At 43.3% G+C, this 72,089-nt stretch overlaps 1 protein-coding gene across 1 annotated transcript; it reads right to left on the reverse strand.

Annotated features, from left to right (window-relative positions):
- Positions 1-24,453: 24,453 nt before the first annotated feature.
- LOC130302611 (outer dynein arm-docking complex subunit 3-like) lies at positions 24,454-39,022 on the reverse strand. The gene is made up of 2 exons (XM_056551718.1): positions 37,931-39,022; positions 24,454-25,076 (listed from the first exon to the last, which is right to left on the reverse strand). Exons 1-2 carry the CDS (start codon positions 39,011-39,013, stop codon positions 24,501-24,503), a joined length of 1,659 nt encoding a protein of 552 aa, XP_056407693.1. The 5' UTR covers positions 39,014-39,022; the 3' UTR covers positions 24,454-24,500.
- Positions 39,023-72,089: the final 33,067 nt, after the last annotated feature.

Here is a 72,089-nt window from a genome sequence, read left to right on the forward strand (position 1 = left end):
CAACCGCGATCCCCCTTCTATTCCGGGTCATCGGGTCACCATAGACCCGAATCGGTGCAAATTGCGCCGATCGCCGACATGGGGGGTCTGATGACCCCCCTGGGCATATGAATACGTCCTGGGTCCTTAAGTACCAGAAAGCCAGGGCGTATCCATACGCCCTAGGTCCTTAAGGGGTTAAAGCAAATCTGACATCAGTTTTGTCACCAGAAAGTGGGAGCGCACATATTTTATTGTGTAAGACAAAGGTGTTAGCCAGCACACCTGTTCATGTAGTTACTTCATGCATAGACTGATGGCATGAATTTACAATGTCATCTCATTAATGTATATGTATAGTAGCTTTCGTAAGGATTATTAACATTATCTGTTTATCTCTATATTTGCATACGATGAGAGTGATTTATTTTGTATTGTTCATTCATACAAATTCCACAACCATGTATTTCTTAGTTCTTGGATATATACCATAGTAAGGCTGGGTTCAGACCGCGTTCATCACATACGGCTACCGGATCCGGCTGGGAGACGGGAAAACCTTGTACACCCGTATCCCAGCCGGACCCGGCTTGCATCTCATTCATTTGAATGAGCCGACCGGAGACAGATAGTGACTCCAGTAGGCAAATTTTTGCCCCATATTTGGTTTTGTGACCGGACTTAAAACCGTGGTATACTGAGATCATATATTCTAGACATATGGGCTTTCCTCCATTTTGGAGTGTATGACTACAGTAGTTTGGCACTTAATATACAATTATACTTATTTAAATATATAATTTTGCTCTGATTTTCTTATGGGTTTTTGCACAGTGACATGCTTTTATTGGTAGATAGTCTATACAATACTATATAGTTTCTTAAGAAAACTTTATGTACTGTGAGAAGGTGAAAGGCATGGTGGTTGATGGGCAATATGTGTCACCAAGGCTCCTGGTAAGAGCCGGTATTTATTCAGTATCTGTGCTGCGATGCAGACTGACACTGTGGCCGTAGTATGGCTGAAAGACTAATCTGGGACAGCTCTTACTGGGAATGGTCAAGTGTAGAGTGGGGGCCATTCTCCACAATCCAGGTCATCTTTTGTTGGCCTTAAAGCTAGGCTGCCTCACCAGTTGAGTGAGATTTTGCTAGTTGCAGCTCACACTGCCAGAGAGAGCTGAGAGTGGAGTTTGTCCCTGAGAGCTTGGAAGCTGGTGAACAGACTACATGCAGGCCTGGAAAAGACTTGCTTGATGCAGCATGGCATGAACTCAGGTGTGGACAAACATCTAAGGAACGCAGGTGGACTTTCTGTTACTTTTTCCTTTGTTCGGCATTTAAGACTGTTTGCTGTGTGACAAGTGTGAATAAAACTCTGAACTTTGATTTGAAAACCCTGTTTCCGTGCCTCTATACTGCAACCGCACCAGTACGCAAGAGCAAGTCAACACATTTGGTGGAGGATGCGGGCAACGCAGTGAGGTCAGAGATTGAGTTGCAGCACACTGTTGCTAAGAACTGAGCCTGGGATAACCTGTTGGAGTGGTTGCTCGGGACAACGATCCTGCCGTCAAGTGACTGACAGTACAGCAGGAGTGTTTTCTCCAAAGAGACAAGGCAAAGCAGTGTCGCTAAAATGGATCCCGGACGCCAGGAAGGCGGTTCAACCTGGACGCCAGGAAGGCTGCTGATTAGGACACCATCAAGGGTGAGATCCTGGCAAGACTGGGGGTAAATGTGTGGATCCGGGCCCAGCGGGTAAGGCAGTGGGAATATAAGCCGGCTGAGCCTGCCTGGCCGCAATATTGCGATCTGTTGCAACGGCTGCAGAAGTGGCTTCAGCAGGAGGTGTTGAGTACCACTGCCATGCTGGACCGTCTCCTGGTCGCTATGTTCTGGAGGGCTCTGCCTTACTCCCTCCAAAGCTGGATTGGCCAGGCATCCCCCAGCAACGCAATGGAAATGGTAGACCTCGTAGAAAGGTTTGAGGCCACCGTAAAACTGCAGGAGGGGGCGGTTAAACCAAGGAGGTCCCCATCCTTTCCCAGGTGGCTGGAAAGCCCTAAAAGCCCCGCCCCGTTGCTTTGTGCCGCCATTATCCCCAGGGCAGGAGACTCGGATCACCTCTGCCAGGTGAAGGTGGGAGATAGTGTCGTGGAGGCATTGTTGGTAGAGTGAGATGACCGAATCGAAGCAGACGAACCTGAATTCGTTACGAAATTCAGGAAATATTCGATTTGCAACTAATGTGAATAGCGCCGCGATTCTATTGTGCGAATTGTTTCATTAAACTCCATTTTACAGCATTCCAAGCTCCAGGACACCTAAAATGGCAGATCCACATGTCAGTACATGGGGCAGGGGATGCTGAGAAGGCAGGAAGGCAAGGCAGGAAGGGAGGTAGGCGGGATGATCCTGAATCACATGCAGGATGCAGCCTATCAGCATTCAGTCACCACTGTGATGTCACAGCCCTATATAATCAGCAGCCATTTTGTGGCTGCTCATTTCTTGCCATACACTGCAGAGGGATAGGATGGACTGCGTGTGTTACACAGACACGCTGAAGTGATCATACCGCAGCATTCCACTGCCAATTGATAGTCACATCAGTGTTGTGGACAGAGAGCAGTGCTTGTTCTCACTGAAAAGGATTTTTACGCCAGCCATTAACCTCCCAGTCCCTTTATTCAGAATTTTATCAGAGAGGGGCAGATAACTTTTCGTTGCCTTATACATATAAGTAAGCTGCCTTAACATCATGAACTGTATCACAGGAGGCAGGAATGATTTTTCAGTGCATCTCTGTATATTTTTTCCACAAGAAATCATCTGCTGCTTATACCAGTCTGTAGACGGTATAATAACCAGCAGTTCACACCATTCTTAATACTCTGTGACAGAGTGCAATTTATTTATTTTATTTTATTTTTTGTGGTACTGCACTGTTGTGTCCTGCTGCTGTGCACAAATAAGTTTTTTCAGCAGACTGTAGTGCATTTTTCTGCCCTCATACATGCATACCACATACCTACATCGAAGCAGTGTACTATTTTGTAGCTGTAAATCTGTAACAAGCCTAGATACTAGGAAAGTCCAGGAAAAAGTAATCACTGGCTGGTGTTTTAAGAAAATACGTTTTTCAAGTGTACTGTAGCACATTTTTTTTGCCTTCATACGTGCTTACCACATACCTACATCAAAGTAGTGCACTTTTTTTGTACCTGTTAATCTGTAACAAGCCTACATACAGTGAAAGGCCAGGAAAAGTAATCACTGGCTGTTGTTTTATAAAAATATGTTTTCAAGTGTACTGTAGCGCATTTTTTTGCCCTCATACGTGCAAACCACAAACCTACATCTAAGTAGCGCACTTTTTTGTACCTGTTAATCTGTAACAAGCCTACATACAGTGAAAGGCCATGGAAAAACAATCACTGGCTGTTGTTTTATGAAAATACTTTTTCCAAGTGTGCTGTAGCGCATTTTTTTGCCCTCATACATGCATACGACATATTTACATCTAAGTAGTGTACCATTTTGTACCTATTGATCTGTCAAGGGCCTACATACTGTGAAAGGACAGACAAAAGTAATCACCAGCTGGTGTTTTAAAAAAATACAGAGTTTTTATGCGCATTGTAGCGCATTTTTCTGCCATCATAAGTGCATACCGCATACGTACATCTACGTAGTGTACCATTTTTTACCTGTTAATCTGTCAAGGGCCCACATACTGTGAAAGTCCAAGCTAAAGTATTCATCGGCTGGTGTTTTACAAAAATACAGAGTTTTTAGGCGTATTGTAGTGCATTTTTTTGCCCTAATCAGTGCATACCGCATACCTACATCTAAGTAGTGTACTATTTTGTACTTGTTAATCTGTCAATGGCCATGATACTGTGAAAGGACAGTCAATAGTACACACCTGCTGCTGTTCTAGACAAATATTGTTTGAAGTGTAGGGAAGCGTATTGTACTCCCCTCATATACGCAATAAGTATGTCAGGAAGAGTATTGCCGGGACGTGCACAGAGGAGTAGCAAAAGTACAACTCCAAGGTGTGGACGGGATACAGCCACGCTAAACAACCAGGTAGTAAGACAAAAACGTTTATTCACCCATAATGCAACGCATTTCACAGCACAGCTGCTGAAGCTGATGAAGCAGCTGTGCTGTGAACGCATTGCATTATGGGTGAATAAACATTTTTGTCTTACTACCTGGTTGTTGAGCGCCCCTGTATCCCGTCCACACCTCGGAATTCTACTTTTGCTATACCTACTGAGACTGGGAGTGGCTGCTGACACCATACCTTCATTCTACGCTTTGATCCATTGTTGCACTTGGTGGAGTGTAACCCATTCCAGTAAGCGCGAGTTATCCTTTGTGCAACAACGGAATCACACTATGGAGCGCTGTCTTTCTTTTGTTTTAGTGCACAGAGGAGTGGAAGAGGCATAAATTCATCAGGCACAGGAAGATGTTGCAGCAGAGTAAGTGTGTGTGGCAGCCAGAGTCACAGCGAAAGGTCTGATTTTGCGGTGTCAGCAAGCAGTTGTGTCGCGACCAGCTACCCAGCAGCCATGATTGATCGGTTCACTCGTTCATCCACTTCATCTCAAGTGACATCTGACACTCCCAGTAAACAGTCGGTGGGTTCCTCACACTCAACCCTCAGTTTTCATGGCCCTAATGCTGCTGCTGCCACCTCAAGGTTCTGTCATGGTGCTGCTCTATGGACTCCTCATGCTATAGTTACCAACTCCAGACTCTGTCATTGTGCCACCATATGGTCTCCTCATGGTGATGCTACCACCTCCAGGCTCTCTAATTGCGCTGCTCTGTGGTCTCCTCATGCTAATGCTGCCACCTCCAGGCTCTCTCATTGTGCTGCCATGTATTCTGCAAAACATAATTAAGGTGCTGGTCCCCAGTTTCAGAAATTCCTTGCTTTAGGGGGAATTTAAGGACTCCTCTCTGATGCCACCTCCAGGCTGTGCCATTCAGCCACTATATGGTATCCTCATGCTTCAGCCACCTCCAGGCTGTGCCATTCAGACACTACATGGGCTCCTTGTGCTTTCCCACCCCAGGCTGTGTCATTCAGCCAATATATTGTTTTCTGATGCTGCTGGGACTGTCTTGGATATTACCTACAATTTTCTTTTGTGGTAGCACTAGCAAACACACATGTTCAATAAAGATTTCAACATTGATCTTTTAATGTTAGGGTGGTGAAGCCCTCTTATGTACACATCCTGCTGCCTGATCCAGGCTGTGTGTTTCATGAACTACTTGGCTTACTGATGCTGCTGGGCCTGTGCCTACATTTTTGGGATGTTAGCACTAGCTAACATACATGTTCTATAAAGATTTCAAGATTCACCTTTTAATGTTCGAGGTTATTAAGCCCTCTTGTGTACTTCTGCTGCTGCCTGATCCATGCTGGGCGTTTCAGCAACTATATGGTTTAGTGATGCTGCTGGGCCTGTGTGTAAATTTTTTTGATGTTAGCACTAGCTAACATACATCTTCTATACAGATATAAACATTAACATAATGTTAGGGGTTGTGAAGCCCTTCTGTAAACTCATGCTGATGCCTGCTCCAGGCTGTGTTTCAGGAACTACTTGACTTAGGGATGCTGCTGGGCTTGGGTCTTAAATTTTTGGATGTTAGCACTAGCTTACATACATGCTTAATTGAGATTTCAACATTGATCTTTCAATCTTAGGGGTTATGAAACCCTCTTGTGTACTCCTGCTGACTGCTCCTGTCTGTATCATTCAGCAAATATATGGTTTAGTGATGCTGCTGGTCCTAGGACATTACCTATATATGTTTATGGTAGCACTAGGTACCATACATCTTCAATGGAAATGTCAAAATTCATCTTTCATTCTTAGAGATTGTGAGGCCTTATTGTCTCCTCATCTGCCGCCAACTGCAGGCTGTGACATTCAGACACTACATGGTCTCAAAATGCTTCGGCCAACTCCCGGCTGTGCCATTCAACCACTATGTGTCTCCTCCTACTGATGCCCTCTCCAGGCTCTGCCATTGTGACATGGGACTCCTTGTTAGATTAGGTCCTTTGTACCCACACGCCGGGGCCTGGGTCACTAAAACTTGGGAGTTAAAAGTACCATTTCAAAATCCTCAATTTCAATTTCAAAATCTTCGATTTCTATTTTAAATTCTTGTATTTAAATGGTCTCCTCATGCTTCAGCCAACTCCAGGCTGTTCCATTCAGGCAATATATGGTTTACTGATTCTGCTGGGAGTGGGTCTGGGAATAAAAATTTTGTTATGGTAGCACTTGCTACACAAAATCTTCTGTTTAAATTTCAGAATTAATCTTATAATCTTAGGGATTGTGAAGGCCTAGTGTCTACTCATGCTGCTGCCAACTCCTGGCTGTGCCATTCAGACACTATATGGTCTCCTTATGCTGCCAACACCTCCACACTGTGTCATTCAACCACCATATGATCTCCTCATGCTTCAGCCACCTTCAGGCTGTACCTTTCAGACACTATATGGGCTCCTTATGCTTTCCCCACCTCCAGGCTGTGTTATTCAGCCAATATATCGTTTTCTGATGTTACTGGGACTGGGATATTTACTCCAAATATGTTATGGTAGCACTAGCTAACATAAATGCTTAATTGAGATTTCAAGCTTGATCTCTCAATGTAAGGGGTTATGAAACCCTCTTGGGTACAGCTGATGCCTGCTCCTGACTGCTTCTGTGTCTTTCACAAACTACTTTTCTTACTGAAGCTTCTGGGCTTGGGCGTTACATTTTTGGATGTTTAGCACTAGCTAAATATATGCTTAATAGAAATTTCAACATTGATCTTTCAATCTTAGGGATTATGAAACCCTCTGGTGTACTGCTGATGCCCGCTCCTGACTGTGTGTTTCAGGAACTACTTGGCTTATTGATGCTTCTGGGCTTGGGCCTTACATTTTTGGATGTTTAGCACTAGCTAAATACATGCTTAATAGAAATTTCAACATTGATCTTTCAATGTAAGGGGTTATGAAACCCTCGGGTGTACTGCTGAAGCCTGCTCCTTACTGCTCCTGTGTGTTTCAGGAACTACTTGGCTTACTGATGCTGCTGGGATTGGGCCTTAAATTTTTGGATGTTAGCACTAGCTTACATACATGCTGAATTGAGATTTCAACATTGTTCTTTCAATGTAAGGTGCTATTAAACCCCCTTGTGTACTGCTGATGCCTGCTCCTGACTGTGTTTTTCAGGAACTACTTGGCTTACTGATGCTGCTGGGCTTGGGCCTTACATTTTTGGATGTTAGCACAAGCTTACATACATGCATAATTGAGATTTCAACATTTATCTTTCAATCTTAGGGGTTATGAAACCCTCTTGTGTACTCCTGCTGCTGACTGCTCCTGTCTGTGTAATTCAGGAACTACATGGTTTAGTGATGCTGCTGGGCTTGGGCCTGAAATTTTTGGATGGTAGCTCTAGCTAACATGCATCTTCAATAGAGATTTCAACATTCACCTTTTAATGTTAGGGGGTGTGAACCCCTCTTGTGTACTCATGCTGCTGCCTGCTCCTGTATGTGCCATATAGCAACTACATGGTTTAGTGATGCTGCTGAGCCTAGGACATTACTGTATATGTTTATGGTAGCACTAGGTACCATGCATCTTCAATTGAAATTTCAAAACTCATTATTAGAGATTGTGAGGCCCTCTGGTCTCCTCATGCTGCCAACACCTCCACGCTGTGTCATTCAGCCACTATATGGTCTCCTCATGCTGCCAACACTTCTACGTCGTGTCATTCAGCCACTATATGGTCTCCTCATGCTTCAGCCTCATCCAAGCTGTGTTATCTAGTCACTATATGGTCTCCTCATGCTGCCGCCACCTCCACACTGTGTCATTCAGCCACTATATGGTCTCCTCATGCTGCCAACACCTCCGCACTGTGTCATGCAGCCACTATATGGTCTCCTCATGCTGCCAACACCTCCACACTGTGTCATTCAGCCACTATATGGTCTCCTCATGCTATGAACACCTCCACATTGTGTCATTAAGCCACTATATGGTCTCCACATGCTTCAGCCTCATCCAAGCTGTGTCATCCAGCCACTATATGGTCTCCTCATGCTGCCGCCGCCTCCACGCTGTGTCATTCAGCCACTATATGGTCTCCTCATGCTGCCAACACCTCCACACTGTGTCATTCAGCCACTACATGGTCTCCTCATGCTGCCAACACCTCCACGCTGTGTCATTCAGCCACTATATGGTCTCCTCATGCCTCAGCTTCATCCCAGCTGTGTCATCCAGCCACCATATGGTCTTCTCATGCTGCCGCCACCTCCATGCTTTCTCATTCAGCCACTATATGGTGTCCTCATGCTGCCAACACCTCCACACTGTGTCATGCAGACACTATATGGTCTCCTCATGTTATGAACACCTGCACACTGTGTCATTAAGCCACTATATGGTCTTCTTATGCTTCAGCCTCATCCAAGCTGTGTAATCCAGCCACTATATGGTCTCCTCATGCTGCCGCCACCTCCACGCTGTGTCATTCAGCCACTATATGGTCTCCTCATACTGCCAACACCTCCACATTGAGTCATTCAGCAACTATATGGTCTTCTCATTCTTCAGCCTCATCAAAGTTGTGTCATTCAGCCACTATGTGGTCTCCTTATGCTGCCAAGAGCTCCACGCTGTGTCATTCAGCCACTATATGGTCTCCTCATGCTGCCAAAACCTTCATGTTGTGTCATTGAGCCACTATATGATCTCCTCATGCTGCCAACACCTCTACGCTGTGTCATTCAGCCAGTATATGGTCTTTTCATACTGATGCCACCTCCAGGCTCTGTCATTGTGCTGCTCTGCGGCAGTGATTCTAAAAGCGATGCCGGTAATCTGCATGTCATACTGAATAGCAGTATTATTTTACTACCCCAGCACACTCCACATGCGTGTTAGAACACATCAAAGTCTTCTACACCCCTATTGAGGCTCTCTGTAGGCCAGAAATAGCCATTTTTATTATAGATTCAACGCAAATAAATTCAGATCGAACTAAACTTTTTTTTTTAATTCGGCAAATCGGGCGAATCTAATTTTTCTAAAGTTCGTTTTTCTCTAGTTATTGGCTTCAGGGAGTATGTGACCTTAGTGGGGTCCAACCTGGTGCCAGCCACGGACTGCACAGGATGACAGGCTGGAGTGTTATGTATTCACGGTGACTTAAAAGATTATCCCACTGCTCTGGTGACTGTGTCAACCACCATCGGCCGTTGGACTCATGAGGTGGCCAATGCCTCAAAGTTACAACATGAACTGATAATTTGGAGAGACTTTCCAGGATTTGTGTCTTTGTGGCCCCAGATAAGAGCTCCCAAAACCAGCAAGGCAGGGGTGTCCCCAATAGATTGACCTTTCTGAGGGGTGACCCCGTAACCCTGGGAACCTGAGTTAGAAGCAACAGCAGTCAGGGTTACCACCACTACGGTGGAAGAGAAGGAGTCATCTCCACTGAATTGTGGATATTGGGAAAAAAAACGGTCTTAGAGGCGCTGCACGAAAATGGTCACAAATGGAGAGACTTGAGCAAGCACAGGACAATTATTATTTTATTTGACACAATGGATGACGCGTTTTGGCACACAGAGAGTGCCTTCCTCAGGTCCAAACATAAAGTGCAATCTCTGGGGTGGAAATATGTAAGGATGCACTTGTGGGGTTCCTGTGAAGTACTGTGCTGGCGTGGGTCTGACAGAATGTAATGGTAGGAGATGTGGAGGAGCTGCCGTCAGGACTCGAGTTTGCAACCTCAATGTCTCGGGAGAAAATTTTGGTACAGCACAGCACAAGGACCCGACATTATCTCGGGCCTGGGAAAATGTCTTAATTGAAGAAGGTGCACCACAACAAACGGGGGCAGAGACTGTGAACCCCTGCTTTGTGGTCTTCCAGGGGATGCTGTACCCGGTAAATCAGGTTCGGGGTGAGAATGTGGAACAATTGGTGGTGCCTATCGGAGGCTTGTGTTAGAGTTAGCCCATCAACATGTTCTAGGGGGGCACCTGGGCCAGCAGAAGATGCAGGACCGAATTCTGCAGCTCTTTTACTGGCCCAGTGTGTATAAAGAGGTCGAAAGTTATTGAGAGTCTTGCCCAACATGCCAAATAACTAGCCCCCAGCCACATCAACATAGTCCCCCTGGTTCCCCTACCGATTATCAAGGTCCCGTTTAAATGGATCGCTATGGATCTGGTAGGCCTGTTGCCAAAATCCACTAGGGGGCACCAACACATCATGGTAGTCCTGGACTATGCAACTTGGTATCCCGAGGCGCTGCCTCTGCGACATACCTCGGCCAAACTCATAGCTAAGGAGCTAATGGAGATGTTTTCCCGAGTAGGCTTACCTAAAGAAGTATTGACTGATCAGGGCACCCTGTTTATGTCAAAAGTAATGAAAGAGCTCAGTAAGTTACTGCAGGTAAAACAGCTACGGACCTCCGTGTATAACCCGCAGACGGATGGCCTAGTAGAAAAGTTTAACCAAACATAAAAAAATATGTTGAAGCGGGTGGTGGCTATAGATTGAAAGAATTGGGATCTTTTGCTGTCCTATCTCATGTTCGCAGTGCGAGAAGTGCCCCATTCCTCTACTGGGTTCTCAACCTTTGACCTGCTGTACGGCAGACATCCACGTGGTCTGTTAGACATAGCCAAAGAGGCCTGGGAACAACAGCCCACGCCACACAAAAGTGTAGTTGAGTATGTCACTCAGTTGCAGGAACGGATGGAAATAGTATTGCCCTTGGTTAGGGAACATATGGAGGCAGCTCAGTGAGCCCAGAGTAGAGTCTATAACGCCAGGCTCGGGTTCGGAGTTTTAACCCGGGGGATCAGGTTTTGGTTCTGGTTCCAACGGACGACAGTAAGTTTTTGGCTAGGTGGCAAGGTCCCTACAAAGTGATTGAAAAGGTAGGGGAGGTGACGTACAGGGTACACCAGCCCGGGCGGAGAAAGCCAGAGCAAGTGTACCATGTAAACTTGTTGAAACCTTGGAAAGATTGGGAGACTAGTGTGGATGACAGTCCCCAGCCAGGTTTGTTAGGGGTGGAGTTTCCCACCCCTCAGTCTGGTACGAAGGAAGCAGTTGCCACAGTGAAAATTGCTGACAGCCTTTCTGCAGCACAGACTCAGGAGGCCAGGGAGTTCATCACTAGGAACACTGATGTGTTCTCAGACCTTTCTGGACGTACTTCTGACATCCGCCATGATATTGTCACTGAACCCCAGATTAAAATACAGTTGAAACCATACCGGGTACCTGAGTCGCGGCGACAAGCCATCTCGGAAGAAGTACAGCAGATGTTAAAATTGGATGTCATCGAGGATTCAAAGAGTGAGTGGGCCAGTCTGATAGTCTTAAAGGGGTACTCCGGTGGAATTTTTTTTTTTTTTAAATCCACTGCTGCCAGAAAATTAAACAGATTTGTAAATTGCTTCTATTAAAAAAATCTAAATCCTTCCAGTACTTATTAGCTGCTGAATACTACAGAAAAAAAATATTTTCTTTTTGGAACAGAGATCTCTCTGCTGACAAAAAGGAAAATATTTTCTTTATGGAGCACAGTGCTCTCTGCTGACATCTCTGTCCATTTTAAGAATTGTCCAGAGTAGGAGAAAATCCCCATGGCAAACATATGCTGCTCTGGTCAGTTCCTAAAATGGACAGAGATGTCAGTAGAGAGCACTGTGTTCCAAAAAGAAAAGAATTTCCTCTGTTGTATTCAGCAGCTAATAAGTACTGGAAGGATTAAGATTTTTTAATAGAAGTAATTTACAAATCCGTTTAACTTTCTGGCACCAGTTGATTTAAAAAAAAAAAAAAAAAAAAAAATAGTTTTCCACCGGAGTACCACATTAATACCCAAGCCAGACGGTGAGTTGCGGTTCTGTAATGATTTCCACAAACTTAATGAGTTGTCCAAGTTTGATGCATATCCCATGCCCCGAGTGGATGAGCTTATTGAGAAGCTAGGACAGGTTCGGTATTTTTCTGATTTGGCCCTCACAAAAGGGTACTGGCAGGTACTCTTGACGGAGGCTGCCAAAGAAAAAACTGCCTTTGTCACACCAGAAGGTTTATTTCAGTACGAGGTGTTACATTTCAAAGGCTAATGAATATCGTACTTCAGCCACATCGTCGGTATGCCTGAGCTTATCTGGACGATATCATCATCCACAGTACAGACTGGGAAAATCACCTTCCAAAAGTTCAGGCAGTGGTAGACTTCCTTAGGAAGGCTGGGTTAACTGCTAACCCCCAAAAATGTGCCATAGGGTTGGAGAGACCATGTACCTTGAGTATGTCATTAGGCATGGAGTTGTCAAACCCCAGGTAAACAAAATAGAGGCCATTCGGAATTGGCCCCGAACTGTCACTACCCGACAGGTGAAGTCGGGTCTAGGAATGGTGGGTTACTATATGAGATTCATCCCCCATTTTGCTACGGTGGTTGCGCCCTTAACATAGCTCCTGAAAGGATGCAAGTCCATAATGTTGCAGGCAGAGCAGGGGTTTTCCACTGTGACACCAGACTTCAAAAGGGAATTTTTGGTACAGACCGATGCCTCTGAGGTAGGTCTCGGTGCTGTACTCTTTCAGGAGAGAGCTGAGAGTAGCGTTCGTCCCTGAGAGCTTGGAAGCTGGTGAGCAGACTGCCTGCAGACCTGGAAAAGACTTGCTTGATGCTGTATGGCATAAGTTCAGGTGTGGACAAACACCTAAGGAACCCAGGTGGACTTTCTGTAACTTTTTCCTTTGTTCGGCATTTAAGACTGTTTGCTGTGTGACAAGTGTGAATACATCACTGAACTTTGATTTGAAAACTATGTTCCCATGCCTCTATACTGTACTGTACTGTATACCGCACCTTTATGCAAGAGCGAGTCATCACAGTACTCATAGCAATTCTTCAGCTGGTGTACAAAAAGCTGCTATGCTTATAGTAAAATTACTTTCTTGAATTTCTTAATAGAAGCAGATAATGGAATAAAGGAATACAGTATCCCCAAACATAATGTTCAAATACTGTATTTTTCTTTTCAATGGTTTTATAGAATTTTGCAAAGGTACTATAAACACAATCCAGGTAGCACAAGGTAAGTATGTAATACAGAATTAGATGTTAGGATAAACCAGGATTAGTGCTTAACCCCTTAAGGACTCAGGCTTTTTCCGTTTTTGCACTTTCGTTTTTTCCTCCTTACCTTTTAAAAATCATAACCCTTTCAATTTTCCACCTAAAAATCCATATTATGGCTTATTTTTTGCATCCCCAATTCTACTTTGCAGTGACATTAGTCATTTTACCCAAAAATGCATGGCGAAACGGAAAAAAAAATCATTGTGCGACAAAATCGGAAAAAAAACGCCATTTTGTAAATTTTGGGGGCTTCCGTTTCTACGCAGTGCATATTTTGGTAAAAATTACACCTTATCATTATTCTGTAGGTCCATACGGTTAAAATGATACCCTACTTATATAGGTTTGATTTTGTCGCACTTCTGGAAAAAATCATAACTACATGCAGGAAAATGTATACGTTTAAAAATGTCATCTTCTGACCCCTATAACTTTTTTATTTTTCCACGTACAGGGCGGTATGAGGACTCATTTTTTGCGCCGTGATCAGAAGTTTTTATCGGTATGATTTTTGTTTTGATCGGACTTTGTGATCAAAGTGACCAAAATACGCTTAAATTAATACGGTTAAATTAATGATATATTTTTATAGTTCGGACATTTACGCACGCGGTGATACCACATATGTTTATTTATTTATTTTTTACACTGTTTTATTTTTTTTACGGGAAAAGGGGGGTGATTCAAACTTTTATTAGCGAAGGGGTTAAATGACCTTTATTAACCCTTTTTTTTTTACATTTTTTTTGCAGTGTTATAAGTCCCATAGGGACCTATAACACTGCACACACTGATCTCCTATGCTGATCACTGGCGTGTATTAACACGCCTGTGATCAGCATTATCGGCGCTTGACTGCTCCTGCCTGGATCTCAGGCACGGAGCAGTCATTCGTCGATCCGACACCGAGGAGGCAGGTAAGGGCCCTCCCGGTGTCCGGTCAGCTGTTCGGGACGTCGCGATTTCACCGTCCCGAACAGCCCGACTGAGCAGCCGGGCCACTTTCAGTTTCACTTTAGAAGCGGCGGTCAGCTTTGACCGCCGCTTCTAAAGGGTTAATACCGCACATCGCCGCGATCGGTGATGTGTGGTATTAGCCGCGGGTCCCGGCCGTTGATAAGTACCGGGACCGACGCGATATGATGCAGGATCGCGGCGCGATCCCGCTTCATATCGCTGGAGCTGGCGCAGGTCATGCTAGGAGAGATAGCTATAAAAACATGTTCTAAGTAGACATTTAACCCCTTTAGGACTCAGCCCATTTGGGCCTTAAAGGGGTATTCCAGGCAAAAACATCTTATCCCCTATCGAAAGGATAGGGGATAAGATGTCTAATCGTGGGGCCCCCCAGATCTCCCTGCAGCAGCCCGCATTCTATGCGTAGCTGCGTCTGCAGTTTTGGAAACCGCCGGGCTTCTGAGACGGGGACGTGACGTCACGCCATGCCCCCTCCATTCATGTCTTTGGAAGAGGCAAAGACACTTTTTCTTTAGAGAGAAATTAATGGGGCATTTTACGACCCGTTGGCATGCTGGGTGCCAAAAATCACATACAGGAGCACAGCCAGGACCAAGCCAGGGCCCCGTATGGGAGATTGTGGGAGGTCCCAGCTGCTGGGCCTCCCACAATCAGATACTTTTGTGCTGGACATCTTCTTCAACTTCAATGCCAGAAATATTATAGGGTATTGTTGTAAATTTATTTTTCAAGTATGCAAGTATAGCCTGACTTAGGATAAAGTTATACTGTAAAATAAAGTTGCTTTATCAGCTCCCACAAGTTCCTGCAGACTCATTATTATGTCCAAAAAGAGTACATGCGCGGGTGAAATAGCTGTCACACCTTCAGACATCTGCAGCGTTCTGCACATACTCCTATCACTGGCTGCAAGGGTCCTGTTGTTTTTGCACTGCAATAAACTGAAGCTATCTTCTACGAGATGTGGTGAGTGCATCTTTTCTCTTTTTGGACATATTCTCACTGCGTTATGTGCACTACGGATATCACCCTGAGTCAAGCGATTAATCATGATTGAGGACTGGCCAGAGTACGGTATAAGAGGGTTATTTTTGCCATGCTATGCCAGGTTGTGCCCTAAGTCAGCTGACAGCCTTTCTCATGCATTCTGTACCTCTATAGTTAAAGGGGTACTCCAAAGGAATTTTTTTTTTTTAAATCAACTGGTGCCAGAAAGTTAAAGGGGTATTCCGGGCAAAAGCATCTTATCCCCTATCCAAAGGATAGGGGATAAGATGTCTGATCACGGGGGGCCCGCTGCTGGGACCCCCCGCGATCTCCCTGCAGCAGCCCACATTCTATGTGTAGCTGCGTCTGAAGCTTCAGAAACCGCCGGGCTTCCGAGACAGGGACATGACGTCACGCCACGCCCCTTCCATTCATGTCTATGAGAGGGGGCGTTGCGGCCTTTACTCCCCCTCCCATAGAAATGAATGGATGGGGCGTGGCATGACGTCACGTCCCTGTCTCGGTAGCCCGACGGTTTCCAAAACTGCAGACGCAACTACGCATAGAATGAGGGCTGCTGCAGGGAGGTTGCAGGGGGTCCCAGTGGCGGGCCCCCCGTGATCAGACATCTTATCCCCTTTCCTTTGGATAGGGGATAAGATGCTTTTGCCCGGAATACCCCTTTAACTTTCTGGCACCAGTTGATTTAAAAAAAAAAAATTCCACTGGAGTACCCCTTTAACTATAGAGGTACAGAATGCATGAGAAAGGCTGTCAGCTGACTTAGGGCACAACCTGGCATAGTATGGCAAAAATAACCCTCTTATACCGTACTCTGGCCAGTCCTCATCTGATCAGACATCTTATCCCCTATCCTTTGGATAGGGAATAATATGTTTTTGCCCAGAATACTCCTTTAAACAGATTTGTAAATTACTTCTATTACTTCTATTTAGAATTCTAAAGGAAATTATTTTCTTTTTGAATTTCTTTTTTGTCTTGTCTACAGTGCTCTCTGCTGACACCTCTGTCCTTGTCAGGTACTGTCCAGAGCAACATAGGTTTGCTATGGGGACTTTCTCCTGCTCTGGAAAGTTCCTGATACGGGCATCAGGTGTCAGCAGAGAGCACTGTGGACAAGACAAAAAAGAAATTAAAAAAGAAAAGAATTTCCTCTGTAGCATACAGCTGCTAATAAATACTGGAAGGACAAATATTTTTTTTATAGAAGTAATTTACAAATCTGTTTAACTTTCTGGCACTAGTTGATTAAAAAAAAAAAAGTTTTTCCTCCGGAGTACCCCTTTAATTATAGAGGTGCAGAATGCATGGGAAAAGCTGTCAGCTGACTTAAGGCACAATCTGACCTAAAGAGCTAGTAAGTAAATGCAACTGTTCTTTTGTTCTTCTTTTGAAGAAACTTTGCCCAAAAAGCAACCAGAGCTCATATTCTTGAGACTCTACCTAGACTCAATCCCACTGCAGACGTTCAGCCAAACTAACCTGTTAATTCAGGCTTTAGTTTGGGTTGTACTAATGAAAATGATAGTTACCATTTCTTGCTCCATGCGTCCATCCATTGGTCATTGTAACGCCACCTCCCCTGTCCTGAGCCTCCTCCTTGCTCCCCCACCGCTGCTGGTTTTATGGAGCTAGAGTCTGCTGCATATATTGCCAAGCGGCCAAAGCACCAAGTAAAAAAATATTTAGTATTTCTCTAGATTACCATTTAATGCCCCATATCACTGCTCCTAAAACAGCCAGTTTAGAAATAGCCTACTCTTCTGTGAAGATAGGAAGGAGATAATGTCTAAAATGTATTTATGCTAGTAGGGTTAAAGGATCTACAAATCTACTTTTAGAATTCTAAAGTTTATAGCAATAATCTGCACATGTTTTTGCCAATTCTTGTGGATGAAATATTTTAACCTTGCCATGAGAATAAATAAACTTGACCTGATGATAAGTCAGTTTAAGACATTTTAATGCTAAATCCAATTGAACGGCATACAATTCATGTAGTGTAACTTGTGAGATATACATTTCTTTAACTCTAGAGAAAGAAAAATATTACTTATTCTGCCTGTAAATGATGTAAATATGTGCCGAATTTCCAGTTGGGATTTCATATTCTTTTTATCTACAGCAGATTCTTGAATAACATATCCTTGCATATAATATTCCAGCAGATAAGAACAGTTCAGCCCATCTAGCCTGCCCAATATTCTGAATACTATTAATAATCCCAGGCTTTATCTTATATTAAGGTATTAAAATGTCACAGGGAATAGGGATATGAATTGTATTTCTAGGAAACACACGTTCAGACCATTTCATCTACCCAAACTGGGATCTAGTATTGTTTCTGCTAATAGATTATAAATGATCCACCAACATCTATGAAAGATAAGTACTGTAGCTCAAAGGACACCGCATCTATAATGGCCAGGCAGAGGAGGGGCACATTATGTGAGATAGTATGTAAAAGGTGAATCACAGTTTACAGCTTTGCTTCTCTCCATAACATAGAAAGAGGATCTTATGCACCTCCAATTTATAGAAGAGAGTTTAAATATCATAATTCAAAATAAGACGCAGACTTTTTGTTTACAGATCCTTTCCTTCCTTTGAAGGGGTTCTCCACTCCCCAGCGTTCTGAACATTTAGTTCCAAACGCTGGCGCAGGCTTCGGGAGTCACCACGCCCCCTTGTGAAATCACGCTTCGCCCCCTCAATGTAATTCTATAGGAGGGGGTGTGACGGCCGGCTTTCTCACACTCTCCCATAGACTTGCATTGAGGGGGCGGGGCAACCCCGAAGCCCGCGCCAGCATTCAGAACTAAATGTTCCGAATTGTCACGATTCGGCTGGCAGGAGGTGGATCCTCTGTGCCAGAGAGGGATAGGCGTGGACCGTGCTGGTGGACCGGTTCTAAGTTGCTACTGGTATTCACCAGAGCCTGCCGCAAAGCGGGATGGTCTTGCAGCGGCGGTAGCAACCAGGTCGTATCCACCAGCAACGGCTCAACCTCTCTGACTGCTGAAGATAGGCGCGGTACAAGGGAGTAGACAAGAGCAAGGTCGGACGTAGCAGAAGGTCAGGGCAGGCAGCAAGGATCGTAGTCAGGGGCAATGGCAGGAGGTCTGGAACACAGGCTAGGAACACACAAGGGAACGCTTTCACTGGCACAATGGCAACAAGATCCGGCGAGGGAGTGCAGGGGAAGTGAGGTATAAGTAGGGAGTGCACAGGTGAGAATACTGATTAGGCCTGCTGCGCCAATCAGTGGCGCAGCGGCCCTTTAAATGGCAGAGACCCGGCGCGCGCGCGCCCTAAGGAGCGGGGCCACGCGCGCCGGGACAACACAGACGGGGAATGGGTCAGGTACGGGAGCCGAGATGCGCATCGCGAGCAGGCGCGTCCCGCATCGCGAATCGCATCCCGGCTGGGAGTAATATCGCAGCGCACCCGGTCAGCAGGTCTGACCGGGGCGCTGCGAATGAGAGAACGCTGCGAGCGCTCCGGGGAGGAGCGGGGACCCGGAGCGTTCGGCGTAACACGAATGCTGGGGAGTGGAGTACCCCACGGGGGTAAGCATATCATTGCTTACTCTAGAAAACTTTTTGTGCAAAACACTGGAAAATTTGCTAAATCCTGAGCAAAATGAAGGTTTGCAAAGATGTGCAACTTTTTTTTTTTTTTCAGTTTTCAATTTTATTGAAAATTTTCAATGAACAAAATAGAATATGATATGGACAATGTCCAATATAACAAACAAACAAAAGTAGGCATTGTAGAAGCCATCAACATTACAAAATAATAGAGATACATCGGTCACTTAAATGTAAGTTAGAATGTGGAGTGATGAATCGTGATCTAATACAGGCTAGGTATTGCAAACTAGCGACAGGTTCTCTATTCAATACAACCTATAATATTAAGGCACAATGGCTACAAGCCAATAGTACTAGGGAGGAAATAGGAGAAAGAAGAGTAAGACAGGAGAAGAATAAGTAGGGAGGGTAGGGGGGGGAGGGTAAGGGGGAGGGAGAGGAGGGGGGGGGACATATGAGTGATCCTAAAGAGACAGGAGGAAGTACCTTTCGGACTGGGACATGTTCCGCCGAGCGCTCCGGGTCCCTGCTCCTCCCCGGAGCGCTCGCGGCGTTCCTCTCTCTGCAGCACCCCGGTCAGACCCGCTGACCGGGAGCGCTGCACTGACACTGCCGGCGGGGATGCGATTAGCATAGCGGAACGCGCCCGCTCGCGAATCGCATCCCAAGTCACTCACCTGTCCCGGTCCCCGGCTGTCACGTCCTGGCGCGCGCGGCTCCGCTTCTTAGGGCGCGCGCGCGCTTCAGCTCTCTAAGATTTAAAGGGCCAGTGCACCAATGATTGGTGCCTGGCCCAATCGGTCTAAATAGCTTCCACCTGCTCCCTGTCTATATAACCTCCCTTCCCATCCCCTACCTGGCCGGTTCTTGTTGCCTTTGTGCCTGGAGAAAGGGTTTATTGTGTTTGCCATTACTGTGTTCCTGACCTTTTGCTATATCCATTGACTACCAACCTTGCCGCCTGCCCCGACCTTCTGCTACGTCTGACCTTGCCTCTGTCTAGTCCTTCTGTCCCACGCCTTCTCAGCAGTCAGCGAGATTGAGCCGTTGCCGGTGGATACGACCTGGTTGCTACCGCCGCAGCAAGACCATCCCGCTTTGCGGCGGGCTCTGGTGAATACCAGTAGCAACCTAGAACCGGTCCACCGACACGGTCCACGCCAATCCCTCGCTGACACAGAGGATCCACATCCAGCCTGCCGAATCCTAACAGGACAGTTCCAAACCTCCACGGCATCCAGGCACAATCGGCAGTGTCCGGGTAGAGTGGTGTGTCAATGTAGAGCAAAAGAGCCAGGGGCATGAGAGGTCTGGATAGCAGGGCGAGTGGGTGCCAGGAGGTAGGTGTTTATGTCGTGAGGTGTAAGGAGGTAAACGACGTGGAGGACTGAAAGATAGTCCAAGGAAGCCACGTAGCATCAAATCGCGCCTGGGTGGCATTCAAGAGGGCTGTGAGTTCCTCCATTCTGTGTATATGTGTAACCTCACGGAGCCACATCGTTATAGTCGGCGGATCAGTTGATTTCCACAGTCTTGGTATGACCATCCGGGCTGCGAGCAATAAAAAGGCTATAAGTCTGGAGGAGTGTTTGGGTAATATAGTGAGAAGGGTGATTTCCGGAGTGGGATCTAGGCAGACAGAGGTGACATGTGAAATCATGTCTAACACTTTGGTCCAAAAGTCTTGTAAGTGGGGACAGGTCAGCCACGTATGGAGCATGGTACCCATGGCAGCATTGCAGCACCAGCACATGTCAGAGACTCCTGGGTAGATAGCAGCAAGTAGAGAGGGTACTGTGTACCAGCGCGTCAATATCTTATAGTTTGTCTCCTGTGCTTTGCAGGAGAGAGATGACTTGTGACAGTTATTTAATGCCTTGTGCCAGTCGCTATCACTTATGGTGTGTGCCAGTTCCCTTTCCCAACCTAGTTTGAAGGGGAGAGGCTTAGAAGTAGATTCATCGATAAGGAGGCTATAAATTAGACTGATCGCGTGGGTCAACGGGCTGCGTTTCGCACACAGTTGTTCGAATTGAGTCAGCGGGCGGTAAAATTTCAGGCTGTCTTTCATTGCGTGGTAGTAATTCTTCAACTGAATGTATCGGAAGTAATAGATCGGGGAGGGGGAAGTGTCTAGAATGATGTCTGCGAGAGGTTTTAGAGTCTTCGATGAAAGTATATTAGAAATGGTAATGCCCTGTTCACAACGGTAATTCAGGAAATATGACCCTGAAAGAGATGGCGGGAAAGTAGGGTTGTAAAAAAGTGGAGTTAGGGGATCATCAAGCGGGAGAAGCGTATGTTTGGGAAGGTAACACTTACGTGCGCGATGTATCGAGTAGAGTACTGGTGGGAGGGCTGAAACATTCACGGGTATAGTGTGAGGTCTCCATAGGAATGCCATCGGGTCACTACACACCGATAAGCCCTCGAGAGCCACCCATTGTTTGTCCTGACGGTGGTGGCAGCAATCCAGTACTCTGGTCAATACAGCCGCCAGGTAGTAGGAAAGATAATCGGGGAGTGCCAGACCTCCTTCCATCTTCCTACGGATAAGGATGTGTTTGGCTAGCCTTGGTCGTTTTCGAGCCCAAATAAATTCCGATTGTAGTGTAGTCAACTCTCTAAAGATGGTACGGGGAAGATGGATAGAGATGCATGAGAAGAGGTTGAGAAGTCTTGGTAGGGTGTTCATTTTCATAACATTAACTCTGCCTATCCATGAAAAATCTTTTCTTTCCCATCTAGCCAGGTCATTCCGTAGAGAATGTAAGAGGGGCAGGAAATTAAGTTTGTACATGTATGAAAGTGCAGACGGGACCTGTATTCCTAAGTATTAAAGAGAGGAGGTACACCAACGGAAGGGATATGTATTACGGAGATGCTGTGTGAGGGAGGAAGGTAGGGTCAGATTTAAGGCTTCACATTTATCCAGATTTAGTTTGTAGTTACTAAATTGTGAGAAGAGACGAATCGTGGACAAAAGGGATGGGAGGGAAGTCATTGGTGAGGAGATCATCGGCAAAGGCTGAACATTTGTAATGGTATGACCCCACAGTGAGTCCCTTGATATCTTTGTTTTGTCGGATGTCAATCAAAAGGTGTTCCATGCAGAGCACATAGAGGAGTGGGGAGAGAGGACAACCCTGGCGCGTACCATTACAAATCCTCAGGGGTTGGGAGAGGCGACCGTTAATTCTGACTTGGGCTTGTGGTTGAGTGTAGAGGGCTAATATTTTGGACAACATGTTTTCGCCAATACCAATTTGGGAGAGAGCGGCAGACATGAAGCCCCAATCCACCCAGTCGAAAGCTTTTTCTGCGTCAAGGGAAAGGAGGAAGAGCGGGGAGGAGTGCTTAGTGGCATGGTGGACCACTGAAAACGTGCGGAGTGTATTGTCTCTTGCCTCCCTACCCCTCACAAAGCCAACTTGGTCCGGATGGATTAGGGCCGCATGTGTACCGCTAGCCTATTCTCTATCAGTTTCGCAAATAGTTTGGTGTCTGAATTTAGTAAGGAAATTGGGCGGTAGCTGGAGCAAAGCATCGGGTCTTTGCCTTCTTTAGGGATCACAGTTATACAGGCTCCTAAGAAGGAGGGTGGGGGAGGCGAGTTCTCAGATATGGAATTGAAAGCATCTAATAGGATAGGAATGAGATCTACCTGTAGGGTCTTATTGAATTTTGCCATATAGCCATCCGGGCCAGGGCTTTTTCCAGATGATAGAGAGTGGATGACAGCCTCCAATTCCATAGGTGTGAAAGGGCTCTCAAGTTCTTTTATGATCTGCGGGTCGAGGCGGGGAAGTGCTGTACTATCTATGTATTGGGATAGGGAAGTGGGCGTGGGCCACGGAAGAGGTGTGACTGGAGCGGGCGATAGATTTTATAGTGATATGTAGTATTGGCGAAATGCTTGAAGAATGTCAGGTGTCAATTGGCAGGGGGGTCCGGAGTGTGGTTTGATGGTGGAGATTTAGAGTGAGGATCTTTTTTCTCTAAGGGCTTGCAACTTTTTTTTATGCTGTTTTATGAGTTCTGACATGCAAGCATTGATAAATTCTCGCCCTAATATGGTGAGAACAAATTTGTGCTTTTTGTGTTCTTTTCTTTTTTTCAATTTTTTTTTTCAAAGGACACATTTTGTAATTAAAATGTGCATTGCCAGATGTTAGCCTATATTTGACAAGGAAATATTAAAATGTACTACCAACAATGTGTTGGTCTTTATGGGACTGGCAAAGAAAGCCAAGCACTGTAGTCTATGTTTGGTAATGCCATAAAATTTGAATTGAGAGGCAGTGCCCATTGAAATAAGGGCACACAGAACCCCCTGTTCTTGTGACTTGTGGGAATGGTCAGGTCCCAACTAATCAGTTGTCATCTTGGAAAAGCCCTCTTCCAGCTACAGTACGTCCTGCTGCTGCAGAGTTTGCTACCCCTTCATCTTTCACTTATTAGTTATTACTGCAGATCCTCACTTTATGCTTAGACAAGCTCCTTACAGTGCCACACACTGTACTCCATTTAAATGAATTATAATACATAGTGATATGCAGTCTGGCCTGTTCTAGTGGGGTTTGGTTCCCCGGCAAGGACACGGGCAGCGTGATAATGTCATTGTGCAGTCAGTATCTCAGAGGAAACCTGCCAACGCCAGATTATTTTATTATATCCTATGGTAGGCTGTTACAGTAGATCTGTCATAGCAGCCAAAGAGGCCTAGTAAAAGCCTCTGGTTGCCATGCCAACTGATTGTCTCCAAGTGTCACAATGGGACCAATCCAACCCCTGAACCACCAGTGATATCGTCTGTAACTGACTTGATGCTGATGTCAGCATTGACAGTGACATCTAAACAGTAAAATAGCCAGAATAAGAGCTCAATTCATGCCTGGTGGTGATGACGGCTTTCAGCTGCTGAAAGCAGCGGGCAAGCGATGGGTATAGATAGAGCTTGGCTCCCTTCACACTGCCAGGACATAAATGTACATTCTGGTGTGAAGGGGTTAAACATGCCCTCATAAGTTGAAAATCCCTTTAAGACCTGACCACTTTTCTTAAATGTCTGGTTTGTGTAATAATGCTGATGCTCTGATACTAGCTGGTCAATAAAAGCGGGGGAGACACACTGGAAAGAAGTGGCCTGTCATTTTCTTTCAGCATGGTTCAGCATTAAAGCTCCCAATGTAGTCAATGTTTTAGGGCTGTCCATGAAAAAGAAAGAAACCCAGGGAACAGCACTTCGCAGAAGCACTTTTGTGCCTATGTAAATATACACTAGATGTAAACCTATCCAGAGAAAAAGTTGCTGAGTTGCCCATAGCAACCAATCAGATTGCTTCTTTCATTTTTAACAAGGCCTCTACAAAATGAAAGAAGTGATCGTATTGATTGCTATGGGCAACTGGGCAACTTTTCCTTTGCACAGGTTTTGATAAATCTCTCCCTAAGGGTCTATTCACACGCACAGTATTCTGCGCAGATTTGATGCACAGGATTTCAAGCTGTTTTCAGTCATTTAGTTTACATTGAAATCTGCAGCAGAAAATCTGTGCAGAATACTGTGCGTGTGAATAGACCATAAAGGTGCTTTTCCATGACCATCAGTAATAATTGTAGCCATATGTTTCTTAATGTTTTACTCTTTATTAGAGATAGCATGAAGAATGTTAAAAAGCAGGACTATGTCTCACTGCTTCACCCATTTGTTACTCCAGAACTTCATTGCATTGGATTTAGTGATTTGGTGGGAAATCTTTTTTATACTTGCTCTCATCTCATCCCACTCCTCATCACTGTCTTCATCAGAGGAATCCTGTATGGCTGGTAGCAGTGAGATAGGCAGTTTGCTTGTTGGGAGATTGCGCTTCTTTTCATTCATCTCCTTGAAGATGTCCTCTTTATTTTGTGCTTCTAACTGCTTCTGGAGTTTTTGCAGTTTTTGGCCTATGATGGTTAAAAGATCCAAGGCAGGGATATCTGGGGAGAGATCAGTTACTGAAAGATTTGTCCCAGGCACCATAATATACTGGAGTCTTCTTGCCAGGAGCTTCACTTCAGATGTTGCCTTATGCAGGATTTCCCTAGTTTCCTCTGCCTCCATCTTAAGCTTGTCATGCTTTTCTGACTCTAGCTGCAATTGAGTTTGGAGCTCTTCCAATGTCTTTAGATTATTGGATAGTTTGGCTTGCAGCGGTGCCTGACTTGAATACTTTAATTCCTTTAGAGCATTATCCATTTTTGTCTGCTTGTCTTTAAGTTCACTCTATCACGAAAAAACACACATCTAAGGTATAATAATTTTTCATCAAGGGCCATAGGAAGGGTAAGGTGAGTGAGGCACTAGGTTTGGGTGCTTGAAGCAAGGTATTTAAAAATTTTTTTTACCGCCTTTGTTATTACTATATGGGGGCACAACAGCGGCATTATTACTAGAGAGAGCACAGGATGACGTTATTATTATTATTACATTATAAGTACAGGGGCACATGAGGGCATTATTTGTATATGAAAGCATGGGAGGGCATTTTTTCTATATGGGGGCATAAGTACTGTACTGTAGTAATAATGCACCCTGCATTAATACTACAGGAGGCACACAGAAGAATTATTATTTCTGTTGGACGTTACTATATGGGGCACGGGGGCATTATTACTACATGGGGGCACAATATGGGCATTATTACTACATGGGACAAAGGATGGCATAATAATAATAATGATGATAATTATTATTATAAGTATTATTACAGGGGGACATTATTAGTACATGGGGGGCACAGGGGGCATTATTACTGCCTGAAGTGGCACAGTGGGACATTGCTACTGCATAGGGCACAGTGGGGTAAGTTTTACCAAATGGAGGGCATTATTGATGAGTGATGGTAAAATTGGGTCATTGTTTGTCAATAGGGCACAGGTGGGGCATTATTAGTGAGTAGGGGACACAGTTGGGGAAGTCCTAGAGAAGATATTACTACAGTACGGTACATTAACAGAATCAGCATACTTTGTGGAGACAAGTTATAGTTGATAAAAGTCATCATAACTAGAGATGAGCGAATTTTTGAAAAATCGATTTGACAGATTTGCCGAAATTTCCCCCAAAATTTTTTTTATTCTGAATTTATTTGCGGCAAATGGCTATTAAAAATTGATATTTCAGGCCTACAAAGAGCCTCAATAGGGGTGTAGAACACTTTAATTGTCCTAACACACATAGGGAGTGTGCTGTGTTAGTGAAATAATACTGTCATTCAGTATGACATGCAGAGCGTATGGATAAGGCAGCAGGGAGACCGTATGGCGTCAAAATTTAAGAGAATAAAGGGATTCTTAATGCAATTTTAATTTAATTTAATTTGAATTTATTTAAATTTTTTGAGTACCCATTCAGGGGAGCATTGAGCTGGCGGTCCGCCATGAGACAAGCTACCACCCGTTCCAGCGCGTGCCTATCGGCGCACCCAACCACCACCCCCCACCCCCCACTGTCTTACTCTTTGTGGAACTGCAAATGTTTCATTTAATCAGTTATGGTTCATTGTTATCGCTCCAACCTGTTTCCTTGGATTCTTGTGGTAATTCCACAGCTCATATATGATTTCGACAACAATAGGACCTCGGTCTTGAAAAGATTACATAGATTTTTTTAAATGTAAATTTAATATTTTGAAATTAAAATTTAATATTTTGAAATTAAAATTTAATATTACACTCCCAAGTTTAATGTCCTGGGCCCCGGAACCTACTTTGAATAACTAGTGTGGTTACAAAATACCAAATCTAACAAGGAGTCACACGTCACATGGCGGCACAATGAAAGAGCCTGGAGGTGAAGACCATAGAGTGGCTGAATGACACAGCATGGAGGTGGCGGCAGCATGGGAAGAACATTTAGTGGCTGAATGACACAACATGGAGGTGGTGGCTGCATGAGACCATATAGTGCCTGAAAGACACAGAGTGGGGGTGGCGGCAGCATGAAGAGACCACATAGTGGCTGAATGACACAGCCTGGAGTTTACGGCAGCATGAGGAGAACATATAGTGGCTTAATGGCAAAGCCTGGAGTTGGCGGCAGCATGAGGAGACCACATAGTGGCCGAATGACACAGCATGGAGGTGGCGGCAGCATGAGGAGACCATATAGTGGCTGAATGACACAGCATGGAGGTGGCGGCAGCATGAGGAGGCCCTATAGTGGCTAAACGACACTGCATGGAGGTGTTGGCAGCATGAGGAGACCATATAGTGGCTGAATGACACAGTGTGAAGGTTGCAGCACCATGAGGAAACCACATAGTGCTGAATGACAAATCCTGGAGTTTGCGGCAGGATGAAGAGAAAATATAGTGGCCGAATGACATAGCATGGAGTTGGCGGCAGCATGAGGAGACCACATAGTGGCTGAATGACACAGCATGGAGGTGGCAGCAGCATGAGGAGACCATATAGTGGCTGAATGACAACGCCTGTAGATTGCGGCAGCATGAGGAAAACATATAGTGGCTGAAAGACACAGCGTGGAGGTGGCAGCAGCATAAGGAGAACATTTAGTGCCTGAATGGCATAGCGTGGAGGTGGCGGCAGCATGAGGAGAACATATAGTGGCTGAATGACACAGCCTGGAGTTTGCGGCAGCATGAGGAGAACATACAGTATAGTGGCTGAATGAGAAAGCCTGGAGTTGGCCGCAGCATGAGGAGACCACAAAATGGCTGAATGACGCAGCATGGAGGTGGCGGCAGCATGAGGAGATCATATAATGGCTGAATGACAAAGCCTGGAGTTTGCGTCAGCATGAAAAGAACATATAGTGCCTGAATGGCACAGCGTGGAGGTGGCGGCAGCATGAGGAGAACATATAGTAGCTGAATGAAACAGCCTGGAGTTGGCAGCAGCATGAGGAGACCATATAGGGGCTGAATGACACAGCCTGAAGTTTGCGGCAGCATGAGGAGAACATAGTGGCTGAATGACACAGCCTGGAGTTGGTGGCAGAAACAACCCTCAGTTGGCATGGCCCACGAGAAGTGGCTGAATGACACAGCACCGAGGTGGCGGCAGCATGAGGAGAACATATAGTGACTGAATGACACAGCACAGAGGTTACGGCAGCATGAGGAGAACATATGGTGGCAGAATGAGACAGCCTGGAGGTGGCAGCAGCAGCATCAGGAGTCCTGAAAGTGACCGGTGACAGAGTGGTTCGTTGGGTGGCAATATCAGTACCCGGTGACAAAGGTGGGTGAAAAAAGGAGAACTTGGCATCAGATGTGTGGCATCAGGCGGGTGGCAGGATCAGAATAGTAGCTGAGGCAGGTAGGCAGAAGAAAACAGTCTCTTTTGTAAAAGTGTTAGTGTGCACAAGTAACTATTGAGGATATGCATTAGGTAAAACGTAACTTTTAATAATACGCTTAGCATAAAATATATGGACCCACTTTTTATTTATTTTTTATAAACAAAAGGAAAGGTGTTCAAAAAACACCATGTGCCACCTACACCAGCAAGTATTGATGTGATGCAAAGGTGGAAGGGAACAGCGTATTGTCCATTGTGACTGGTGGAGGTAAAAACTTCCCCTGTAAGGTCCCACTCCCACATTATTAATTCCCTTCTTGGCAGAGCCAGAAGTCATCCCGCTGCCAAATGGTGACAATTCAGCTGTCACTACGCAAGCAAGTGAGCAAGCGTCGTGCCATTTGTGCAAGTGACTCGGAGGAACTCCCTGCCTCCATCTCCACTGCATACTGCCATGATGTGTCTGGGTCCTGTGCCTCGCCATCCTCATAATCCTCTAGCTCCTGCAGATGCTCCTGCTTCTCCTCTCCTGTCAGATGATTAGAAAAACCACCCATCTCTTGAAACCTAAACTGTGCTCCACTGTTCCCCTCCTCCTCCAGTTCAGCCCCCACAGGGCTCATGTGGCCCTGAGATGTAGGCGCCACGTCTCCAGTGCCCTGACCAGCCATCGTTTCCAACATGTGTTGTAGTAGATGAAGCAGTGGAATGACGTAGTTCATCCCATAATCCTGGAAACTGACTTATAATGTGGCTTTCTCAAAGGGCCTGAGCAAATGGCAGGTGTCCCTTATGAGCTGCCACTGGTTGACATTGATGTTACACAGGGGAAGTTCCCCTATCCACTTGGATCATAAAGATATCAGTGATGGCTTTTCTCTGTTCGTATAGTCGGTCCAACATATGGAAAGCAGAATTCCAACGTGTGGAAACATCGCAAATCAGACTATGCTGTGGGATGCTGTTCTGACACTGCAGCTCAAGGAGGGTGTGCTTTGCGGTGCACGAGTGGCTGAAGTGCATGCAAAGTTTCCCTCCCATTGTTAGGATGTCTTGCAGATGGGGGGAACACTTCAGGAACCGATTAACAACCAGATTGAACACGTGTGCCACACAGGGCGTATGTCTCAGGCTTCCTTGTCGCAGCAGAGACAAGATGTTCTTCCCATTTCCAGTTTTCATGGAGTATGCCATGATTCGATTTCTTGATGAATGACTTTTAGCAGTTCCTCCCTGTGTGACTCAGTTCCCCAAGGCAAACTATGTGAAGAGCAGCGTGACACCACCGTGTCCTGTACACCTCGTATACTGGAGGGGCACTGGGACTTGTCCGTGCAGTGGAGAATGAGGACACGGTGGAGGATGAGGCGGAGTTGCACACTGTCACAGGACCAATGGTGTGAGAGCGTGGAGGCGGAAGCTTGTCCCAGTTGTTGTTGTAGCTGTGCAGGAACCACATTCACCCAGTGGGCTATAAAGGACATGTATTGTCCCTGACCGTAGTTACAGCTCCACACATAGGCGCTGCCGTGCACTTTGGTACACACCAACAGGCTAAAGGACTGGCCCAAATTTTGCAGGGCTGGTACTGCCTTCTTTGCAAAGAAATGACGGCTTGGCATGCTCCACCTCGGCTCGGCACAAGTCATCAGTACTCTGAAAGGTGCAGAGTCCACCACTTGAAAAGGGAGGGACTGCAGCACCACAACTTGGACAGGAGCACATTCAGCTTCTGCGTTGTTGGATGAGTGGGCGCATACTGTTGTCTCTTGGACATGGCTTCGCCGATGGATTGCTGGCAGAATTACAGGCTCGTAGTAGGAGGAGCAGAAGCATCTGAAGCGACATAAGATGGGTATGACAGAAAGGTGGAGCCTTGGCTGGGTGATAAAAAAAAAACTCAACACCACCGAGTAGCTGATTTTTCCCATCAACAGTCCGCACTGATTGACTGCTACTGCCGCCGACTCCAGGAACCTGTTACACTACCTCCGGGAAGGTAGGCTGCCGCAAAGCAGGTGGTCTACCCCGGCAAGTTTGGCTCCAGACTTTTCACTTCTGCCACCATGCTGACTGCAAACCATGCTACCACCTTGCTGGTTCAGCTGCTGCCTCACAGGCAACCTGCAAACCTCTTCTCCTGATGATGATGAAGCCCCTTCTGCACCCGGCTCACAAATGCGATCGGCTTCATCATCATCATCGATTTGTGTCTGCACGTCACTGATGTCCTCCTCAGGTTCATCAACAGTGTCTGCTTCAGGAGCCTGAATGCTCGCAACACCACCACCCATGCCACTCTCCTAATCACTATTTGCCTGCCTAGAGGAGGAAGCGGCAATTGTCTCCTCCTATTCTTGGATGGGCAGTAGCTGCTGACTGTCCTCACTAAATAGTGGAGCTGAACCCACAGCATAAGATACTTCTGTGGGGAAGGGAACAGCAGTATAGGACAGAGGCAATGGGAAGACAAGGACTGCTCGCGGGCTATGCTAACTAAGGGTTGTGTCTGAGGAACCCACCGACTGTTGAATGGGGATGTCAGATATCACATGTGATGAATTGGATGACCGTGTTAACCAATCGATGACGGCAGATGGGTTGCTGGTTGAGACATGACCACTTGCTGATACCGGGAGCTCAGGCCTCTCGCTGCAACTCCTGCTGCCACTCGCCCCTAGTTTGCTGTGACCTCTGCCTGATGAATTTAGGACTCTGCCACTCCTCTGTGCACGTCCTGGCACTTCTCTGCCTGACATACCTTGTGCGTATATGAGGGGAGTACAATACACTCCACTTTGCATAAAAAAGTATTTGTGTACAACACCAGCCACTGAGTACTTTTGCCTGGCCTTTCCCAGTATCTAGGCCCTTGACACTTTGACAGGAGCAAAATAGTACACCACTTAGATGTACATATATGGTATGCACTTATGAGGGGAGAAAAATGTGCTATAGTATGCTTCAAAAAGTATTTGTGTACAACACCAGCTGGTGAGTACTTTTACTTGGCCTTTCACAATATCTAGGCCCTTGAGACTTTAACAAACAAAATAGTACACCACTTATGTGTACGTATGTGGTATGAACTTATGAGGGGAGAAAAATGCGCTACAGTATGCTTAAAAAAGTATTTGTGTACAACACCAGCCTGTGAGTACTTTTGCCTGGCCTTTTACAGTATCTAGGCCCTTGAGACTTTAACAGGTACAAAACATTACACCACTTAGATGTACGTATGTGGTATGCACTTATGAGGGGAGAAAAATGCGCTACAGTACGCTTAAAAAAGTATTTGTGTACAGCACCAGCTGATGAGTACTTTTGCCTGGCCTTTGTCAGTATCTAGGCCATTGAGACTTTAACAGGTACAAAACAGTATACCACTTAGATGTAAGTATGCAGTATGCACTTATGAGGGGAGAAAAATGTGCGACAGTACGCTTAAAAAAGTATTTGTGTACAACACCAGACAGTGAGTGCTTTTGGCTGGCCTTTCACAGTATCTAGGCCCTTGAGACTTTAACAGGTACAAAATAGTACACCACTTAGATGTACATATGTGGTATGCACTTATGAGGGGAGAAAAAAGTGCTACAGTATGCTTAAAAAGGTATTTGTGTACAACACCAGCCGGTGAGTACTTTTGCCTGGCCTTTCACAGTATCTAGGCCCTTAAGACTTTAACAGGTACAAAATAGTACACCACTTAGATGCACATATGTGGTATGCACTTATGAGGGGAGAAAATGCGCTCAGTACGCTTAAAAAAGTATTTGTGTACAACACCAGCCGGTGAGTACTTTTGCCTGGCCTTTTACAATATCTAGGCCCTTAAGACTTCAACAGGTACAAAATAGTCCACCACTTAGATGTACATATGTGGTATGCACTAATGAGGGGAGAAAAATACGTTAGAGTACGCTTATAAAGGTATTTGTGTACAACACCAGCCGGTGAGTACTTTTGCCTGGCCTTTCACAGTATCTAGGCCCTTGTGACTTTAACGGGAACAAAATAGTACACCACTTATATGTACGTATGCAGTATGCATTTATGACTGGAGAAAAATGTGCTTCAGTATGCTTAAAAAAGTATTGGTGTACAACACCAGCCGGTGAGTTTTTTTGCCTGGCCTATCACAGTATCTAGGCCCTTGAGACTTTAACAGGTTCAAAATAGTACACCACTTAGATGTACGTATGTGGTATGCACTTATGAGGGGGAAAAAATGTGCTCCAGTACGCTTAAAAAAGTATTTGTGCACACCACCAGCAGTATAGACCAGTGCTGCAGCACACAGTTGCCGTGTACTACACCCAAAATTGCACTTTCTCAATTTCCCTCCCTTCCCTCTCAGTGCTTCTAGGTAGGATTTGTGCTTGAGCTGAATCGCTGCTGTTCTGTGCAACACACTGTGTAACACACTGCTCTCTGTCCCTCTCTGTAATAGAACGCTGTAGACAGTGACTGGGAGGTGAATTGCTGCAGTAAGAATGCTTTGCTGTGCAAAACACACTGCTCTCTCTCCCTCTCTGGGCAACAGAACACTGACTTGACTAGGAGGTGAATCGCTACTGGAAAAAAGCTTTTCTGTGCAACACACAGCGCTGTCTGTTCCTATCTATCTCTCTGTAATGAAAGGCCGAAGTGACTGGCCGCAATATGGCTGCCAATTATATAGGGCTGTGACATCACAGGGGTGACTGGCTGCTGATAGGCTGCATGCTGCATGTGATTCAGGGTAATCCCCCCTACCCTTGTTCCCGTCTTCCCAGGATTCCTTGCCCCATGTCCTCACAAGTGGATCCACCATTTTAGATGCCCTGGACCGCACTAAATGGAGTTTAATGAAGTGATTTGCGCAATAGAATCACGGCAATATTTGCATTTGTTGCGAATAAAATTTTTCCTGAAATTCATAACAAATTCGGATTTGTCAGATTCGATTCGCTCATCTCTAATCATAAGGGTCTGAGTCACATGGAGAAGAAAATGTAAGGAGATGAAACTTTGATAAGAGAAGACGTCACCTTTGAGTTGCTGGACTCATGTATACAGGCTGCAGACCTCCCATATAATACTAGTATCTGCCCCTATATGGTCACTGGGATGAATATTGCTCTACCATTAGTAAAGATATGGAGTGACTGTTTCGCTCTAATACAGCTATTAGTAAGTGCAGGACTATATGATGCAGTTAAATACAGAATTTTCCTGCACCCAAGCGCACTTCCTCGGGCCGCTGGTCTACGTCACTGCTGACAGGTGTGAGTTAAATAGGTAATCACAGGTCAGCATTGAAACATGTAAACAAAGATATGCAGTGACATAGACAACAAGTTAAAAAAAACAGTTAAAGAAAAGAGCTAAGGTCATTTCAGACTGGCTGGACCTAATGCGTCCAGTCTGAGAATCTATTTAGTTTCATTTTGAAGTAGCGTTTTGTGCCTGTCACCTCCGTATTTCGGGCAGTCCAATCTCTCCAACCCGGTGAATTTCAGGCATGTTCCATCACATCCGTGACATTCGCCGACATGCGCAATAAGTCTCTGGACTCTTTTGCCTGTAATGATGGATCTTAGGTGCTTGCATTCTCTTATATACCGACATCTGATGGTTTTTCCTACATATACAAGTCCACATGGCCAGATGAGAACATGGACTACGTAATTGGTCTTACAGGTAATCAGGTAATAAGCTGGTTAACTGTATGTGTTATACCTCCCACTTTTACTATTCTGGTAGATAAGTTTTGTGGGCACATAGAGCAATTCTTACACTGATAATTCCCCTTCGGGATATAAGTGTTCAGCTAAGTTCTATTTTTATTAAAGCAATATACCAATTGTGTCTTATAGCAGTGTGTTAATTATGGTATGGACCACCAGAATGTCCTTGACATAGCGCAAGAAAAGTTTAATGTTGTTAGTGAACAAATTATTGGATGTGAAGACGTATTTCTTTTGAAAGATGGATAAGAAGAGATTTGAATATTTGCAAGAAACTGGAGTCCCCATGGCTGTCCCCCCTATCTATTTGTACCAAGTGTCATCAAAGATGAAAGTGTTATTGGTGAGGACTAGCCATAAGGACTCGCAGATGAAATTCTTGTAAGCCTGAGAATTGTCAGTGTGAGAAAAGAACTATTTTGCCTGTACACCCGTGTCATAAGGGATGTGGGTGTACAGGTTCTCAACGTCCATGGATGCAAGATGGTAAGTGGGTTGCCATGTAAAATCTGCCAGATGTTGAAGTAGATGGTTGGTGTCTTTAATGTAGGTGAGAACTGATGTTAGTAGTGGTCTGAGCACCCAGTCAATGTATTGGCATAAGGACTCGGTCACAGAGCCGATACCCACCACCATGGGGCGGCGGGGGGTCAGCTCTGCGACTTATGTACCTTAGGGAGAAAATACCACTTGGGAAATCTGGGGAACTGAGGAAGAAGCTTTTTGTCTGTTTTCCTAGTGATAAGACCTTTATCAACTTGGGACTTGAGAAAAGAATTGAGCCGTTCCATGATTTTGGTAGTGGGGTTATAATTTTGTGGCGTATAAACAGTGCTGTCACTTAGGAGCCTGTTCGCCTCAAAATTGTAATATAAGGTTGACAGAACAACCGTTCTCCCACCCTTATCAGTCCTCATCACTCTGAGGTCAGGTCTATTTTTAAGCCATTTAAGAGCAGCTTGTTCCCTAGGTGTAAGATTAGGAGATATCTCGGGGTATAGTAGAGCTTTCACTACATTAGTAACTGCTCTGCTGAAAATCTCTAAAGAGCCGCCTGACTGGATGGGAGGAGAAAAAATGGATTTATTACCTCTTTTAAAAGGGTCTATATTGACATCCATATTCCTCTCTAAGACAGGATTGTCACAACCCAGCCCTGCAAGCAGCTCAACATGTTTATACTCAGCTGGAGAAAAGTCATCTAGGAGACTAAAACCGAGTGGGCTAATCTTACATGGGGTTTCGCCGTCTATCGGCTCAGTGGTACCGATGTTTTCCCTCCCTCTTTTAAAAAAAAAAAAAAACTTTCTAACAGATTTGAACAAGTCAATTACAAATTGCACTTAATCAAAAACATTGTTTAATCTGTAGTTAAGGTCCTTGGATAAAAGAGAAATAACATCCTCAGATAATTCCACTTCTGTGGTGTTGATAACAATGTCAGGAGTAGTTAGTCCTTCCAACTGATACCCTTGTGTTTTCTCCATTGTTCTCCTCCAGGTTCTTTTTTTCTTACGGCCACCTCTCCCTGACCCTACCCGCTGTACATGCACTGCTTTGAAGAATACATTTCGGCAAGCAAGTTTCTTTGCAGGTGAGTGCATTCTATTCCATTTATGCCTGCGTGCTTCTGTTGTACACTTCATCTATATGAATAGCACCCCTGAGTCAAACCCACTCTATTTGCCTCAGTCTCCTCAATATACAGGACGCTAGCTACATTGTGCAGTGCCGGACTTGTTTTCTTTGTTTGAAATACAGAATTTGTATGTACAAAATATATATACAGTGCATAGTGAAAGTATTCAGCCCCCTTGATCTTTTTGACCTTTTGCCACATTTCAGGCTTCAAACATAAAGATATAAAACTGTAAATTTTTTTTGAAGAATGAACAACAAGTGGGACGCAATCATGAAGTGGAACGGAATTTATTGGATATTTCCAACTTCGTTGACAAATAAAAAACTGAAAAATTGGGCGTGCAAAATTATTCAGCCTCTTTACTTTCAGTGCTGCAAACTCTCTCCAGAAGTTCAGTGAGGATATCTGAATGATCCAATGTTGACCTAAATGATTAATGATGATAAATAGAATCCACCTGTGTGTAATCAAGTCTCTGTATAAATGCACCTGCACTGTTATAGTCTCAGAGGTCCGTTTAAAGTGCAGAGAGCATCATGAAGAACAAGGAACACACCAGGCAGGTCTGAGATACTGTTGTGGAGACGTTTAAATCCGGATTTGGATACAAAAAGATTTCCCAAGCTTTAAACATCCCAAGGAGCACTGTGCAAGCGAGAATATTGAAATGGAAGGAGTATCAGACCACAGCAAATCTACGAGGACCTGGCGGTCCCTCTAAACTTTCAGCTTATACAAGGAGAAGACTGATCAGAGATGCAGCCAAGAGGCCCATGATCACTCTGGATGAACTGCAGAGATCTTCAGCTGAGGTGGGAGACTGTCCATAGGACAACAATCAGTTGTATGCTGCACAAATCTGGCCTTTATGGAAGAGTGGCAAGAAGAAAGCCATTTCTTAAAGATATCCATAAAAAGTGTCATAAAAAGTTTGCCACAAGCCACCTGGGAGACACACCAAACATGTGGAAGAAGGGGCTCTTGTCAGATGAAACCAAAATCGAACTTTTTGGCAACAATGCAAAACGTTATGTTTGGGGTAAAAGCAACACAGCTCATCACCCTGAACACACCATCCCCACTGTCAAACATGGTGGTGGCAGCATCATGGTTTGGGCCTGCTTTTCTTCATCAGGGACAGGGAAGATGGTTAAAATTGATGGGAAGATGGATGGAGCCAAATACAGGACCATTCTGGAAGAAAACCTGATGGACTCTGCAAAATCTACAATGGAATGGTTCATAAATAAACATATCCAGGTGTTAGAATGGCCAAGTCAAAGTCCAGACCTGAATCCAATCGAGAATCTGTGGAAAGAACTGAAAACTGCTGTTCCCTACCACTCTCCATCCAACCTCACGGAGCTCGAGCTGTTTTGCAAGGAGGAATGGGCAAAAATTTCAGTATCTCGATGTGCAAAACTGAAAGAGACTTACCCCAAGCGACTTACTGCTGTAATCGCAGCAAAATGTGGCACTACAAAGTATTAACTTAAGGGGGCTGAATAATTTTGCACGCCCAATTTTTCAGTCTTTTATTTGTTAACGAAGTTTGAAATATCCAATAAATTTCATTCCACTTCATGATTGTGTCCCACTTGTTGTTGATTCTTCACAAAAAATTACAGTTTTATATCTTTATGTTTGAAGCCTGAAATGTGGCAAAAGGTCGAAAAATTCAACGGGGCCAAATACTTTCACTATGCACTGTATAAACCTCAAGGATTTCATCAGTCAACCTAGTGCATGATTTCAATATGAGACCGTGCTTCAAATACATATATTTTTTTATTTAAAATAATAAAATAAATATGAATACACACATATATGAGAAATATCCCTACACAGGTCCCTTGTGCAGGGAAAATAGATACAATTCAGTGTTTAAAATAGAATTTTAATATATTCTTCTATTTTAAACTTTGAATTGTATCTACTGTATTTTCCCTGCACAAGGGCCCTGTGTAGGGATAGTTCTCATATATGTGTGTATTTATATTTATTTTATTATTTTAAATAAAAAAATATATGTATTTGAAGCACGGTCTCATATTGAAATTATTTTTCTATAATTAGTCATCATGCAGCAGGTTGACTGGTGTAATCCTTGAGTTTTGGATATATATTTTGTACATACATTTTGGTTGTTTAGTCCACCTAGGGTATAGGTGAATATCCAATCTAACCTCAGATTTATTTTTGTGAGCTGCACTATACATTCTTTCTATTTTTAAATACAGAATTTATTTGTGGCAGGTCAGATGTATCCATGGGTACAGGTTTATGTGATGAAGTAATATCCAGGGACAGTGTAACAAGGGCCTGCGCCATATTCCCGTCATTCGACTCAAGCCATAACGATACATCAAAGGTTGGGAAGGGGTTAAATACAAATAAAATAAAAACACACAAAAAATATAAATATTTCTCAAAACTTACCAGAGATTGTTCAGTCATTATTTTCTCTTTTTCCAGATGTTTTCTTGTCTCTCCTTGTTTAATGAAGCGCTGCAGCAATTCACCTTTCGTACATGCACCTGTAGCTTTCTTGATCTTTTTTAGGGCTTCTTTATAGACATGGATTCTTTCTTCCCCCTTTTCTGCAGGAGGGACTTTATGGACATCAATAGTAGCGTGGGGTCTTTTGAAAACCCCAGATTTGTCCCGTTCCTTCTCGTAACGACGGATCTTCTTGATTTGATGAGTCAGCGCACGCAGGATCTGCTCTTTGTTTCTGCGGTTGTGGCGATATTCCTTCTTTTGGTGCTTATGTTGTGCCCGGGCTGTATCCCTTGACATGATCATATTCTTTTTCATGATCCTTACCTCCTTTAGCTCATTTCTGAACAGCAGGATTTCAGGGTTTAGTTGTTGTATCAGTGTTGGAAATGTTGGCAGTTCTTCCTGCAAATGGGTGATCATTTTGCCATAAACACTGTTGATGTGTTTTACATCTTGAAATTTTATACTTGCCTCTTCTAGTTTACTTTCTAGAAAGCGCTGCATCTGTTCTTCTTGGGTGATTTTACTATTCTGCATAACAGTATCATTCCGGTTAAGCTGTGATTCCAGCCCTTCTAGGTGTTTCTTGCGGACCTGTACCTGGTAACATAAGGCATTAAGGCGTTTGATGCTATCATGGAGCTTGTCCTCCTTGAGCTGGGTAATGGCCTGTCCACATTGAGTCTCTCTGTCTGCCTGTCTCTTTTTCTCCAGAGCTATTTCCCAATTTATTTTCTCATTCTGCTGTTGAAGGAGTTGTATGGTCTCCTTATGTTTCTTGATGGTGTGGCTAACGCTCTCCTGGTATACCTTGTGATCGAATTCTAGCAGCTGTGTTTTTTTCTGTACTGACACCATTTGGTCTTTGATTGGTGACTTTATTCCAGGAAGAGATGGAGTTCCGGCCATGCCTTTCTTAGTTTCTGCCCGAGATTTCTGGCCACTACTCACCATCTTGCACCGTTCCACACAAGTGCTTGATGTAGTCAACATCCTGTTATTTTGCTGTGGACAGGACATGAAGCTGATGTTCCGTCTATACAGTTGATGATGTCACAGACCCTGCTCTGCCCAGCAATTACATTGCACACTGCCCCCGGTTTAACAACATACATTTCAATGTTTAAAGGGGTACTCTGATTTAAAAAAAAACTATTTTTTTTCCAAATCAACTGGTGCCATAACGTTATACAGATTTGTTAATTACTTCTATTTAAAAATCTTAATCCTTCCAGTACTTATCAGTTGATGTATGCTCCAGAGGAAGTTGTGTAGTTTTCCAGTCTGACCACAGTGCTCTCTGCTGACACTTATGTCCATGTCAAGAATTGTCCAGAGCAGGAGAGGTTTGCTATGGGGATTTGCTCCTTTTCTTGACAGTTCCTGAGACAGACAGAGGTGTCAGCAGAGAGCACTGTGGTCAGACAGAATATAAAAAAGAAAAGAACTTCCTCTGCAGCATACAGCAGGTGATAAGTAGCGGAAGGATTACATTTTTTAATAGCTGTAATTTACAAATCTGTTTAATGTTCTGGCACCAGTTGATATAAAAAAAATAGTTTTTCACCGGAGTACCCCTTTAACAAAAATGATGTTTGCTGCAGAGGTGGCTTTTGACTATGTGCTAATAATATACCTGTATACCAGTGTTTCCCAACCAGGGCGCCTTGAGCTGTTGCAAAACTGCAACTCCAAGCATGCCTGGAGAGCCGAAGGCTGTCTGGGCATGCTGGAAGTTGTAGTTTTGCAACAGCTGGAGGCGCCCTGGTTGGAAAACACTGCTGTATACAGACATGCTTAACCCCTTAAGGACCCAGGGCGTACAGGTATGGGAATTCCGGTCCCCGCCGCGCGCCGGGCGGGGACCTGACCGGGATACCCGCTGAAATAATTCAGCAGGCACCCCATGCAAACCCCTGAGACCCCCCCCCCCCCCATGTCAGTGATCACCGCAAAGTAGCAATCAATTCAGATCGGCGATTTCCGGTGATTCCGGGTCATTCGGGCCCCCGGTGACCCGGAAAAAAAGGGTGATAGGTGCCGTTGTAGTTTTGCAATAGCTGAAGGTTTGTTCCTCCCCCCCCCCCCCCCCATGTGAATGTACAGGGTACATTCACACGGGTGGGGGTTTACAGGGAAACACTACACTACACCTACACAAGATAAAGGGTAAAACACTACACATACCCCTACACAGTTATCCAGCCCCCCCCCCCCCTTGATAAAAATGAAAAACATCTGGTACAGCACTGTTTCCAAAACAGAGCCTCCAGCTGTTGCAAAACAACATCTCCCAGTATTGCCGGACAGCCATTAACTGTCCTGGCATGCTGGGAGTTTTGCAACAGCTGGAGGCACTCTGTTTAGGAAACACTGCTGTAGGATAATTTTGGTATCGGAGGCAAGTGTAATTCTTGCATCTGGGTCTGTCCCTAATTTAGGCCTCAAATGCACATGGTGCTCTCACACTTTGGAGCCCAGTCGTATTTCAGGGCAACAGTTTAGGGCCACATATGAGGTATTTCCATACTCGGGAGAAATTGCCTAACAAATTTTGGGTGGCTTTTTCTCCTTTCACCCCTTATGAAAAGGTTTAAGCTGGGGTCTCCTCCAACATGTTATTGTAATTTTTTTTTTTTTTTTTACACTAATATGCTGGTGTTGCCCCATACTTTTCATTTTCACAAGAGGTAAAAGGAAAAAAAGACCCCAAAATTTGTAACGCAATTTCTCCTGATAACGGAAATACCCCATATGTGGATGTAAAATGCTCTGTGGACGAACTACATGTCTCAGGAGTGAGAGCACCATGTACATTTAAAGATATTTGCACAGGGATGGCTGATCGTTACAACGGGTCTGACATAAACAGAAAAAAAACAACTCACATATGTGACCCCATTTTGGAAACTACACCCCTCAAGGAACTTAACAAGGGGTGCAGTGAGCCTTAACACTCCACAGGTGTTTGAAGAAATGTCATTAAAGTTCCATGAGGGGTGTAGGTTCCAAAATAGTATGCCATGTGTTTTTTCTTTAGTTTTTTTTTTGCTGTTCTGGCACCATAGAGGCTTCCTAAATGCGACATGCCCCCCAAAAACTATTTCAGCAAAATTCACTCTCCAGAAACCCATTGTCGCTCCTTCCCTTCTGAGCCCTCTAGTGCACCCACAGAGCACTTTATGTTCACATATGAGGTATTTCCTTACTCAAGAGAAATTGGGTTACACATTTTAGGAAGATTTTTCTCCTTTTACCCCTTGTAGAAATTCAAAAACTGGGTCTACAAGAACATGTTAGTGTAAAAAATTGAGATTTAGAATTTTCTCCTATTCCTGTGAAACACCTAAAGGGTTAACACACTTTCTGAATGTCATTTTGAATACTTTGAGGTGCGCAGTTTTTATAATGGGGCCATTTATGGGGTATTTCCAAATTCACTTCAAAACAGAACTGGTCCCTGAAATATACAGATTTTGAAAATTTTGTGAAAAATTGGAAAATTGCTGCTGAACTTTGAAGCCGTCTGATGTCTTCCAAAAGTAAAAACATGTCAACTTTATGATGTAAACATAAAGTAGACATATTGTATATGTGAATCAATATATAATATAATATATATGAAAATAAATCCTTGAATACCCCTTTAATGCCCACCTGAAGTTTGCAAAAAAGCGCCTAAAGGACTCTCAGACTGGTCTGATGAAACCAAGGTTAAAATTTTTGGCCTTAACCGGGTCAGTCCCGGCGACTTATGATAGCTTATGATAGCCAGGACCCTGGGCTAATAGCATGTGGCACCGATCGTTGTGCCGAGCGCAATTAACCCTTTAGACGCGGCGATCAGTCGGGCTGATCGGGACTATCGCAATAAAATTGCGATGTCCAGATCAGCTAGGACGCGAGCGGAGGTCCCCTTACCTTGCTCCGTCACGTCCAACCGGCATTTGATTGCTCCAAGCCTGAGATACAGGCTTGAGCAAGCAATCCCCTATAACACTTATCCATGCAAAGCTATGGTATCAGCGTAAAAAATCAGTGTGTGCAGTTTTATAGCCCCCTATGGGAGATATAACACTGCAAAAAAAAAGTGGAAAAAAAAAGAAGTTAATAAAGGTCATTTCACCCCTTCCCTAATGAAAGTTTGAATCACCCCCCTTTTACCATAAAAAAACTGTGTAAATAAAAATAAATATATGTGGTATCGCCATGTGCGGAAATGTCTGAACTGTAAAATATATTGTTAATTAAACTGCAAGGTCAATGGCATACGCGCAAAAAAAATTCTAAAGTTCTGTTTCGCCGTGGATTTTTTGGTAAAATGACTAATGTCACTGCAAAGTAGAATTGGTGGCACAAAAAAATAAGCCATAATATGGAATTTTAGGTGCAAAATTGAAAGCGTTATGATTTTTAGAATGTGATGATGAAAAAATGAAAATGCAAAAACAGAAAAACGTCCTTAAGGGGTTAATCGTAAGCGTCATGCCTGGAGGCAAATTAGGTCCTGTTCATCACTAACCCTAGAATGGTAGTGGTAGCATCATGCTGTGGGAACATTTTTCAGCATCTGGGACAGGGAGATGGGTCACAGTTGAGGGAAAGCTAAATGAAGCAAAGTACAGAAATATTCCTAATGACAATCTTACTCAAAGTGCTTTGGACCTCAGACTGAGCTTAAGGTTCGCAATTCAACAAGACAATGCTCCTAAGCACACAGCCAAGACAACACAGGACTGGTGGACAACTCTGTGAATGTCCTTGAGTGGCCAAACAAGATCCCCTAGTTGCAGTCAAAAATACTGTGTACCTATAAGTACATGGGGTTAGACCGTGATAGGTTTTAACAGCAGTTTAGGTAGTGTGGTGAATGCTGTCAATACAAGTGTTTACAGTTATCACACACTCAATTCAGTATATGGATATCATAGAAGTGGAATGACTAGAATAGTGTAATTCGGGATGCCAGATCAGCCTCCGGATCCTGAACTGAATCCGTGGCTACTCTACATCATGGTCATCTGATCGTGCAGTCTAGTGTGTTCCCTTTTAGGATTGTTTAGATTATTGGCACCATATTAGTTAGGACATAAGGGCTTGAGTTTTTGTGCCTGTGCACAGGCACCCGTGCATACTCTGTACAATCTACTGGAATGCCTGATATAAATGTCCACACTCTCTCTCTCATACACTCCAAGTACATAACAAGCACAGCAATCTCTCTAATTCAGCACAGCCAGCAGTACCCCCATTCTTTGTTGTGGTTGTGAAGACCAATTGGACAAACTAGGTACACCCGAGTTCTGCTTCAATGAAGGATTACACTCTGGGGACCAAGGTGCATCTTTTAGAGCAGACAACCTTGTGTCCTATGGGAGAAGTGCCAACATACATTGTTCCATGCAGAATAGACCTACTAGGTTACATCATAACAATATACAGTAGGTGCTAATTTAGATAAGAAAATCTCAAAGATATATGATTAGACCAAATATGTGTTTACTTGCCACCGGTTCTGTGCAGATGCTTGAACCAGTGGCAAGTAAAAAAATATATATGCAAATTTGTACAGTTTGTTTTGTAATTCTTTGTTCTGGTAAGTTAAATGTCTTAAAGGGATATTTCGTTGTTAGACATCTTATTCCATATCCATAACAGAGGGGATAAGATGTCTGATCGCGGTGGGGCCTGCCGATAGGACCTTCCGCGATCTCCGTGCAGACATGCGGCATTCTGAATGTTATGATCAGAACGTTGGGTTTTTTGTGACGATTCCCTTAGTTTTTCATTATTAATAAATTAGCAAAGATTTTGTCATTATGGAGTATTGAGTGTAGAATAGTGAGGGAAAACTTGAATTTCTTTTTTATTTTAGCAAATATAACTAAATGTGAAAAAAGCTCTGAAAACTTTCCGAATGCACTGTAAGTAGCGCTGGAAACTATTACTATTTTCAGACGCAAAGTCACTATGAACAACTTTTCCATTAGACCAAATTCTTTCCTGAACTTATTCTGTACAGATTGTGAGGTACTAAAGGTCTAAAGTCTCCATTTATTTCCTGTAATCTAAATGTCCTTACAGCTTGGTTGTACAATGCTCCACAGGCAGACAATAAAAAAGTTATAGGAATAGAATATTGCAATGAAAATTTATTATAAAACCATGAATCATATTACTAATCTACCAGTAAACATGTCAGTTTCACTACACAGTAAATGGAATAGAAAGGTACAATCCCCCAATTTCACACAACAAATCATTTTTTGGCCTGACATTTCATTTTTAGTGTAAAATGAAGGGGCAATAAACTCTCATACAGTTCAGCTGATTGCAAAATGAAGTTATAGTCCCAGATTTATCAACTTATCTTGAATCATAACTGTTAGGTTTTGCCCATTAAAACGAATTGATTGTTATGGTCAAAACCTAATAGTTATGATTTAAGATACATTGATAAATCTGGGCCCTAGAGTTTTGGCTCCAAAAGGAGAGGTGCTAATGAAAAAAACTGAAACTGGATAGGGTTAACATTAGGCACTGCAGTGTTAAATACAGAGTGCATATTCTGACTACTGGATTTAGTGGTTGTTTATGTTACTGACTGCCTAAAGATTTCTCAGTGTAGGCTTTGTTCCATATTGCATTTTGGTGTCCATGTGGATCATACACCAACATGCACTGCTACATCTGATATGCAGTTTAACCTCTTCAGGACCAGACATTTTATGACCTTGAACAATGCATTTTTATTGCTTATATACTGTAGTTCAGATAGAGTGCAGAAAGAGAATGTGGAATATTTACAGATCAGGACCTGGATCAAGTCTTGAAATGGAAATTTTTAGCAGGAACACAAAACTCCAAGCTGGCTTTAAGAGTTCAAGAGTAGTGTAGTCCCAAAGCTGTCCACAGCTACGTTCTATGACTACAAGCAACCTTCTGTAAAGTAGAAAAAAACCACAAATATATATATAAGAAATCTTACAAAAGACCATCAATTGCATAAAAATATAACTTATTGCTCAAAAAAAAAAAGGTAAAAAATGAATATAGTACATTCCAAAGGATGGTGTTCACATGTAAAACCCAGGTAGTGTAATGAACATTGATCACAAATTAATAACTCTAGGCAATGGGGTCCATAAGATATTGTAAAAAAAAAAACAAACAAACATGCAAGTAACAATGACACATTACTGCAAAGTAACAGAACTCAGTAAAGTGAGAAAGTGAGAGTGCAAAACATGTAAGGTTCCCTCTACACCTGGGAAAGAGGCTAGCTTACAGACCTCTCAGACAGAGAAGCTGCATAACACATCCTCTCACATAACACAACTCATTAAAGAGGTATTCTGGCTTTATACATCTTATCCCCTATCTAAAGGGGAAGAGAAAAAGAAAAAGGAGGGCAGCGCCTCGTATAATCCTGCGACTGCACAGGGAATGGGTGAGCAGTTGTCTTGGAGACTCTCACCTGATTAGTTCAGAAAATGATCACGGGGTGGTCTTTGGGAATGGCAGGCCGATGGAGCATAACCGGAGGCTCTGGCAGGAGGTCCGGTGAGAAAGAAGTAAGAAAACAGGATTCCAAGCAAGGGCGCTATTCCATATGGCATATAATGAATAGGTTTCAATTGAAATAAATAAATTATAAAAAATAAAAATATAAATATATAGAAAAATGATGGCTCGATTGGTTAACCAGAACTAATACTTTATTGGGTAAAAGTAGTCTGCATGTACAACCATAGGTAAGACGCATTTCGGGTAGAGTATTACCCTTTCTCAATTGCAGGTATATGAAATAACATGGAGAAGGCTCCCATTTATATTCAAAAAGACCGCCAAACACAAAGAGAAAAAGGGGGAGGGGGGAAGGGGCAGTAAGCCCGACATGGTACATGCATAAATAATTTTTTGCGCCACCAATTCTACTTTGTAATGACATTAGTCATTTTGCCCAAAAATTTACAGTGAAACGGAAAAAAAAATCATTGTGCGACAAAATTGAAAAAAAAAAAACGCAGTTTTGTAACTTTTGGGGGCTTCCGTTTCTACGTAGTACATTTTTCGGTAAAAATGACACCTTATCTTTTATTTTGTAGGTCCATACGATTAAAATGATACCCTACTTACCGTATTTATCGGCGTATAACACGCACTTTTTAGGCTAAAATTTTTAGCCTAAAGTCTGTGTGAGTGTTATACCCCGATATACCCCCAGGAAAGGCAGGGGGAGAGAGGCCGTCGCTGCCCGCTTCTCTCCCCCTGCCTTTCCTGGGGTCTAGAGCGCTGCTGTCGGCCCTTTTCACCCCCTGGTTATCGGCGCCGCTGCCCGTTCTGTCCCCCTGACTATCGGTGCCGGCGCCGACAGCCAGGGGGAGAGAAGGGGCAGCGGCACCCATTGCCGGAGCCGCTGCCCCGTTGCCTCCCCCCATCCCCGGTGGCATAATTACCTGAGTCCGGTCCGCGCTGCTCCGCTGCTCCAGGCCTCCGTCGTGCGTCCCCGGCGTCATTGCTATGCACGGCGCGGCGCATGACGTCAGAGCGCCGCGCCGTTCAGCGCATAGCAATGACGCCGGGGACGCACGACGGAGGCCTGGAGCAGCGGAGCAGCGCGGACCGGACTCAGGTAATTATGCCACCGGGGATGGGGGGAGGCCATGGGGCAGCGGCGCCGGCAATGGGTGCCGCTGCCCCTTCTCTCCCCCTGGCTGTCGGCGCCGCTTCTCTCTCCCTGGCTATCGGCGCCCGCAATGGGGCGCCGGTACCGATAGTCAGGGGGACAGACCGGGCAGCGGCGCCGATAACCAGGGGGTGAAAAGGGCCGACAGCAGCGCTCTAGACCCCAGGAAAGGCAGGGGGAGAGAAGCGGGCAGCGACGGCCTCTCTCCCCCTGCCTTTCCTGGGGGTGTATCGGGGTATACACGCGCACACACGCACCCTCATTTTTTCATGGATATTTGGGTAAAAAACTTTTTTTACCCAAATATCCGTGGTAAAATGAGGGTGCGTGTTATAGGCCGGTGCGTGGTATACCCCGATAAATACGGTATATAGGTTTGATTTTGTCGTACTTCTGGAAAAAATCATAACTACATGCAGGAAAATTTATGCGTTTAAAATTGCCATCTTCTGACCCCTATAACTTTTTTATTTTTCCGTGTATTGGGCGGTATGAGGGCTCATTTTTTGCGCCGTGATCTGAAGTTTTTAACTGTATCATTTTTGCATTGATAGGACTTATTGATCGCTTTTTATTCATTTTTAAATAATATAAAAAGTGACCAAAAATGCACTATTTTGGACTTTGGAATTTTTTTGCACGTACGCCATTGACCGAGTGGTTTAATTAATTATATATTTTTATAATTCGGACATTTCCACACGCCGTGATACCATATATGTTTATTTTTATATTTATTTACACTTTGTTTTTTTTAATGGGAAAAGGGGGGTGATTCAAACTTTTAATAGGGGAGGGGTTAAATGATACTCATTCACTTTTTTTTTTCACTTTTTTTTTGCAATGTTATGGCTCCCATAGGGACCTATAACACTGCACACACTGATATTTATCATTGATCACTGATTTTTCATAGGAAACCAGTGATCGCTGATTCTGCCGCTTGACTGCTCATGCCTGGATCTTAGGCACTGCTCAGCTCTGAGCGCGCGGCTAAAGGGTTAATAGCTATTAGCGGCGGGTCCCGGCTTCACTATGACGCCAGGCCCACCATGATATGATGCGGGGTTACCGTGTAACCCCGCGTTATATCACGGGAGCAGGTACGTCCTTGGTCCTTAAGGGGTTAAAAGACACTAAGCATAGATACAGAGTATCACGTACAATATTGACAAAGATAAACATATTTAATTATATAAAAAAAAAATATATATATATATATATATATTTTTTTTTTTAAATATATAAAAAAAATTATTAAAAAAAAAAAGTTGAACAGGAGCAACTTCTGTAATTCTATAAATATGAGTGCAACCCAGAAATATTATTACTGTTGTCTGGTGAATACAAATAAGGTACAAATAATATTGTTGTTGCCTATTGCAAATATATAGGAACAGTAGATATTAATTATGAAAAGGGAGAAATAAATTAGGCTGTTTCAATACTAGCAGGGTGCTCTATATATTTTCAATATATTTGTTTAGACCTGCCGGTGCCAAAGTTTTCAACTGGTAAATCCAATAATTTTCTCTCTTTTTAAGGGCACTAAAGCGTTGGTTTGTACCTTTAGTTATATGTTCGATCGGATAATATTTGAAGGCACTGAAATCGCATTTGTGTAGTTCGAGAGCGTGCCTTGATACACTGTGTAGTGTGTAACCATTGGTCACGTTAGCGCAGTGTTTATTAATTTTGCATCTAAAAGGTTGGATAGTGCGGCCGACATATTGGAGGCCGCACAGACATTCCATAAGATAGATGATGCAACTGGTGCTGCAATTCATACAGGATTTTATTTAAAAAACCTCTCCTGTGGTCTTGGATATGAAATCTTTTTTAACATTTAGAAATTGTGGCAACATTTGCAGGTGGCACAAAGGTTGAACTAGACACATTCGTTAAAGATATTAATACAAACACATGGAACTTGGAATTTACAAGTAATTTATTCCTAAATGATGCAGAATTCCTAGAGGTGGTGGTGTCACATAATCAAGACAATGCACTGGAAACACGCACCTTTTTTAAACCAGTTGATAGCAATAGTTATTTAGATTTTAAAAGTGCACATTATGAAAAATGGCTTCTGAATATCCCTTTTGGCCAATTTAAAAGAATACGACATAATTGAACTAAAAAAGAAACCTTTGTGGAACAGAGCAAAACGCTGGTATCAAGATTCCAGAAAAAGGGTTATCCAAAATCGTTAATTTTGAGTGCTAGACAAAAAGCAGCTGTACTGGACCAACAAACTTGCCTATTGCCAAAAAAGGAAATTATTGTATCACAATCAAAGAATTTTAATGACAATTTTAGAAGCAATTTTATCAAAAATTTTAGCTCTGATCACAAAAAAAATCTGAGAAATATTATCTAAGCACTGGAACACTTTATTATTAGACCCCTATCTGAGAGAGATTATTCCGTCCAAACCACAAATTACTTTTCGCAAATCTAAATCTCTCAAAAATATGATAGCCCCCAGTAAATTGAAACAAATAATCAAACATAACATCAATCCACATTCCTTTTTGTCTGTTCCTTTAGGTTCTTTTAAATGCAAAACGACCACCTGCAAATATTGCCACAATTTTCTAAATGCTAAAAAAGATTTTATATCCAAGAACACAGGAGAGGTTTTTCAAATTAAATCCCGTATGAATTGCAGCACCAGTTACGTCATCTACCTTATGGAATGTCTGTGCGGCCTCCAATATGTCGGCCGCACTATCCAACCTTTTAGATGCAAAATTTATAAACACTGCGCTAACGTGACCAATGGTTACACACTACACAGTGTATCAAGGCATCAGTGTATCAACTACACAAATGTGATTTCAGTGCCTTCAAATATTATCCGATCGAACATATAACTAAAGGTACAAACCAACGCTTTATTTAGTGCCCTTAAAAAGAGAGAAAATTATTGGATTTACCGGTTGAAAACTTTGGCATCGGCAGGTCTAAACGAATATATTGACAATATATAGAGCACCCTCTATAGAGAGAATTCCTCCCTTTTCATAATTAATATCCACTGTTCCTATATATTTGCAATAGGCAACAACAATATTATTTGTACCTTATTTGTATTCACCAGACAACAGTAATAATATTTCTGGGTTGCACTCATATTTATAGAATTATAGAACTTGCTCCTGTTCAACATTTTTTTAAAATAATTTTTTATATATTTTTAAAAAATGTGTATATATATATATATATATATATATATATATATATATTTTTATATAATTAAATATGTTTATCTTTGTCAATATTGTACGTGATACTCTTTGTCAGGTATCAAGGGTTCTGAAGTTATACTTATGCTTTTTTTTATGCTAATCAATATGTGACAAAACTTTTTTCCCTTTTTTTTTTCCCCCTGTATTCCGGCACTTGCCACTAATATTCTACTGTTACACTTCAACACTTCAACATTATATATATATATATATATATTTTTTTTTTTTTCCATGCTGTATATTTATGGGTTAAATGTTATAATCTGATTTGACTCATTCAGCTCCGTAAACTCCTCACTACAAAGTGTGGTAGGATCTCAATATGCTAATTATTCCAACATTCACACAGCTATTAGTTCTTTCAGCATATAATACATGTCACTTACCTTTATTTATTTAATGCTCTCCAATCCCTCTCCATTCTTGGCCTTTCTAATCTGCTTAGTCTCGGTGTTATGCTGCAACTACCAACTGCTATGGGGTTTTTCCCTTTACGCCCTCCCGCTGACCACATGATGCCGTTCCATTGATAAAACACTGACGCCGCTGTGTCATAATAATCATCCCATTTACGCTTCGGCGCTACTCCCTGGCCAGTTCATTCATAAAATATAGTGGCCACGGCATTCTAGTATTCCTCCACCACCAACAAATTTCATTAAACTCTAACCACTATACAAGTAAATAGCACCTCTTCTTTTTAGTTAACTGTTAGCTAACAACATGTTTTGTTTAAAAAGCTAGTTTTTATCTATTGTATGCATGAACCTGACTTATCTACATTCGGGTTCCATTACATAACTGCACACTTTTACTTGTATAACCTTTTTTAAATCATGTGTATTTGTAGCATTCCTTTCTTGTACTTACACATATTGGTAACTACTATGTATCTATGCTTAGTGTCTTTTAAAATTGTTTTTATTTATGCATGTACCATGTCTGGCTTACCGCCCCCTTCCCCCCTCCTCCTTTTTCTCTTTGTGTTTGGCAGTCTTTTTGAATATAAATATGAGCCGTCTCCATGTTATTTCATACACCTGCAATTGAGAAAGGGTAATACTCTTTCCGAAATGCGTCTTGCCTATGGTTGTACATGCAGACTACTTTTACCCAATAAAGTATTAGTTATGCTTAACCAATCGAGCCATCATTTTTCTTTATATTTATATTGTTATTTATTATAATTTATTTATTTCAATTGAAACCTATTCATTATATGCCATATGGAATAGCGCCCTTGCTTGGAGTCCTTTTTTCTTGCTTCTTTGCCTATCTAAAGGGGACCCCCGCGATCTCGGTGCAGCCCCCGGAATTCTGTGCCAGGTGCTGCCTCCGGCATGTTGACGTGATGTCCCCCTCCCATAGACATGAATGGAGGGGGAGTGGCGTGACGTCACTAGGGGCATGGACGTGACATCACCTTGGAGACACCGCCGGAATACCCCTTTAAGGTTAGTAGACACTGTAGGTGAGGTGGTGGGCACAAAAGGGAGCTCCCAGTAAAACCCTCACCTTCACCCCCTCGCCCATTTTTATCTTGTTTTCTGTTTTCACACCACCCAATAATTTTAAGTACAGGGCCACCAGAATGATCACCGGATCATTCATGTGGCAATTCACTTACTGTTAGAAGCACATGTACTTTTTATTTTACATGGGAAACTGTGCTGCTGACAAATAAAAATTTGACGGTCACATGATTCCTAAAATAATTTGCCTGGTTGGTCATAAGATAATTGTTACATGGGACAATAATAAACCTGTTATACGAATAATAGTTTTATTTGGCTTTATTGGGCTTTATTATCACTTATTGCTATGAAGTAGCTGTTGATTAATTTGCTGGTAATGAACAATAAGACACTGTCAAATAAAAGGAAATGTATGAACAGACTGTAACGTTTTATGGAAATTACAAATGCAGATATCAAAACAATAGATATTTAAGATGCTAATATACTAAGGACGCCTGATGATACTTCAATTATTCCAGTAAAATATTGAAGAAGCAATATAGTTTTACTTGTAACAGTGATTTACTTGACATCACAGTGCAGCCTCAATTATGGCTATGGCTAAAACTAAAGAGTAAATGTGATAAATGACATCAATGCTGGTGTGACAAGTAAGCACTGCAGCAATTCAGCCCATGTTAAAAGAGTTGACATACAAAGATAAATGAAACATGCAAACACAGACATGCACATGACAGCCTGGAGTTCATAGAAATAAATCATGCTGTGTGGTGAGGCTGATGAATACCATGTTTAAGCATACAAATGTCTCTACACATCATTGGCATACATCTACTAGATAACATGTTGTCTTCATAGCAAATATCACCAGACACCTGTCAAGATCATCTAATTTAGTCAACGACATCTGCACATAATCCAAAATGCAATTTAATGCTGGAAGCCGATCAATACTGGTGCCATCTGTCTGAATTTGTAAAGAATGTGTAAAACCACAATGTAGAAAATACATCTTTTAAATACAATTTAAAACTTATCTCAGTAAAAAAAAAAAAAAAATTCACAGCCAATCCACCTTTCTGTTGAATCCCCATTGCAGGTTTTACTACAATGCAGACAAAAGAAATTCTGTAGCTTAAAGCGTACCTGTCAGGTCCCATAAAAAAATTATAGTAATGTTACTCAGTACCTAATCCTGACCATGTACATTCTCTCAGGATAAGGGGGCGTGTCCCTCCCTTGTGGTGGTGGGAGGTGATTGGTGTGTCTGCTCATGCAGCCTATTCCATGAGTCATTTCTTGTCCATGACTGGTGGACAAGCTGATACTGCTGAAGGACTGGTTAGTGTTCCAGTAGGTATGGGGACCCCTTGTGGTGGGATTTTCAGGAGCCATTTTATTTATTAAATATTCAAAATGTTTTAAACAACCATATTACAAAAGGTCTTCAACTTTCATCAGTAACAACATATAAAAAGATTTGGATCTGACAGTGCCTTTTTTAAGTGTACCTGTCATTTCAAAAGATTTTTATTAAGTGGTTTTCATTTCAGAGTGACAAGATAATTTTAGTGCTTTCACTGCTGTTATTAAGAGTCCCCTCCATAGCGCACATATATTTCTTATTCTCTCTATTTCAGTAGGTAGGACCAGAGCAGGGCAGTTTGCCTGTAGTACACCCACAGGACTTCCTTTCCCTTAATTTTCTGGCACATACTAGAGATGAGTGAACTTTTCAAAAATTCGATTCGGCCGATTTGCCGAATTTTCCGGAAAAGTTTGTTTCGATCCGAATTTTTTCGTGGCGAATCTATATTAAAAAAGGCTATTCCTAGCCTACATACAGCCTCTATAGGGGCATCACTTTTAGAATCACTGCTGCACAGCAGCACAATGACAGAGCCTGGTGGTGGCATCAGTGTCAGGAGACCATATAGTGACTGAATGACAGCGTGGAGGTGCTGGCAGCATAAGGAGACCATTTAGTGGCTGAATGGCATAGCGTTGAGGTGTTGGGAGCATGAGGACACCATATAGTGGCTGAATGACACAGCTTGGATGAGCCTGAAGCATGAGGACACCATATAGTGGCTCAATGACACAGAATGGAGGTGTTTGCAGCATGAGGACACCATATAGTGGCTGAATGGCACAGTGTGGAGGTGTTGGCAGCATGAGGACACCATATAGTGGCTGAATGACACAGCTTGGATGAAGCTGAAGCATGAGGAGACCATATAGTGGCTGAATGACAAAGCATGGAGGTGTTGTCAGCATGAGGAGACCATATAGTGGCTTAATGACACAGCATGGACATGTTGGCAGCATGAGGACACCATATAGTGGCTGAATGGCACAGTGTGGAGGTGTTGTCAGCATGAGGACACCATATAGTGGCTGAATGACACAGGTTGGATGAGGCTGAAGCATGAGGACACCATATAGTGGCTCAATGACACAGAATGGAGGTGTTGGCAGCATGAGGACACCATATAGTGGCTGAATGGCACAGTGTGGAGGTGTTGTCAGCATGAGGACACCATATAGTGGCTGAATGACACAGCTTGGATGAGGCTGAAGCATGAGGACACCATATAGTGGCTGAATGACACAGAATGGAGGTGTTGGCAGCATGAGGACACCATATAGTGGCTGAATGGCACAGTGTGGAGGTGTTGTCAGCATGAGGACACCATATAGTGGCTGAATGACACAGCTTGGATGAGGCTGAAGCATGAGGACACCATATAGTGGCTCAATGACACAGAATGGAGGTGTTGGCAGCATGAGGACACCATATAGTGGCTGAATGGCACAGTGTGGAGGTGTTGTCAGCATGAGGACACCATATAGTGGCTGAATGACACAGCTTGGATGAGGCTGAAGCATGAGGACACCATATAGTGGCTCAATGACACAGCATGGACACATTGGCAGCATGAGGACACCATATAGTGGCTGAATGACACAGCTTGGATGAGGCTGAAGCATGAGGACACCATATAGTGGCTGAATGACACAGCATGGAGGTGTTGGCAGCATGAGGAGACCATATAGTGGATGAATGGCACAGTCTGGAGTTGCCAGCAGCATGAGTAGGCACTAGGCCTTCACAATCCCTAAGATTAAAAGATTAATTAAGAAATTTAAACCAAAGATTTTGGATAGCGGGTGCTACCTATGAGAAAATTTGTAATTCCCAGACCCAGGCCCCACAGCAGCATCAGTAACCCATATATTGCCTGAATGACACAGCCTGGAGTTGGCTGATGCACGAGTACACACCAGGGCTTCACAATCCCTCCAGAAAAACACCACAATTTTAGAAATTTTTGAAAAAGATTTTGGATAGCGGGTGCTACCTATGAGAAAATTTGAAATTACCAGACCCAGGTTCAACAGCGGCATCAGTAACCCATATATTGCCTGAATGACACAGCCTGGAGTTGGCTGATGCACGAGTACACACCAGGGCTTCACAATCCCTCCAGAAAAACACCACAATTTTAGACATTTTTGAGAAAGAGATTTTGGATATCGGGTGCTCCCTATGAGAAAATTTGAAATTACCAGACCCAGGCCCCACAGCGGCATCAGTACCCCAAATGAACAGACCCAGGCCCAGCAGCGCCATCATTTTTTTATTTGAAATTTAAAACAACCTTTGCGTGTCCCGGACCCCAGCGTGTGGGTACGAAGGACCAAATCCAACAAGCCCCCACAGGGCTCATGTGGCCGTGAGATTTAGGCGAAACGTCTCCATTGCCCTGACCAGCCATTGTTTCCAAGACTTCTCGCCAAGGCAAACCATGTGAAGAACAGCGTGACACCGCTGTGACCTGCACACATGGAAGGGCCACTGAGACTTGTCCAGGTAGTGGAGGCTTAAGACACAGAGGAGGATGTGGAGGCGGAGTAGCACACTGTTGCAGGACCAAGGGGCTGACAGAGTGAAGCAGGAAGCAGCATTGAGTACACACCAGGGCTTCAGAATCCCAAAGAAAAAACAACCATTTTGAAAATAATTTTAAGAATATTAAAACTTATGGATAGCGAGTGCTACCTATGAGATATTTTGAAATTCCCAGACCCAGGCCCAGCAGCGCCATCAGTAAACCACATATTGCTTGAATGACACAGGCTGGAGTTGGCTGATCCATGAGTACGCACCAAAGCTTCACAATCCCTAATTAAAAAGACAAACATTTTTGCCGAAAAATTTAAACGAAAATTTAGGACAGCGAATGCTCTCTATATATTACCAGAATGATGCAGCCTGGAGTTGGCTGCAGCATGAGGAGACCATTGAAATGTGTGATTTTTTTATTTGAAATTTAAATCAAAATTTGTGTCCCGGACCCCGCCGTGTGGGTACAAAGGACCTAATCTCACAAGCACCCACAGGGCTCATGTGGCCGTAAGATGTAGGCGCAACGTCTCCATAGCCCTGACCGGCCATTTTTGTTTTTTGTACCTTTGGTTAAGAACAAGCGCATATCCAAGAGTCCAGAAGACTCTATAATGCAGGACGGTGGACCACCAAAAGACATTCTTCTATAAAATAATTTTTTATGAAATAAAGAAGCAGAGTTCATCCCTCTGTGTATTTTTTTTTTTATTTTACTTAAAAAATTACACGCAACAATCGTTCAATGGTGTAATGGTTATTATTGTGGAAAATTCAAGTTTATTACTGTGATGATTATCAGAAAATTTGAAAAAAAAACACTACCCAAGAGTGTTTAATAACCCCATACATTGCACCATAAATGTTGAAATTTTAATTAAGCATGTATGTATGTATTTCAAAAATCCTAAAATTAAAGGCCAAGCCCAGAAGCATCAGGAAGTCAAGTACTTCCTGAAAGACACAGGAGCAGTCAGGAGTAGGCATCACCAGTACCCAAGAGGCTTTAATAACCCCTTACATTGCACGATCACTCGCGAGATTGAGCAATAACAGGTGTGTCATGCCCTCAGATGTCCGGGGCTGCATGCGCGCTACACTGAACGGACCAGCGTGTGTCTATCTTTCACCGACAGGTGCGGGTAACCCGCTGAACCCCTTCGCTATAGGGATCAGGGATTGCAATTATTTGCCAGGAAAGAAAAATCACAACTAAGAGCCAATCATAAGCTCGGGTTCATTAAGTCCCTGCCCTTTGTTCACACCGCATGTCTCTACTACCGATTGGATGGTTTAGTGAGGTCCTCGGATCGGCCCCGGCGGGGTAGGAGAAGGCCCTAGCAGAGCGCCCAGAATTTAAAGATCATTGTTGAAATTAGCATTAAGCAAGTATTTAGCTACTGCAAAACATCCAAAAATTGAAGGCCCAAGGCTTGAGGCATCAGAGAGGCAAGTAGTTCCCGAAAGACACAGAATGAGTCAGGAGCAGTCATTCGCAGTACCCAAGAGGGTTTCATAACCATCCCCTTACATTTAAAAGTCAATGTTGAAATTTGCATTAAGCCTGTATTTAGCTACTGCTAAACATCCAAAAATTGAAGGCCCAAGGCCTGAGGGCAGGGAGGCAAGTAGTTCCTGAAAGACACAGAATGAGTATGGAGCAGGCATTCGCAGTACCCAAGAGGGTTTCATAACCCCTTACATTTAAAGATCAATGTTGACATTTGCATTAAGCATATATTTAGCTACTGCTAAACATTCAAAAATTTAAGGCCCAAGGCCAGAAGCATCAGTGAGGCAAGTAGTTCCTGAAAGACACAGGATGAGCCAAGAGCAATGCAATCGCAGTACCCAAGAGGGTTTCCTAACCAACCCCTTACATTTAAAGATGAATGTTGAAATTTGCATTAAGCATGTATTTAGCTACTGCTAAACATTCAAAAAGTAAAGGCCCAAGGCCAGAAGCATCAGTGAGGCAAGTAGTTCCTGAAAGACACAGGATGAGCCAGGAGCAGGCAATCGCAGTACTAAAGAGGGTTCCATAACCCTAATTGATAATCCAAGAGGGTTTCATGACCAACCATAATTGGGAAATGTTGGTGTAACAGCTTGGTCAATCTGCTCTGAGGCATCTGGCATTAGTGGCTGGAAATCCTGGCTGATCCATCCCTGATTCATCTTGACAAACGTCAGTCTCTCCACATTTTTAGTGGACAGACAAGTTCGCCTTGGGGTGACTATGGTCCCAGCCGCACTAAACACCCGCTCTGATGGCACACTACTGGCCGGGCAGGACAGCTTTTCTCTGCTAGTTGTGGCCATAAATCAAGTTTGGCTGCCCAGAAGTCCAGCGGATCTTCAATGGTTGTTGGCATGGCCATGTCAAGGTATGCCACCACCTGCTGGTTCAGGTCCTGCTCCATGTCAACCTGCTGCTGATGAGTTGCTTCACTATGCGGGTGAAGAAAGCTACTCATCAGCGACTGTAGACTCAGGCTGCTGCTGATTGAGCTGGTACTGCTCCTCCCACCCCTCCCCTCCCCAGCAGCGATGGCAGTGGAAGGTGAGCGCAGAGGGCCCCCCAAGTCAGACCTGGGAGTGGATGGACCATGTGGCCGATAGGCATCAGCCAACTGACTACGTAGAATCTCTCTGTAGTAGGTCAGTTTGTCCTCCCTCTCGTTGGGTGTAAAAAAGACATTTTGGGACGGTAGCGAGGGTCTAATAAGGTGGAGATCCAGAAGTCATCCCACTGACAAATTTTGACAATTCAGGGGTCACTACGCAAGCAACTGAGCATGCATTGTGCCATTTGCGCCAGTGTCTCGGAGGGACTACCTGCCTCCATCTCTACTGCATACTGCCACGGTGTGTCTGGGTCCTCTGTCTCAACTTCCTCATAACCCTCCAGCTCCTCTGGCTGCTCCTGCTCCTCCTCACCTGTCCAAAGACTAGAAACACCGTCCATCTCATCCAACCTAAACTGTGCTCCACTCTGCCCCTCATCATCCTCCTCCTCCAGTTCAGCCCCCACAGGGCTCATGTAACCTTGAGATGTAGGCGCAACGTCTCCATTGCCGTGACCAGCCATGGTTTCAATCATTTGTTGTAGGAAATGTAGGAGTGGAATTACGTCGTTCATGTAGTAATCCAGGTGACTCACAAATAATGTGGCTTCCTCAAAGGGCCTCAGCAAACGGCAGGTGTCACGTATGAGCTGCCACTGAATCATATTGAAGTTACACAGGGGAGTACTCCTATCTGCTTGGATCATCAAGAAATCGGTGATGGCTTTTCTTTGTTCGTATAGTCAGTCCAACATATGGAGGGGGGAATTCCAACGTGTGGCAACGTGACAAATAAGACTATGTTGTGGGATACCGTTCTAACGCTGCAGCTCAAGGAAGGTGTGCTTGGTGGTGTTCGAGTGGCTGAAGTTTCCTTGCCATTTTCAGGATGTTTTGCAAATGGGGTGAAGACTTGAGGAAGTGCTTGACAACCAGATTCAACACATGTGCCATGCAGGGCACATGTTTCACACTTCCTTGTCGTAGCGCGGACACGATGTTCTTCCCGTTGTCTGTCACCATGGTTCCCATTTCCAGATTTCGTGGAGTAAGCCATACTCGGATTTCTTTACGAATGAACTTTAGCAGTCCATCCCCTGTGTGACTCCGTTCGCCAAGGCAAACCATGTGAAGAACAGCTTGACACCGCCGTGCCCTACACACGTGGTACCATGAATGGCAACCGAGATTTGGACGTGTAGTGGAGGCCGAGGACACGGTGGAGCATGAGGAGGCGGCGCCGCACACTGTAACAGGACCAACTGCCTGGGAGCGAGAGCGTGGAGGAGGAAGCGGTGTGACCTGTCCAAGTTGCTATTGTGGATGTGCAGGAACCACATTTACACAGTGAGCCCTAAAAGACAAGTATTGTCCCTGCCTGTAGTTACAGCTCCACACGTCGGCGCTGCCGTGCACTTTTGAACACACCGACAGGCTCAAGGACTGGCCCACCTTCTCTTGTACAAACTTAAGCAGGGCTGGTACTGCCTTCTTCGCAAAGAAATGACGGTTGGGGACTCTCCACCTCGGCTCGGCACATGCCATCAATTCTCTGAAAGGTGCAGAGTCCACCACATGAAAAGGGAGGGACTGCAACACCAGCAACTTGGACAGGAGCACATTCAACTTCTGCGCCATTGGATGAGTGGGCGCATGCTGTTGTCTCTTGGACATGGCTTTGCCGATGGATTGTTGGCGGAATGGCTGACTAAAAGCGGGAGAAGCAGGAGCGACAGAAGGAGATATTGACACACAGCTCCCTTCGGCTGAGGTGGTGGAGCCTTGGCTGGATGAAGAAGGGAGCAGATGGCCACTGGGTGATGCAGCAGGCTGGACAACTACATCGGAGCCACAGTTCTCCCAGGCTGCTTTATGGTGGTGCCGTTATTGGGACCCTAGCCACGCTTCACCTTCTGCCGACAGATCTTGCATGTGGCTACGTGAATCTCCTCCTGATGCCTTATGAAAAACTTCCACACCGCCGAGTAGCTGATTTTCCCACCCGCTGTCCGCACTAATTGATTGCTACTGGTGCCTTCTCCAGGAACCCCTGTTCCACTACCTCCCAGAAAGGTAGGCTGCCACGAAGCAGGTGGTCTCCCCCGGGCACGTTTGGCTCCTGAATTTCCACTACTGCCACCACGCTGACTGCCAACCGTGCTACCGCCTTGCTGCCTCAAGGGCCAACTGCCTCTCTCTTCTCCTGATGATGATGAAGCCCCTTCTTTACCCGGCTCCCAATTGCGATCGGCTTCATCATCATCAACAGTTGTGTGCACGTCACTGATGTCCTCCTAAGGTTCCCCAACAGTGTCTGCTTCAGGACCCTGAACACTTGCAACACCGCCTCCAACGCCACTCTCCGCATCACTACTTGGCCACCTAGCGGAGAAAGTGGTGCATGTCTCCTCCCCTTCTTGGCTATTTAGTAGCTGCTGACTGTCCTCTATTGGATCGTCCTCAGTAAATAGTGGAGCTGAACCCACAGCATAAGATACTTCTTTAGGAGAGGGAACAGCATAGGACAAAGTCAATGGGAGGACACGGACTGCTCCCGGGCCATGCCAACTGAGGGTTGTGTCTGAGGAACCCACCGACTGTTGACTGGGGGTGTCAGATGTCACTTGTGATGATGTAGATGAGCGTGTTAACCAATCGATGACAGCAGATGGGTTGCTGGTGGAGACACGACCGCTGGCTGATAACGGGAGCTCAGGCCTCTCGCTGCGACTCCTGCTGCCACTCGCCCCAAGTCTGCTGCCAACTCTGCCTGAAGTATTTAGGCCTCTGCCACTCCTCTGTGCACTTCTCTGCCTGACATACTTAGTGCGTTTATGAGGGTATTACAATACGCTACACTACTCTTTAAACAGTATTTGTCTAGAACAGCAGCAGGTGATTACTTACGGCTGTCCTTGAACAGTATATAGGCCCTTGAAAGATTAACAGGTACTAGATGGTACAATACTTGGATGTACGTATGCGGTATGCACTGATGAGGGCAGTAATATGCCTAACTATTAGCAGAAAACACTCTGTATTTTTGTAATACACCAGCCGGTGGATACTATTGTTTGTACTTTGATGGTTTGGAGCACCTTGACAGATTAACAGGTACTAAATGGTACAATACTTGCATGTACGTATGTGGTATGCACTGATGAGGGCAGTAATATGCCTATTAGCAGAAAAAACTCTGTATTTTTGTAAAACACCAGCTGGTGGATGCTATTGTTTGGACTTTAACGGTTTGGAGCAGCTTAACAGGTACTAAATGGTACAATACTTGGATGTACCTATGCGGTATACACTGATGAGGGCCTATTAGCAGAAAATACTCTGTATTTTTGTAATACACCAGCCGGTGGATACTATTGTTTGGACTTTGACGGTATGGAGCACCTTGACAGCTTAACAGGTACTAAATGGTACAATACTTGGATGTACGTATGCGGTATACACTGATGAGGGCAGTAATATGCCTATTAGCAGAAAAAAACTCTGTATTTTTGTAAAACACCAGCCGGTGTATACTATTGTTTGGACTTTGGCGGTATGGAGCACCTTGACAGCTTAACAGGTACTAAATAGTACAATACTTGCATGTACCTATGCGGTATGCACTGATGAGGGCAGTTATATATGCGTAACTATACGCAGAAAAAACTGTTTAAAAAAAATAAAACAGCCGGTGAATAGTATTGTTTGGACTTGTACAGTATGTAGCCAGCCCCTTGACAGATTAACAGGTACAAAATGGTGCAAATGCACTACAGTCCACTGAACAATCACTTATTTCTGAACAGCAGCAGGACTCAACAGTGCAGCACCACAAAAAAAAAAATCCAGGGATTAAACCCTAAATTGCACTCTGTCACACAATTCTGAGCAGCAGAAGTTTTGTGGAGCAAAAAAAATAAACTCAATTGGGCTGAACAATGAGGAGATAAGATGCTTCAGAAAGTTCAGGCAGCTTGGAGATCTGTATGAGGCAGCTGACAGCTATCTGCCCCTCTCTGCTGCAATGCTCAATAACGTGAATAGGAGGTTTAGCTATCAATGATCCCTCTCAGTGTAACAGCACAGCACTCTGCACTCCTGCCTTTCCCTAATGGTGATGTGACTAGCAGTTGCAGTGTAACGTTGTGGTATGAGCTATTCACACACACGCAGTCCCGTCCTCTACATCTGAGTGCATAGATGAAATGAAGAGAGGCAAGATGGTCGCCGATTATATAGGGGCTGTGACATCACAGGGGTCAGTGAACACTGATAGGCTGCATCTCACATGTGATTCAGGGTCAGCCTGCCTACCTTCATTCCCGCCCTCCCATAATTCCCTGCCCCATGTACTCACATGTGGATCCGCCATCTTAGGTCCCCAATAGCCTGGAACGCTGTAAAATGGAGTTTAATGAAGCGATTTGTGCGATAGAATTGCGGCGATATTCGTATTCCTTGCAAATGGAATTTTTCATGAAATTCGTATCGAATTCGGGTTCGTCAACTTCGATTCGCTCATCTCTAGCACATACCACGACTTAGCACTGGTGAAAATCCACTAAACAGGCTTGTATTTTGCTGGGGGGAATTACACAGTACAGTACTGTAGAAGGTGTTGTGTTCCAATGGGGATCAGCTAAAAAGCTGATAAGCAGCAGACTTTAAAGAATATAAGTTGGTAATCACTGTACAAAGGCTTGGCTTAAAAAAATGTTTACTATTATTGCTAGTGATATAAGTTTTTTAAGATTATACATAAAACTAGCAATGTTTTTAAGAGCCTTATAGGGTTCATCAAAAATAGTGGTCCATGTTCAAAATACTGCCTCAAAGTTGAAATGTCATTAAATGTATAGGTATTGAGATTTCCTTTCACTTGGCTTAGCTAAACCATACAAAACAACTCCAGAACATTATTCATTTTTTATTTTGCATTTGGAGAGCATTCTTGAGGCATCTATCATCCATTACAATAACAGGTGGCGAAGAATGATTTATCACTCCAGAGAATGTGCTTCCACTAGTCCTTATAATCAGTTCTTGTGCTGATGTTACTTACAGAGGTGGTTGTTGTTGTAAGGTCATGCTTTAACACTGAGAATAACTTTACAGGACACTTGAATAATTGACTTGTTTTGGGGGGGGGGGGGGGTAGTAACAATGATTTTAGTATGACCCGTATGACTACTAACCCCGGCACAAAAATGAAAATAGGGTATAAACTGCTGTATGCAACTAAACCGTGTTTATTATATACCTACAAATAGACTTGACTGAAAGCTACGATCTTTATTAATATGATATCACAATGGTAATATATACAAAATAAAATAAAAATTTACAGATTTAATCAACTGATAGAAGTGATGCCTAGTGGCAACCAGGCAGACCAAAAAAAAAAATTCATACATATTAAAGGGGTACTCCGGTGGTTAAGATTTTTGGCTATATTGCATCTTCTTTTAATGTTCATGTTTTTTGCAATTGACATGTATTATATGTTTGTGTAGCATGTGTCTTTTTTTTTTTTTTACCTGTTTGTGGGCCAGGAAGTTCTGTAGTTCTGTGTTGGATCTCTTACTGTCGTCCACAGCATCGGCCATGTTAGGATTAGGCTGTGGACAACGTGTCAGTGTTTTTTTCTTTGTTCTTTCAGGTGCCCGGAGGATGCAGGTCTGCATGAGAGAAAGAAGCCACGTCCCCTCATCTCCCCCTCCTGGAGGACGCAGGTCTGCATGAGAGAAAGAAACCATGTCCCCTCATCTCCCCCTCCCAGAGGACGGAGGTCTGCATGAGAGAAAGAAACAGATTTGTAAATCACTTCTATTAAAAAATCGTAATCCTTCCAGTACTTTTTAGGAGCTGTATACTAAAGAGAAATACAAAAAAGAAATGCATTTCCTCTGATGTCATGACCACAGTGCTCTCTGCTGACCTCTGCTGTCCATTTTAGGAACTGTCCAGAGCAGCATATGTTTGCTATGGGGTTTTTCTCCTGCTCTGGACAGTCCCTAAAATGGACAGCAGAGGTCAGCAGAGAGCACTGTGGTCATGTCATCAGAGGAAATGCATTTCTTTTTTGGATTTCTCTTTAGTATACAGCCCCTAAAAAGTACTGGAAGGATTGAGATTTTTAAATAGAAGTGATTAACAAATCTGTTTAACTTTCTGGCACCAGTTGATTTAAAAAAAAAATAAAATAAATAAAGGTTTCCACGGGAGTACCCCTTTAACCACAGTTGTTGATGTTTATCATTTAAAAAAAAAACTTCCTCTTTAAGCGTTGCCTCTCCCTTGGAATCACACAAACGATTGGAATAATCACATAAGAATTTTTACTGACCAATTCTGCGTTACAGATTTAACACCCTTCATCAGATTAGTATAAATAAAGCAGTGCATACATATGATTTATATACAGATCATAAAAGCACCATGGGAGGGGTTACAAGGCAAGGTTAAAATCAGCTGATCACAATAATATTCAGCAAGTATAAAAACAATACATTGATGGTAAATTGGTATAATTAAATTATGTATAACAGTAATTATATCATAATGATGTAAATGCTCGTAAAATATAACAAGAAAACAGCAAAAAATTTTAACCAAAAAAACCAGAATGAGGCTTGAAATGCAAAAACCGAACCAGAACTTAAAGATTACAGTGGTCTGTTAGTATGGAAAAGGGACATCACATTAATGAAATAGGCAATTTAACAGTATGTGAGAAGGTGAAGGGGATAATAGTGGACGGTCGATATGTGTCACCAAGGTTCCTGGCCTCGGTGAAGTGAGAACTGGTAATTTTTCCAGTGTCCGTGCTGCATGGTGCAGACTGACACTGCAGCTGTAGTATAGCTGCAAAGCTAACCAGGGACGGCTCTTACTGGGAATGGTCAAGTGTTGGGTGGCAGCCATTCCCCAAAATCCAGGCCGTCTTTTGTTGGCCTTAAATGCAGCTTGCTTCACCAGCAGCAATGGATTTGCATGTTGGAGCTCACTCTGCCAGAGTGGTGAGGTGAAATCTTCCCTGTGTTTGCTCCAAGTTTGGAAGTTGGTGAGCAGCCTGCCTGGAGGCCTAGAAAAGACTTGCTTGATGCCGTATGGCATGGACTCAGGTATGAACTAACACCTAAGGCAGTGTTTCCCAACCCAGTCCTCAAGGCACACCAACAGTCCAGGATTTTAATTTATCTCTGTTCTATTCCAATGGAGTAACTGAAAAAACCCGGAATGTTGGTGTGCCTTGAGGACTAGGTTGGAAACACTGACCTAAGGAACGCAGGTGGACTTTGTTACTTTTTCTTTGAACTGCATCTAAGACTGTTTTTGCTGTTTGCCAAGTGTGAATAAAACACTGAACTTTCATTTTAAAAGTACTGTTTCCTTGCCTCTATACTGCAACCACACCTATTTGCAAGAGCGAGTCATCACAAGTAGTATCAAAAAAGAAAACATAATACATTGTGCCGGAAATTAGTGGAATTTGTGAAAAGTGAAACTAGTAGGAGTCATAGATCGGATCCAGTTGAAGCGGAGCTGATCAAGACTGTTGGACGTAGATGGAGTAAAGGCTACACTGTTGGATGTAGGTGGGGGTCATGTGATCTTGAGAGGCCAATAGGGAAGTAGTTAAGGACGCTGTTTCCACTGCTTGACCAATAAAAGAACAACAATGTTAAGGATTGTAGCTAGATAGTGGGTCAAGTAACTTCCATAGACAAATAGAATTGTAGTTAAAGGGGTACTCCGGTGAAAAACTTTTTTTTAATCAACTGGTGCCAGAAAGTTAAACAGATTTGTAAATTACTTCTATTAAAAAATCTTAATTCTTCCTGTACTTATTAGCTGCTGAATACTACAGTGGCAAATATTTTCCGTTTGAAACACAGGGCTGTCTGCTGACATCATGAGCACAGTGCTCTCTGCTGACATCTCTGTCCATTTTAGGAACTATCCAGAGTAAAAGGAAATCCCCATAGCAAACATATGCTGTTCAGGACAGTTCCTAAAATGGACAGAGATATCAACAGAGAGCACTGTGGTCATGATGTAAGCAGACAGCTCTGTGTTTCAAAAAGAAAATAATTTCCGCTGTAATATTCAGCAGCTAATAAGTACAGGAAGGATTAAGATTTTTTAATAGAAATAATATACAAATCTGTTTAACTTTCTGGCACCAGTTGATTTGAAAAAAAAAAAAAGTTTTTCACCGGAGTACCCCTTTAAGGATGCTGTTTCTACAGTGGAACCAATTAATGGAGCAGCATAGTTACATATTGCCACAATGTATCAAATACCGATTGGGTGTCTGCATGAGGTAACTGTAACAACGGGAAACATTACAGGGTGGATTATATAACAATTACATTTTAATTTGGAGTCCTAGTTTACATAACGGTAAATGAAAATATACAAGTGTGTCAACACAACGAACTGTACAAGAATGGGTTCCAAATATTAATATAAACTATAGGTTTAAAATATAGTTTTAAAATATCACTTAATTGATGAAGTCTGAATAAAGAAGTGTATAAAAGCTTTGTCAAAATACAATAGATGAATAAATTAGATTGAGTTAGCAGCTAAGTAATGACCTACAGGGTCATGCGAGTAAACCTATTGTTAATTCATATACCATAACATAAATTATATGGGGGATCATAGCCAAACCTGAACTCTGGAGCATAGAGCAGCTGATAAGTCCTTTAAGGATTAAGATTTTAAATAGAAGTTATTTACAAATCTGTTTTACTTTTTAGAAACAGATGATTTGAACAAAAAAACAGTTTTCCACTGGAGTACCCCTTTAACCCCTTCCCGCTATAGGACATATGCATACGTCCCAGCACTCACCATGTTCGTGCACTGGGATGTATGCATACGTCCTAGCGATCTCATGCACTGCCGCGGGCAGCACAGGAGATCTGCAGCGGGACTCGGCTGTCAATCACAGCCAGGGTCCCGCCACAGCTCCTGGGGCCGCAATCGCACCGGTCCTGGCAGCATTAACCCCATATATGCCGTGATCAATCCCGATCGCGGCATCTATGGGTTTTACAGGGGGAGCTGATGGCTTCCTGTCAGCCAGCTAAGGAAGCCTGTGCCACAGGATGGATCACACCGACTGTGCTGCAGTACAAATGTATTGCAGCATAGTATAACCTTTAAAAATTTTAAAATTAAATAATAAAAGGTTGTTCAATACATGTATGAAGTGTAAAATAAACAATACAAAATGCCCCCTTCCCAATAAAACCCTGTAATGTCAAGTTCAAAAACACAAATCATATACTTAATAGGTATTGCAACATCTGTAATGATGTGTACTTTAAAACTATTATGTACCGTATTTTTCGTCCTATAGGACGCACCGGCGTATAAGACGCACCCAATTTTTAGGGGCAAAATCTTAAAAAATAAAGATTTTGAACCCAATAGTGGTCTTCAACCTGCGGTCCTCCAGATGTTGCAAAACTTCAACTCCCAGCATGCCCGGACAGCTGTTGGCTGTCCGGGCATGCTGGGAGTTGTAGTTTTACAACATCTGGAGGTCCGCAGATTGAAGACCACTGCAGGAGGAGGTAATACTCACGTGTCCCCGCCGCTCCGGACCCGTCACCGCTGCCCTGGATGTCGCTCCATCGCTGTCACCGTGTCCCCGTCGTTCCGGAACGTCTCTGCTGCCGGCCGGGTATCCTCGCTCTCAGTCGCCGCCATCACGTCGTTACGCACGCCGACGTACGTACGCGACGACGTGATGACGAGGAAGGAGAGCGCCGGCCATACAGGGGATCCCGGCACGGAGCAGACACCAAGGAGGCAGGTAAGGTCCCTCCCGGTGTCCTGTAAGCACTAACCCGGCTATTCAGTCGGGCTGTTCGGGACCGCCGCGGTGAAATCGCGGCGGTCCCGAACAGCCCGACTGAACAGCAGGGTTAGTGTCACTTTCCCTTCAGACGCGGCGGTCAGCTTTGATCGCTGCGTCTGAAGGGTTAATACAGGGCATCACCGCGATCGGTGATGTCCTGTATTAGCCACGGGTCCCGGCCGTTGATGGCCGCAGGGACCGCCGCGATAGGGGTGTATTCGCCGTATAAGACGCACCGACTTTTTCCCCCCAGTTTTGGGGAAGAAAAAGTGCGTCTTATACGGCGAAAAATACGGTAAATTATTCTGCATGGGAAACACCGTAAAAAAAAAAACAACAACAAAAAAGCGCAAAATTAGCCAGTTTTGGTACAAATAACAGAATAAAAAAGATCAAAAGGTAGCACATATCGTAAAAATGATACCAAGAAAAATTACAGCTCATCCCGCAAGAAATAAGCCCTTACTAATGGCGTCGGACAAAAAATAAAAAAGTTACGGCTCTTGGAAAATGAATGGCAGAAAAATATTTTTGCTCAGGAAAGGAAAAAGAACATAGAAAGCTATATAAAATGGGTATCACCATAATTGTACTGACCCATAGAATAAATATAACATCACTTTTACTGCACAGTGAACATCATAAAAAATGCCAGACATTTTCCAGTGTTTACAATATTTTGTTTTTTTTTTTACAAAAAATGCTGCTTGTGTCAACAAAAATGCACCACTTATAAAAAGTACAATGTGTCACGAAAAAACAATCTCAGAATCGCTCCACTCAGAAAAAGCGTTCTAAAGTTATTACCATTTAAAGTCAAATAAAAAAAAAAGGAGCCTGGTCATTACTCATCCATGTGCCGCTAACTGTTGTATGACATGGAATCCCAACTCAAGCCAGCATCATACCGGCTGGCCCCCAGCTGATTCCAGCAGCGTCTAAAGGAATCTGTGAATACTCCCTGGTGGTCCAGTGGGGTGGGTCCCCCCCCAGCAGCGCAATTGCAGGGGGGCGATCAACTGTGAAGGTAGCCCGAGGGCTTACCTCTGCTCTGCTGTGGCTGTCCCAGCTCTCTCATTGATAAAGCCGCTTGCGTAAATGTCCAAACTATAAAAATATTATATTAATTAAACCGCACGGGCTATGGCGTATACGTGAAAATATAACAAAGTCCAGAATTGCGTATTTTTGGTCACTTTGTATACTCTAAAAAAAATGATCAAAAAGTCCCATCAAAACAAAAATGGTACAGATGAAAACTTTAGATCATAGCACAAAAAATGAGCCATCATACCACCCCGTATACGCAAAAATAAAAAAGTTATAGGGGTCAGAATAGGAGAAATTTAAACATACTAATTTTGGTGCATGTAGTTATAATTTTTTTAAAGTAGAGAAATAAAGAAAAGCCTATATAAATTGGGACCTACAAAATAAAAATATGGTGTCATGTTTACCGAAAAGTGCACTGCATAGAATTGGAATACCCCAAAAGGTACAAAATAACTTTTCTTTCCCAATTTTGCCCCACAAATATTTTTTTTCTGGGTTTGCCGTAAATGTTGTGGTGAAATGATTGATGTAATTACAAAGTACAATTGGTGGCGCAAAAAAAATCAGCCCTCATATGAGTCTGTAGGTGCAAAATTGAAAGAGTTATGATTTTTAAAAGGTGATGATGAAAAAACGAAAGTGCAAAAATAGAAAAACCTGTGGTCCTTAAGGGATTAAGGGTCCATCCTTAAGGAGTTAAATTAAAAAGATATTGGATATCAACAAGTAGTTGTTTCAACAATTTAAGGAACGAGGATGTAGACCAAGCTGTACAGCTCATGGCTCTTTCGGGTGTAGCATTAATAATTTATGAGAATAATGTTTTTCTTTAACTCACATCTTAGCTCCATAATAAGGGAGCCATATGTAAATGAATCCTGTGTGCATGTCACAACAAGTAACTCACCCCTATCCTTAGTGTCAGCCACATTGCCACCAATTTAAGCCATGATTCCCCCCAATGCCAGCCACATTGTCAATCCAATACCAATTCTAATGCATCTCCATTGCTATCTAGTGTTGGGTGCGAATATTTGCGTTTCAAATTTTTATCGTGAATATCACAAATTCGCGAATATTGCAAATATATTGGCTATATATTAGAAATTACGAATATTCCCTTTTTTCCGCATATGCGCATATTCTCATATTCCTTCTTTTCACTTATGGGCCGATTAGAATGATGCAAATACACTTGTCAGAGGTTATCAACAACATCTCTAGCAACCAATAGTAAAGTTGCCCACCCCCTCACTGTTTTCTTCCTCAAATACGCCAATATGCGAATATTCGCATATGCGAATATAACGAATACACGAAATTCGCAAATATAAGACGAATATTCATCTATATATTTGCAAAATATCGCAAATTTGAATATGGGCAATGCCGCTCATCACTATTGCTAGCCAGAATGCCCCCCAATGTCCAGCCACAGAAACAGTAAAGATCACTACACATAAAATGAATAAATTACCTAAGAATGCTGTATAATAGTTGATGCTACACTATACTATAACTATAAACTGAAGAGGGTTCTGAATCTGATAAATGACATCTCCCGAGACCATTATTTCTATGAACTTATGAACTCAAGCTTGTCATTTTCATAGTAAACGGACATAAAATACCATAGGGAAACACAAAGATCAATAAATTAGAGTGTTTAGGGAAAACAAATCTTCACGTGCAGACAGGGGGCTCATAAATCATTGTTAAATTGTTCTCTTTGAAAATAAAATCTTGAATGAGATCTTATTGATCATATAATAATTTAGCAATTTAGGACAAATAAGAAATTAAGAGTAGCATCTCGACAACTGGCATCATACATGGCAGAATCATTGCAAACATTTATCTATGCATCTGACTGGGATTTATAGAAATTCAAAAGTGTAACACAAATTTTAGTTGCATAAAGTTTTGCAATAAATTTGCCATTTATGAACGTATGGTCATACAGTACATTTAGGAGACCTAGACATAATTTACTAATGCAGCAAGGTGGAAGTATCTTATAAACATAAAGAGTAATCTAGCTAAGGACAGCTCAGTGTAACATCATTGTAATAGTCACCATTTCACCGCTGTATCCAGCTGACTCCTGGACAATGATATCGATGGTCTATACTAGGGCCGATTATTAGTTAAATGAGCTTGTATGTCAGTTGATCGAATATGTTGCGCAACCAAAAAAATCATTGTTATCGGCCACACACCTCTCTGTCTAAACAGCCACATGATTAATTGAGCCTTATAAAGGCTCTGCAAGTCAGCACCGATCTTGCTGATCAGCATTAATTTGTTACCCATCTAAAAGAACCCTTAACCTCTGAGATTCCTGCCATCAGCAATATGAAGGAGCAGAAGTGCATATTACTGCAGATGAAGAAAACAATATAGGTACAATATATAAATATATGCAATATATAAAAGTAAAAACACCTTAACACCCTGTCTAGTGTGGGTACACTAAATGTCACAGGTAAGCACTCCGCTCTCTGTCTGCTTACCCACGACCTTCATTGGCATAACAATGAAGGTAGCGGGCGGATGGAAAATATGGAGGAGGCAGTGGAGCTGGGTAAGCCGGCTCCCCGCCTCCATTGCGCACTGGATCGCAATATAGGAGAAAGTTTACAGTGCCAGAACTCTGCATATACTAAATATATTTAAGTAAGTGACTCCTCTTTGAAAAGCTGTTTACCTGCACTACAACCCGCTACATTGGGTTTAGTGTGGGTGAACAGGGTGTCAGATTCTTTTTAACAGCTTTTTCCAGAGCTTTACTTTCAAGCAGTTGAGTTAGGAAGGATGAAAATGTCACCAATTCTTAGTATCTAATTATTAAACTTCCTAATAAAAAGTAAGCTTTTTTGGAATTTATACAGTTTTAAATGTACAACACTGCATGCATATTAGAAAATAATCCATATTTAACTAATGTTCTTCACACGTCTACATCAATTAAAATTATCCCATGATGTAATTTATGTAAGTTTAAGCAGATGTATTATACATCATCTGACATATTGATAGAAAACTAACTTGAAACACAATATTTTCTGAAGGGAATTTGTATATCTCCTGATAATTGATAACTAGGATAAAAGTAAAAATTGTGATGCAAAAGAAATACAAGAGACTTTTATTCTGCTGGGTTTCATTGTGTTTTAAATCTGTTGATACTTTGAAAGCTTTTTCTGTCACGTTATTGCTCAGGCTTCCAAATTATTCTTCACGACTCACTTGGCCGTCATTAATTTTTTTTGAC

The sequence above is a fragment of the Hyla sarda genome, chromosome 1 (assembly GCF_029499605.1).
Source record: "Hyla sarda isolate aHylSar1 chromosome 1, aHylSar1.hap1, whole genome shotgun sequence".
Classification (NCBI taxonomy): domain Eukaryota; kingdom Metazoa; phylum Chordata; class Amphibia; order Anura; family Hylidae; genus Hyla; species Hyla sarda.

Excerpts from the sequence above, each read along its gene's own strand:
- LOC130302611 (XM_056551718.1), bottom strand. The coding sequence starts at position 39,013 with ATGTCCTGTCCACAGCAAAATAACAGGATGTTGACTACATCAAGCACT. Across the intron at positions 25,077-37,930 it reads TAATGACTGAACAATCTCTG|AGTGAACTTAAAGACAAGCA; the intron begins GTAAGTTTTGAG and ends TTTTCGTGATAG.